This window comes from Lytechinus variegatus, chromosome 5 (assembly GCF_018143015.1).
Source record: "Lytechinus variegatus isolate NC3 chromosome 5, Lvar_3.0, whole genome shotgun sequence".
NCBI classification, from domain to species: domain Eukaryota; kingdom Metazoa; phylum Echinodermata; class Echinoidea; order Temnopleuroida; family Toxopneustidae; genus Lytechinus; species Lytechinus variegatus.
The window spans coordinates 39,490,371-39,562,459 of record NC_054744.1 but is presented as its reverse complement, the minus strand read 5'-3'; the positions used below and the strand labels follow the sequence as shown (position 1 = coordinate 39,562,459).

Sequence of the window (72,089 nt, the reverse complement as noted above, 5' to 3'; positions counted from 1 at the left end):
AAAACCACAGTCTTTAGTTTGGACTACCCCTCATAAACCAACAAACAACAGCTTGAAGTGGCCGATATTTTTTCCCGCCCCAATTGGTGAAAGCTGGATCCGCCCCTGCAGTCCAAGATATTCAAGGAGGAATTAAACTTTTGCATGATATTACAATGAGGACAACTTTAGATTATTAAAAAAACAAAATGCAAAAGAAATTATGAATTGGTGACATCGTCGGTTCCCTTATTTGCATACCGGATATGGACAACTTTTTTAAAACATGTTTTAAATTCAGAAAAAAAAAACTTTATCTTACATCTCATTTCAATGAATTTTTCAGCGCTAGACCAGTTTTGAAAATGCAATTTTATTGAACGTGATTTCATAATTTGTTTACAATGAATTAAACAAAAATGAAATGATAATTGTTATATTCACAGTAGTCTGAATTCATCAAGAGCAATCTAAGATGTAAAATATAGTAATAAAATTTTAACTATACATGTACATCTGACAGTGCGTATATTAGTCTGCGACAAAATCCTGGCAGTTAACAAATTTACAACATGGGGATTATATTTTTACATAATACATTCCTGCTGGACTTCGGTCTCTTCTATCAGACGGCAGTGTGACTATAAATTGGCAAAATTTTATGTTATATTGAGTACTGGTCACTTTTTAAAGCTTGCAGAAATGCCCTTTGTCAAGCTTTTAAGAAGTAGGCAATAAAACGCACTCACCGTTCTCTATACAATTATTTCTTTGCATTTTCTAGCTCACCAAAATAAAACAGTTTGATTGTTACTTGTTAGAACAACTTTGCTACCAAAATGAACATGAGACAACACTCTAAAAACTGAAAAGTTAAATAAAAAAATTAACGAATGGAGGAGTGACTATCTTTTCTAAATGTTACATTTACCAGTGTAAATAATTCGACCCCAAAATTGGATTGCTTCAAGCAAGGTTGGATATGACATTTGGAAAAGGTGTCACTCCCCCAATTGTTGATTTAATATTCTCAGTTTTTAGAGTGAACTAAAAAAATATCAAGTCCATTTCAGACATCCCTAATATTAATTTGTAACGTTTTGTCCTTGAATTTGAATTTCTTTCATACTCTCTCAACACTCACTCAAGTATGAATTCAATCAATAACACAAATAAACTCGAGCATATTTTATGTGGTCCATAGCTACACGTAAAGAAGACAAGGTGTTTAGGTGTGCAATTGGGTGGGGTGCTCTAGGCTAGATTTATTTAAATCTAATAAATAGAGTAATATTCACAAAGAAAATCGCTGAAAATTTCATCAAAATCTTATAACAAAAAGCAAATTCATGGAATTTTAAAGTTTATAAACATATTGTGAAAACGGTCATATTCACGTCATGAATAAAAAAAAGTGAGTGTGTGCACTGTGGTTGCCCCTCCATTTAGCTCTGAAGTATATTGCAGCCTGCTTGATTATATGACACTTATTATAACTTCTGAAACTGATATGTGATTCATTATAGTTTGTGGATACTTCTGGACAATTTTTGTGGAGTTTCTTGTAGTTTTCTTCAAATACACTCTGCCCCAAGTATTTTGCAGACTTGCCTACCGAGAATGCATCATAGAAGCCATGATATGGGACTAACTTGCTGAACCCAGTCAGGCCTGGACTCTCTATTTAGCTCTTGGACCTATTGTTAGGTAAGCTGCTCATTGACATTCACAATGGATTTGCCCAGGGTAGTCTCCTTTGTGCTGATTTGTCTTCTTTTGTGCTGTGATTCCAATAGATGTAGCTCAAACTTTCATGCAACTACCCCCTTTGAAAAGGGAAAAGTGAATGCAACATGGTCACGAAATAAATTCTTTGGAACACATATACCTTACTATGGAAATACATCGGCAACCTTTCAGGTATCATTGACAGTCTGTGGTGATGTCAGCTCAAATCCTGGTCCGGAATCCCATACTTGTGACAAACAAAATGGAACTGGTCAGAACCCAGCAGGAGAACGCAAAAAATATGATGAGTCTTCTCTACTTTCTTTGAACCCATTCAAATCCAAGCAATTTCAGTTCAATAAACTCAATCCTGATGTATGGAATAGGATACATGAGCTTGGAATTTCTCGAAAAAGGAAGACTCATCGTGGAAGAAAACCTCCAAATCGTTACTTCCCAATTCCTACCATTGTATCAGTTCGAAAGGAGGTTTTTAGAAATCCAAATTCATGTCCCAATCGAAGAAACCTCATTCCTGTAGTGGCTAGAATTAAAAGTACACATCATGATTTGACTTTACCGAAAGTACTTTTGTGTAATCCCAGGTCACTAAACAATAAAATTGAGGAATTGAGTGCTGTACTTGACAATGGTTCTATTGATGTCGCGGCAATCACCGAGACATGGTTTTCGCCAGATGCACCCATGGATCTATTTGGTATAGCAGGCTACAACTGTTTCTCCCGTCCACGATCTCATCGGCGTGGGGGAGGGGTAGCTCTTTATACAAAGGAACATCTAAATGCTAAATTCATCAATGATGTTCAAATCCCCAATGATGTCGAAGGATTATGGGTCAATCTACGTCCTCAGAGACTTCCGAGACATATCTGCAGAGTTGTCGTTGGTGTTTTTTATTATCCCCCAAACAGTCCAATAGCAGAAACTCTAGTTGACCACGTCAGTTCAACTATTGACTATCTACTCACTGAACAACCGAACTCTGGCATTATTGTTCTTGGAGATTTTAATAGATTAGATATCAGTGGTATTGTTTCTAATAGGATGGTGCAAGTTGTAAACAAATGATGCAATTTTGGACAAAATTATTACCAATTTGTCCCATGAGTATAAGAACCCTGAGACAAGTGCACCATTGGGACTAAGTGACCACCGTATTGTTCTCTACACACCTCATGCGCACGTACCTAGCGGAAATAAAACACGTAAGCATATAGTTCGCCCAATGCCTGATAGTAAAGTACGAGAATTTGGGACTTGGATACTTAATCATGATTGGTCAGAAGTTTTTTCCCCTGATGAAGTAGCTGACAAGTGCACTGCATTCTACGAAACACTCCGCCAATCGATTGAGATTTATTTCCCTACGCGTACTATCAAAATGCACTCGACTGATAGAGTATGGATCACCCCCTACATTAAAGGTCTTATCAAGAAACGCCAAAAGGCCTTTCATGACAATAAACAATGTTTATGGAGACAATTGCGGAACAAAATCAAACGAGAAATAAAGAATGCCAAAGAATCGTATTATATTGATCGTATTCAACACCTCAAGTCTACCAATCCGAGCGAATGGTTCCGCCAAATTCGTGTGATGTCAGGTAAAGACACATCTGTCTCAATCTGCGTCCCGAATTTAGATCCCTCAGACCACAAAGAGATTGCAAACACAATTTGTGAGAAGTTTTCCTCTGTGGCAGATGATCTCGATCCAATTGATAGAGAACGCTTGCCAGCTTACCTTCCATCTCAACCTATTCGATATGTCACTCTGTGAGAAGTCTTCACGGAGCTGTGCAAAGTCAAGGTTAGGAAATCTTGCGGTCCAGACGGGATCTCATCAAGGTTTATCAGGTTATTTGCGTATGAACTTACTAAACCTCTGACCCATATCATCAATGCATCCTATACCCAACTGTCTATTCCGCCAATGTGGAAGCGAGCACACATTACGCCTCTTCCAAAGACTACACCTGCTCACGTAGACAGTCTGCGACCAGTTGCACTAACAGACACCTTTGCCAAGGTAGCAGAGCACTTTGTTGCTAGGGATGTTCTTCAGTCAATGATGGCAAGGATGGATCCTGCTCAGTTTGGTAACCTAAAGGGTGTTTCCACTAGTCACTGTTTGATTGACATTCTGCATATCCTCCACAGTCATGCTGATAAGGGTGGTTCAGCCTCTACAGTCCTCGTCACCGATTTTTCTAAAGCTTTCGATCGAGTGGATCATACAGTAGCGATCAACAAACTGCTAGACATGGGCGTGCAGGGCAGTCATGTGGCAAGGATCGAGAACTTTCTTTCAGAGCGCCATCAAAGGGTGAAATACAAAGGAGCTCTATCGAATTGGTGCATCACTTCAGCGGGCGTGCCCCAGGGCACGAAATTAGGCCCGGTTGTGTTTCTGGCATTGGTCAACGACGCTGCAACCAATGAACTCAGTTTATCAAGGACCAATGACATATGTGTGGATCATTTCAAATATGTGGATGACCTTACCTTTGTTGAGACCCGTCCTGTGAGAGCACCGTCAACACTCTTGTCTGCACTTACTGAATTACATGAATGGTCAACCGCAAATGGAATGCGTTTGAATTTACAAAAGTGTTTCACAATGGACATAAGTTTTTGTAGAAATGTACCAAACCCGACGGTGCTCTCACTCCATGATGTGTCTCTTCATCGTAGCAATACTTTGAAATTACTTGGTGTCTATATCCAGTCGGATTTGAAATGGTCTACACATGTTGAATATATGGTCAAGCGTGCAAATAGTCGTTTGTATGTTCTTCGCACTTTGAAATATCATAGTCTGTCATTTCAGGACCTTATAGTTGTATATACTAGTTTCGTGAGACCAGTTGTTGAATATGCTGTACCTGTATGGTCAGGAGCACTAACAAAACAACAAGTACAAGTCATCGAACGTATTCAGAAACGTGCCCTTAGAATCATTTTTGGAGCAGCATATTCTTCATATGAGCATGCTTTACTCCAGTCAAAACTGATGTCTCTTGAAGATAGACGGATCAAACTCTGTCTTGCGTTTGCGAAGTCTATGCAAATCCCCACGTCTAAACTGCATCATCTTCTACCTCAAAATAAGACTTGTCAATATCAGACCAGAAGCTCGACTGAAATAGTAGAGATGCGATGTCGAACTTCACGATATAGAAATAGCCCCTTGCCCTCTTTGATTCGTCACCTAAACTCTAAAAGAATTGATTACAAGGAGTAGTTTTGTTTATATATCTTCTCCTATCGTTACATGTATAATGATATCAAGCTATTCAACATTCATTGGACTCTTTAAATAGGATATTAAAAGATTGTTGCTTTTTGTAAAATGCAGATTATATGTACATAATAATTCTAATGTTGAGCTCTCTTTATGTTGGAGAACTCAAGTTTTATTTTATTTCATCTCATTTTACTTTGTTAATCAAAATATTTTTCTTCCATATGAGCAATTATTCACTGATATCTAGTCGTGAACTTAATATTTTAATTGAAATCACAAAAATTTGCCAAAATATGTATCATTGCAAGTATGTATGAAAACATGTGACCTAATTGCTTTTTCGCCCTTTTCTCTCAGCTTCCCTTTCACTATCAATTTCTTCTCTTCTCTCTCCCCCTCTCTGCTTCTCTTCTCTCTTCAACTATTTCTCTTCATTTCTGCTTTCCATTTCATTTCCTGTATCCACTCATATTTACATGTATTTTGAATATTTTCCATTTTTGTTTCATTTATCAGTGAGTATTGATTTGAATTTCTTTATAAAATACTTTGTTACACATATGTCTATATTGAAATTTGTCCGTAGTACTATAAGTTATTTTTACCTTGTTATTGATGATTTTGTTTGAAATGTAAACTTTCGCAATTCGGCTTTGGCTGCAAAGAAAGGATTTTTAATAAACCATTTTGAATTGAATTGAATTGAATATTCGTTTGGAGGGCTGATGACGTCACACCCCCTTTCCATTTTCTTATGATATTACATGAATTAATTGTTTCATTTTTCATACAGGTGTGAATGATATGTCTCCTTTTTGATAAAATAAGTTGCAGCGATGAATATCTAATGCTATTAATCTGCTGTCAATCCAATTTGTTTGGTTCTTGGAGGAAAAATGAATAGACCTAATTTCATGTAATAAAATACAAAAGAACTAGTGGGGACATGACATCATCAGTTTGCTTATTGAATAGTCATTTAATATTCATGAAGACATGATGAAATCTGTTTCACCAAAATAATGTAAATCTTTAAAATGCTATACCTTTGATATTCTTTGTCAGATTTTGATCTAATCTAATTTTCAGTGTTTTGTTTGTACGATTTATCTTTTATCGCCTTTTAACACGGTAAAAAATAATTTGAATGATGATTCCAGTGAAAAATAAGCCTAATGATGAATTTTTAGCCCGTATATGCACCCCCTAGAACATGATTAGAATCACGAACGCTAATCACAATCACAAATTCAAATTCTACTCCGGAGGTGAATTCCGGTTAAGTTTTACTCAAACGGTACGAATTTTGCATGTGCGAGGCTTGAACTCCAAAACTTTTTTTTTTTTTTTTGGGGGGGGGGGGCGGAGCTTACGTGACCTTTAAAGCGCTACCGTAGAAGATACAATTGTCATGCACTCATCTTAGTTTGTATTTGCGATGCAGTGCTTTGAATGACAAGTCACCTAGGACTCATACCATGCATACCATTTCATCCTTTGCGCAAATTATTTTTTTCGCGATTAAAAAAATCCATACGCTCTATTTCGCACTCTTGCTTTAATGCAAATCCACCAATTTGTTTCTAATTTTTATTACTTTGAATGAAAATGAAATAAAGATTTGAAATCAATTAAAATAGTGATGCCCACCTAAACGGAAACTTTTGTCATTATATATAATGACAAAAGTTTATATAGATTTTTAGGAATTACTTTCAGTATATTACAGATATTTCATCAAAGTATATTTTTTTATATAAAAAAATATATACTGGTGGGTGTTTTATAAAGCTGTTCGTAAGATACGAATGACTTTACAAATGACTATGGTGATCCTTTCTTGTATGTGATATCCCTATGTAATTGATTTATGACCTAGAACATGTTCCAGTCGTGCGTAAAGTTGTGCGTAACTTTACGAACAGCTTTATGAAACAGCCACCAGGACTCGCAGACAATGGATATTACTCATAGGCATTCAATGACAAACACAGACCAAATTAAACTCACTCTATTTTTACAGAATCAGTATTCCTTGAAACCGTTTGTCCTCGCGCTTACAAGGCAACAAAGGTGTGTAAAATTGAGAACTATATGAGGTCAAGTTCGTTTAAGAATGGAAATAGGGATCTTCCTATACTTGGTCGGTACCGAGTCCCTGAAGACTATGGCATCCTCACCAAGGTTAAGAACAAGATTTAAAGGTCTAGACGCTGACAAATCAAGGCTATTTCTGAAACGAACTTGGTATAAACCAAATATTGTGTGGCCATTTTACATTTAGGACAAGGTCAGTTTGTTAAAATGCGTTACAATAGGCGGTGCTGCACCATCCCGAGTTTGCTCAATCTCGAGATTTTAGCCCGATCAGCCCTCTTCGCGATTAATCTCGAGATTCAAGAAACCCCGTCTCCACCATCGCACGAAGAGCGATTCTTGCTCGAGCGAGGCAACAAGCCCGATATTCCGAGCATGCGCACTTTCGATCTTGGAGTTTCAACGGCCCGCGCTTTTGAATAACTTCCCGCGATATGCAATCAAGTCCATGTACTCTTTCGCCGAATTCGACCGTTGTTATGCAACAATCCTCTCAGCTCAGCCGCGCTATAATTATAAGCGAGTGAAGTATTCTTCGTTTAATATGATGGCGGACTCCGAGGCAACGACAGAGGGGGAGAGAGAGAGGGGGAGGAAAGAAATGCTATTTGCTCACATTTTGCGAAGGAATAAGACGACAATGCTGTCAGTATTGTTATTGACTATGACCATCGTCGATAATGAGCGCCTCCCCCATCGGTCTGGTCTCTCCCAAAATCCATTCACGGGGGGCTTGACACCATCGTTGCTGATTGGGGAATTGATGAACGCTATGATAAAGTTGACTTTCGCATGCGTTCGGTATAATCGCTGTTTATGTTTTTACCAAGGCGGAAATGGAACGCGAATTGCATTATGGACTGAAGGTCATGAATAAATTAACCCGAGTCCAAACCCGAGTGCGTCTGCACCTACGAATTAGCGCGATAATTCGTAAATAGCGCGCTATTTTGCAAATAAACCCGAGTTGACTTGGGATTGCAATCTCGAGATTAATCCTACGAACTAGCGCGATAATTGCGTCTGCATTACAAACAATCTCGAGATTTTTCAGATCGGGATAATTTGCCGGATCAGAAATAGCGCGCTAATTTGAAAACTCGGGATGGTGCAGACGGCCCTAATGCGTCTTTCAAGAGACAGCCGTGTCTATATCAACAATCATAATCCTCTGAACCATTTCTTGGCTGTATGACCCTCACATAAAGTGCGCCAGCTAGTGTCCCGTTTGTAGCCGAACATTCAACAGGTGCTATTTCTATGAGAGATGGTCAAAGCTGTATGATTACCTGACAACCCGCTGCGGACAATGTCAATGTCAATGTTTACACTTATATAATATTGACTGGCCTTGAGGGGAACATCAAATATATTGCCAGCAAATGAATCATATTGGCCCGAGTCTTTAGACGAGGGCAATATGGGTCATTTAAGGGCAATATATTTGATGTTCCCCGAAAGAAGAGCCAGTCAATATTTTTATTATCATCCAAATCAGATATCTAGAGCAAAAATCATGATAATGGGGATATTTCTTTTAAAAATAGAGTTCTATTGTGTCATGTTAATATCGGTCTAGGCTCTGCACTTAACCATTATGACGTACTTGCAAGCGCTCGGATTCAGCGTTGTCTTTATTATGACGTATATTGTTGGTGGGCGGATCCTTATGAAGCGTATCTCTTTATGCCCGGATGTGAGACCAGGGAAAATACAAAGGTATATTTTGCTTCGTCTCTGCATGCAAAGTAAATACGCGCATTGAGACCGAGGAAAATACAAACAATATACCTACCCTTCCCGATATTCAGAAAATGTAGGGCAATACGGTTTTGTAAATGACCAGCTCAGATGTCTGATACGGGTGATAATATCCATTATTAAACTATTTGTATAACCCCCTATTTACCCTATTCCACATTCATAACACTCTGTTAATGATAACCATTCCTATTTTTGTCCTCGATCTCAATGGCTCATAGTAAAAAAAATGATAAAAGAATGAAATAAAAATAAATAAATGATAAAAAGAAAATGAACCCAATTCATTCTTCTCAATAATAACAAGAAAGTGAATGTATTAATAATTACCCCCTATATTACAGTTTCTCAATAAGGATCCTTATTACACATTGGCCTTGCTGCTGGCAGTTACAAGGGGGAAATAATGGGAAAAACAACTCAATATAATTAAAGGGAAGCAAACTGACTAATACAATGTGTATTCTCTTATCGATTGTGTATTATAAATAACTTGTCATATACCCTGGTGAATGGATGGACTTACAATAATTTTTTTCGTTGTAAGTCCACGGTAATACAGAGAGTTAATTAAGCCATAATCTTATTTGTAGGACTATAAGAACTAAAAAAATGAAAGATATTTGTTTCCCGACTGGAGTGACGTAATTATTGTGCTGTGTACACTGTAAAAAATAAAGTGATAATTTAGCACTTACGGTGCTTGTATAGTGACTGCACTACGAGTGCTGATTTTGTAGTTTAAATTTGAACTAGAAAATCAACACTCGTAGTGCAGTCACTATACAAGCACCGTAAGTGCTAAATTAGCACTTCATTTTTTACAGTGTAGTGAATTGGTGTGTTTCAATTCAATATGGGGGGGGCTGGATCGATGTGATACTATTCAAGTATGTTGGTTCGTAAAGAATTGCTTTTCAATGCATACACATCTTTAATTATTGTCACCTTGTTCGGTAAATGGACAGATATCTATTTTCTGATACCTTATTAGCTAAAAGCTTTACTTAGGAAACTTTAACGAGAAATTGTGTCAATGATATTGAAATTATTACAACGGTCATCATTTTCAAAAATGAATACACAAGCTATAAACGAAATACACATTATTATTAAATACGTGGTTCGTGAAATTAGTGAACCTAAGCGAGAACGGAACGACATCCGTCTAATAGCCAAGGGAATCAATTTCAATCATCTCCCTCTATAGTATCGCTAACCTTCGATCATCACGTGATTACCCATGACCCATTGCGCGGACATCCCATCAGTCACTTTACATCCGGTCCGCTGAAGACGTAACATTGCTATATTCTGTCCTGCTCGTGAAATGGTTTATGCAATATGAATTAAAGTGAGGATTAGGGAATCGGAATATTTACAACGAGCTGTAACGAGATAGTGATACCTAATTAGAACACCCTTAGGGGAGGTATTTAGGATCAACTAGATGCATTATGAATTGTACTGTGAACTACCGGATAGACCTTATTTGTGTCCGTGAAAGTGGCTATTTCCGCGTACTAATTAAAGTTCGTCGACATGGAGAATTTTTCTTTCAATTTTGAGCAGGATTTGTTTATGACAGAAATCTGGAAATTTTACACGGTGTGGAAACTCGCAGTGAAATAAAGGAGAAATGATCTTAGAAGTTGAAAAGGAAGAAAGAAGTGATAGATTGAAAAAAAACACGATAGATGAACCATTAATCGTAATTAATTTCCCCCAAATCATAAAAATAATGACAATGTACTTGAAATGGAACAGTTGATGTTATCAGAAATTACGTTGTAAAAATTATTTTCTCTCTATTTCAATACCCTACACTTATAACTGTTGGTTACACTGTGAAAAAAGAAAATTGGTAATGATTTTATCGAAATTTTTAATGACTTTTATCAATATAGATTATTTCGTTGTCGTATTGAATAGCGTCTACTTAAGCCCCGGTATAGCATCACAAAAACTAAAAAAAAAAAATCTTCAAACAATATAGTTTCAGATACAGGTTAAACAGTCCTAGTATACTTTTCACAAAACTTCAAAATTTGAAGAAAAAAAATGCAGGCATATCTGTTTGATAAAGGTTTCAAGGGGACTGTTCACCCCTGTCATTAAAAATAGTAGAAAAATAGTAAAATAATATTGGTAAAGGTTGTTGGAAAATCCATCAAAGAATGAAAAAAAGAAGACATATTTATTATGTGTTTCGCGCTATAAAAAAACTGACTGATATTATTATTACATATCGCATCGTCACGGGGAGTATAGTCCCCATTTTCTACCATGACCCGATTTTATTAGCATTGGGAGGGGGAATGTTCATGTTTGTCTAAGGTGTTCGTGATGATTTAATCAAGGTCTTGGCCAAGAACATCTTGAGGCTTCGTCCTATCACTAGGGCCTCAGCTAGCAGACACTATGCTGCATCATGCTCAATCGGAACTCAACAAATTCCAATGTGATGATAACTTTTATGCGTAAGGCATATCCATATCTTAAAATCGTCTTCGAACATTAATGTCGGTTTGCGGTTACATAGAATCCACTCATTGTTTCCCATTGCTATTTCATTGAAATGATCATTTTACATACTGTGTCTTCCCATAGGCACACACGAAGAAACTCTGAATGAGGGGGGGGGGGGGCTTTAAAGGGGCCTTCTTTTTAAGGGGGTACATGTCAACACTTTTCAGAGACATCTTGGGGTGCGAAAGGACCGATCATGCTACGATCACCTTTCCCTTTACCTGCCAACGTTGGCTATTTACAATGATTTAGGACCAAGGTTATCATTATCACAATCATGATCATCATCATTACCAGCAGCAGTAGCATCATCATTATAATCATCATCACCATCATCATTATCATCATCATCATCACCATCATCATCATCATCATCAACACCATTACCATCACCATCACCACCATCATCACCTTCATCATTATCATTATCATCATCATCATCATCATCATCATCACCATCACCACCATCATCACCTTCAACATTATCATCATCATCATCACCATCATCAACAAAGAATGGTTTCAGCTCGTATACTCAGAAGGACCATAATTTCCAAGGTTATCCATGGGTATTCATATTGGTTAACCCCAAGTAGAGATAAGATATATTGTCATTTGGAAGTTTATTATAGTCCGAAAATTATACATACTTCATTACTTATTTTCGTACCAACGAACCTAATCTCATTTTCGGACCATCAAACCTTCAGAACAGCTAATAGTCTTTTTTTTTTTTTTTTTTGGGGGGGGCTTATCGAAATTTTCTGAATAACGAACCTAAGGAATAATGCGTTTATCGAAATACCGTGCAGTCGGAATTTCGTACCGTCGTCCCGACCGTCGTACCCACTACCACCAGAACCACAACCATCACCACCACCACCACTAGTTCTATTATTTACATACACTTATCATCAGCATCAATAATGTCAGCAATTATATTTTCATTCATATTTTTTACCCAACTGACATTCGCTTCTGTGTAAAATTCAATAACAGACATCAAATGCGTTCAAAATCATTTAGGCAATCGAATTCAGCCTTTAATTTCTTGACAATGGAAATGTACAATTCACATAACAAATAACACAACAAAACATTTCAATAAGTGTACAATCATAAAGAATAGAATTTGAATAAGTAAACGCGTATGTAGAAATTTAATTTTCATTTCATTTTTTTTAAACAATCAAAGTAATATCATGGTTTATCACATGTGTTTCCTATACAAGGGCAGTCCCAACACTGTAAAAACGCTGTTTAAAATTTTAAGCACGTTGTTCAAGCCCGTCACTCAAGAACTTTTGTTTACATTTTCAAACAACTGCATAAATTTTTGAAACAACTGTTTAAACTTTTCAACAACTTGTTTAAAAAGTTTAAACAACTAGTTGTTAGAGTGACGGGCTTAAACCGCGTGCTATTTTTTTTTTTTTTTTACTGTGAATGATGTTTTTTCTTCTTCAAAAATGGAACCGACATTGTAACCTGACTATATGTTTAAAAATTGGATTGTTATCATTTATCGACATAAATCATGAGAAAATATTGTACATTAACCATAATCTCTTATTGTCACTACTGGTAAAAAAAGCATATCCGCGCTACAACCATTTGATTAGCTGAAAATCGAGTTTTATTTATTTTGATTTTATTTCGATCAAATTAATTGCATTCAACGTGTTTGCAGGATAATGTCATGTTACACTTGGTCTGCATAAGGCATGGAAATTTCGAACATGAATTTTCGAAACAAAATAAGCCACATTGTGACCAGTTATGGAAGCAACTTCGGTATTTATAGACCAACATATACATATAAATTATAAACATATGTTGCCATTTGGATATAATATAAAACAATGCCGTATGGAAAATAGGTATGAAAAACAGAACTTAAGTTGGGAGAATAGACACTAACCACAGTGGACTTTTCAGTTAGTTCCATGTTTATGTTAATTTGTGGTAAAGAATGATTTAATATAGTCCACTGCAAAGAAGTATTCTCCAGATTCCTTATCATAAAAATACCTCCCCTGCCCCCCAAAAATAAGAAGGAAGGTTGGAGTATTGTGACTCAATCACTGACACTCATAATGGCTGTGCAGTGCATTCAGAGAAAAGAAGGCTTTAATTCAATGTTTTCAATCATTTTGAAACACAGTTTATTGCACGATCCAATCCCTTGACCGGCGGTAATTATCGCACATACAGTACATGTATGTAGATGTCATTACTTACATTACATAATTCTTATCCTCATTTCGTGAATTAATAGGTAGGATTAATTAGCAGGACATAGACACTCTAGTCACCGATAAAAACAATATATAAATAGGTCAGACAAGTTGACATAAGCCCTGGCTCCTGCGACACTCTTAATTGCTATAAACTGAAGCTTTCAAACAACGATTATAATACGATTGGTTGAAACATGGACCTAGAGTGGTAGGTCCATGGTTGAAAGTAGTTATGTTGAATAATAAAATGCTTGCAACAATGATCTAAAGTGGCTATTGTTGAACAGCATCTCCGAAAACACTAGCAAAGCAGGGTATCCACACTTTCGCAAAAGAAACTTTTTAGTTTTGAACTCACAAAGCGATATACAACGAGCAATTGCAACGAATATGAGCCTTTCCGCAAGGGAGTTTAGTGAGCGACCGCGGAATTTTGCCATTTTACAATGCAAACCTTCTATTATGAATTAACTCACAAAGGAAAGGACAATAAATTAAAAACCTTTTATATGTTTTTTTTGCACCTGTGACACTTACTAAATGACCCTATCCTGGGATATAAGAATAATTCCAGTGAAGTGGAGAGGTCTCTACAAGGGAGCAAAGCGACCGAATAAAAATAATGTTCATTTTAATAAGTGACGCTGTTGATTCACAGACAAGTATAATTTACATAAAAGATTATCAGCTCTGATATTAGATATTATCAGCTTAAAATATCAGAATCAATTATGTGTTTACCGTGCAGTATACAAATTATGTATGTATGTATCGAGGGTTTCAACAGGTTTATGTTCAGGGTGGGGTGTGGGAGTGGGAGGGAAATACTATAATGCTGTTTTGTCCTAAAATGCTTCTTTTTATGGTAAATATTGATAATTTCCCCTTGCACTACAGACTTTTATCGAAACCAGATTTAGTGGACGACCATAATAAAATACATTAAAGTTTATATAGAAATGTACATTAAAATATATATTTAATATACACCCTTTTCATCTATGAAAAAAAAAACGACAAATAAACAAAAGGTTATTAAAGTCAAGGTTTAAGGGAGCAGACTGGAAATAACTGTGAATATTAATAACCATGGAAATCCGTTGATCTAAGAGATGTAAGAGTAATTAAATCGAGCGGATAGATTAAGATGAAAGCTGAGATTTCCTCTACTAATTAGACTTAACCATTGGACTGGTCACTCACAAGAGATCAGTGATGACTTTGTCTTTACCCTCAGACCCAATACTTCTTAATTGACCAGTTAATGAATCCAATAATGTTTCAGTGTACTCAGGCAATTCTAAAACAATCTACAAAAGAATTTAGATCGAATATCTGAAACTCTGTGTATATTTTCCAATCTACAAAGATGATTTGTCGTACACGTTGTCGATGAACACTTAATTTATTTATTCATTTTATTCACACATATTTAAGCAGGTTCACGAGATCAGAGATAAAATTACTGTAGCGTTAATTACCTTACCCAGTATACTAACCAGGCACACTTGGATTGAAATGTGATTGCATATTTTGGATAAACATGAATAGAAATACAAGTTTTTCTCAGATTTACGTTTCAAATTATCACGCGAAGAGTCTTACATGTAGGAATTTAAGGGATATTATTACGACCCTCCCAGTTAGGAAAATGCCCATACTCTAAACCCTATAGCCTTATTAAGAAAGCAAATGTCAAAATAACATGTTTTGACGGACGGATTATGAAGTACACTTAGTTTTAAAAGAAGGCCTTTACCTTTTCAAGGATTGTTAATCGCATACATCTCTCTATGTTTTTTTTTCTCTTCTTTGCTCTTAAGAAAATTATAAATTTGACCCATTACTTGTTCGCCTGCATCGTTTGAAAAGCACGTAACTTTCCTTCCTTAGAAAAAACAATATATTTCAATGAGCATGATGAGCTCTCTGAAAAACAAATTTTATTAGACGTTTGGAAGCTTAATTTTAACAATTAACACTGTTTTGCCGTTAATTTTTTTTGGGGCCCATGGACCCTTAGATTTTCACGACCAATTAAAAAAAGATGAAAAAGATAAAAAAAAAATGAAAGGAATTTTGAATATTATGCCAAAATATATCACGAAATTATAACTTCTGAAGGTTTCCATGGCGAAGAAGAATAGTGTAGTAGGACGATTGCCCAAGAAAGATACATGGTGTACCGTGAAATCTACTACACTATATCACGAAATTATTATTTTTTTATTAGAAGTTCGAAATTTTGCCCCGATCGCCATGTATGGACCTCTGAACAATATGACTCATTACGCCACTGAGGTTCTTTACCTGCATCATAAAATAAATTCGTACAATAACACCTACAATAACAAATGGGGAGATGATATTACCAGCTCGCTAATTGCGTATTCATTAGAGAATGTGTAGATTTATTTTACCGAAATTATGCAAAAGTTTTGATTGTCTTTACTTTGTTAATCCTCTTTCCATTTTGATGAAATTTTAAATGTTTTGTTTGTCTCATTTTACTCTATTCAAATGACACAATTTTCAGCCTGGAGTATCTATTTAATATTTGAGCGAAGCATGATTTAATGTTGATTTAGTTACAATGTGTAGAAGTACGAACAAAATTCAGACACAAAACTTCCACGATTAAAGAATTTCCAGTAAAAAAAGGGGAAGAGAGTTGGCGAGGGAGAGAGAGAGAGCGCGAAAAAAGGAGATAACGCGAGATTGAGAGAGAAAGAGGGTGATCTGGTTTAAGTGTGACAATAAGTGTTATAAATTAACAAGTTACATTAGTTAACATTTTAAAAATTTCCTCAACATATTGTTTGACCATCGGGTCTAAGTCTCTTCCTCATATACATATAAATCAAGGTTTTAGTTCATTGCTGACTCAGACTTGTAATAATGTCAATACTAGTGAAATAAAGTCATACGTCCCTTCTTTTTGTACGCCTTGGACTTTTTACCAGATATCCAAAATCATCTTCTGAAAACGAACCTCTTCTCGGCGGTGCTGCATCCTGTCTCAAGTTTGTGTACCCCCGAGCAATATCATCAGATATGCGAACAAAGTCATACCGTTTACTTGGCCTGATCATGATAAGCTTAGGATCAATCCTGGGGACCTCTGTTTGCCATAGAGGTCCAGTGTTCTGGTACGGTGCTTCCTCTCGTGGACCTAGCTTGGGGTAAGGTTTGGGAGGTGGCACAAGAGGTCCAGAGGTGATAGATGTGGACATCATTGGAGTAGTACGGAAGAGATCCGGTGTGATTGAGATTGGAGACATGGATCGAGGAATTGATCCTCTGGATGCCCAGGCAGTGGTGACCGGTAGGGGAGGGCGCTGTGCAACTGTTTTCCTCCGCGTTGACCTTGATCGACGAGCTTTGTAGAGAAGCTTGGGAATGGAGCGAACAGCATCCATCATTTTATCTTTCGACAATAAAGTACCATCGTGATCAAACAGTCGATCATCCATTGGATCACTTTGATATTTCCTTCTCCTTCTTTTATACAATGTCTGTAGCCTGACCAGGCAGGTATAACCAATCAATAACAAGAGAACTACGACAACCACGACGGGTATGATTGTTGCGTACATCGACTGATTCGAATATTCTGCCTCAGGGATTGTTGCGTGTGTTGGGTTCAAAGGTTCTGCCTCAAGCGTGGTCATCATTGGGACGGTACCGCTCCTTTCACGGGGATTTGTCCATACTCGATCAGTGGCCCTTTCCTGTCCACCTTTTAACCCAGTATCCCCTGCCGTCGATGGTACCGAATTCACGTTTATCTGAGCCACACCGGCTGCCATTAAGCCACCGGGTGTCATCACTGAACACTGTATCAACATTCCATCATCACCTAATTGAGGGTTAGCAATCCTCATCTTCACACCGCCATTGACCAAAGTGATGCGCCTACAAACATCCAAATTAGGGGAATCCGAACAATTAGGTGTCCATATTATGTTAGTTCTTCTTCTTTGGTTTTGTGTTTGGCATGTGAATTCAGTAGTAGTCCCCTCCGGTACGGCTTTCATCAACGGTTGTATGTGTACTACAGGGCGTGGTTCCCTCTGTGGAAGGGTACACTGGGACGTTTGCCTATTCTGATCAGGATGAACCATTAAACAACGAAAATTATTCATTCTGGTATATTGCCCCACTTTCATTCTGCGAATCATCCTGCCATTGACTTCCAAATCTGAAGGTAATACTGTTTTTCCTTGGTACATAGTAACATCAACATTCAGCAATTCTATATTCCAACTACAGGACACTTCAATCTCCCTGTCCTCTCCGGGGTCCGATTCAAGATATGTTACATCACAGGCGAGTGTATTATCCTCAGGTGGATGAAATACTACCAAAGTCGACTCCCAAATAGGTACAAATTTACTATTCATCCTATCGTTATATCCACATACATATTTCCCACCATCACGTATCAGTAATCCATCAATGCGCAACATGTATTGATTGAAATCTGGTTCGATCCACGCGGAATAGCGGTTTAATCTATCCTCGTCTAGAGTTGGGAATAGTCTATCGTTTCTACTAATATAACTTTCACTGTCCACATAAAACCACATCATCTGATGTCCACTTATTATACCATTCATGTTGCAAATTAATGTGATCGATTGTCCAAAGCTCCCGGCTGTACTCTCTCCATCGGGAGCCGAACCTTGATGCCTCACGGCCTCCACAAATATACAAATGAGTAATTCCATAATAAATATCACCTTACAGCTGTGGATGTGTCGTAACGGAGCCATTTTGACCATTGAATCACAGTGAATAATTCTGATGTCAGGTTGTAAGAAACCCCTGTGGGTGCCTTTGTAATCAATGAACCTATAGGATGATCCAGTAACACTGACTTTGATTGGTAGAAAGTAAGTAGGCCTCTTTAGGTCCGCACCCTACTGATTCATACATATCACTCATAGCTGGAGTCAAGTTATCGACTAACACTCCACGATGAGTCCACCCTGATAGATGATCGAGCGCGCATGTGCCCTCATCACATCCCATAGCGCACGCACGCACATAGACTAACAGTTAGGGAGTAGACAATCTTGCCAAGTGTTAATAGTGGGATTTCACTGTAGTCAGACAACAATCATGTCTCGCCGATGAGACTCTCCTCCCTATCAAGCTTATGGTGATAATTGCCAATTAATTTCATCTATGCTTACAATCAGAATGATGAGAACGAAAAGAGCTATGGCGAAGACGGTCATGGTATTGGATTATTTTCAAGAAATTGTTTATTTTTTTAATCAAACGTCGATGAAGTGGGGTGGACTGGACTTTTAATAACTTAAAAAATGATAAATCGATGTGACGGGGGACATGGGATAAGAATAAGTTATATTGAATAACCTCATTTTATCTCTTAGTATTGATCTATCATCAATCATGGAATTGAAAAATCGCTTATTATCAGTAATCTGCAATGTACATGCAGGCCATAGTACAGGCCTAATAATACAACTGTGATTCTCTACCCATAGCAATTTCTATATGATGGCTTTTGTGATATTGAGACTATATCTGTTTTGGAGTATACCAATACACTTTACCACATATTCGTGTTATACTGTTTATCTGTCATTTGCTACATTCTCAATATCTGTAACCCTTTTTTGTTTTGACCTTCCATTTTTTCATTAATACATTATCAATGATTTTCTTGTTTTGGTCCAATATAACAGTTATGATGTGACGACATGCATTTTAAGCATTATCTAAGGTGAAAATTGGGATGTACTTTTAATTTCGTACAAGGGCACTTTCTTCAAATATTATTTTTTTGTTACTATTGTTTACAGCAATTGTTTACATCCATCCTATTTCGATCCCTTTAAAGTATATTTAGAAAAAAATAATGTGTATTCGAGTTTTCACAGACGTGTATCTACCAGATATTATTTACGTCTGAGACCGAACTTTGGCGTCACCATCTGAAATACGTGACTAGGGCTTGCACCTCGAACCTCTGAATGAATTTGTAGCTTTCCTACGTAGCTTAGATTACGGAAGCACACAACAAAGCCCAGTTGTTGATTAAAACTCTGTGTTTATTCATTCAACGAACAGTTTAAAAACTTTCAATGAACGCCAAGTATTTCGATGCCATCAATAATATTGCATCCTTCTGTGAATTGTTAAAACGTAGGAAAAATGCATCATAAACGAAGCAAAATAAAAATCAATACATATTCAAACGTCTGTGAAGATAGTAATTCTCTAACTCTGTTAATAGATATATTAAAATATTGTAACCCATTTGTAATTTGTTCTCAGTGTGTCTCATAGTTTCAGAGTCACACCAACATAATCAATTCCAAATCGATTGATGGTATGTTCTTGGAAATAACATAATATTGTGATCGTCCTGGGATGTGTTTCGTTGATGTGACTAAGGGGGTGTTACAAGAAAATGTTTGCAATCAATTGCGAATATTCTTTTGCAATTTTACAAATGATAGGTCAATTTTGACTATAGCAAATCAGATTACACTGTTTGTTTCAAAAAGCAGACTAGCAATCAATCTCAAATTTGCATTTACTTTCAAAACTAGTCATCGATTTAGCAAACAAAAATAGGCCTGCAATTGATCGCAACTTTCTTACAATGCCCCATAAGACATTTGATTTTAATTACACATCAAAACCTTGAGTATCATTCTTTACTCCTATCCTACGCAAAATGATCCAAATAAATGTTATTCTAACTAATACGACTCTAAAATCTTCAAATATTTCCTTTTACTATCTGATACACGTTTATGCCTAAAATCGTAAAATTATACGGATAGCGTAATGATATCAGGAATTCTCCCTTTCTTGATGTTGACTGTAGAAAACTTATAATCAGTGAAGTCAGCACAAATGTTGTGTTATAAATCATTATGATACTCGTAAACCATTTGTCTCGAATAAAAGAAATCCGAGGAGAAAAAAAGTTCTCGTTTGGCTGGTAAAAATAAATAAAGAGATACAGAGTGTTTCTCATCTAAAGAGAATAGTGTTCAATTGTAGGAATTGACTTATCCGACAAGCAGACAAGAATACAACTATTCAGTTCAAATAATTCTTGGCAACATTATAGAATGATTATTTTTTTTTCCTGGTCATTATCCAACAGTGCTATCAAACCCGACGCATTAGGCTTTTCTTATTATAAATGAATAGAACGAAACGATTACACGAGTTGCACTTCTCAACTGGAAAAGAAAATAAGTCTTTGAAATATATTTACAACTTTCAAAATAGGTCCTACGTATTAGAGTGATTGCAGATGTTGAATATGGATATATCTGTCATGTGTGTCTTTTCTATAAATAAGTATTTGGGTCAAGACGTCACCTACTTACGCCAGAATGTGTTAAGCTATCAAACTCACTCTTATCAAGGTTCATGCTCTTATCTACCCCCTTTCTTCGCTCACCTACCCCCCTCTTATCCTTCTTCTTCTCCTTATAATGTTAACTTGACAGGGTTTTTAAGCGGGTAATTACTGGTGGCGGAAATGAAGGCCTACTTGTCGCAAATTGAATTGACGAGCACTTCATTTGATTAAGAGGAGGGTGGCGCCCTGTGCATTTAAATGGGAATAAAGATACTTAGACGTTGCCTTTAAAAAGCCCAATTCCTAACATTCAAAGTCAAATTTCATGTAGATGTCACTTCAGGTCACACACTACTTATTATTTCTCCATAGTCTCATGTGTTAAAAATTAGACTGATAGATTCACTAAAACATTGATACAAATCATACCTAACAATAGATCATTAAATATCCTTAATTTCCGAGAATATAAACAAATGTTTTTTCAGCGTTTTTTTCTCGTTAGGGGATCTAAAACCCAGGATACTCTGAAACTTAGCTGCAGCAAAAGTGGTGATAGGTATTCTGTTGTCCCCATAAAAAGTACTGAAGGGAACTAATGACAACTTTTTACTGGAATTTTTGAAGCAGAATAATATATAGTCCAATCATGTTTAAGCGACAAAAATATGTAATTCTATTTTATATACTACTACTACTACTACTACTACTACTACTACTACTACTACTACTACTACTACTACTACTACTACTACTACTACTACTACTTCTACTACTACTAATGATAATAATCCGCTTTTATATAGCGCTTAATATATCTGAACGACGTGTCTAAGCGCTTTACAGATATATTATTACCCCGGTCATCGGATTCAATCAGTCATTCCCGCACACAATGTATGCACATCCTCCACTCCCTGGAAAGTATTTCAGCCAGTCGCTGAGGTGCACACAGTACTGGACAAGCTACAATGACTTTCACATCCTTCCGGGTACCCATTTAGCACCTGGGTCGAGAGTGGCAAAGTGTGGATTAACGCCTTGCAAAAGGACGCCAGACCGCGGTGGGACCGCGGTGGAACACACGACCCTCTGTTTACAAGGCGAGAGTCAGAACCACTACACCACGGCTCCTCCATGAATTTATGAATATGCATTTATTTGTGTGTATGACGTCGATAAAGTACGGATGGGGATGGGAATTCCCTGATACGACCGGCACTAATTAGTGGCGTGCGGCCTATATAGCCTTTTCTTTCATATTTCGGGCTGTCATTGATCGTTAGTTTTTTTATTTAAACACAAAATATTGACAAGCACACTCACTCCAATCCTACATGCACTCATATCCCTAAATCAGAAGCGTGGTTAAATTTGACAAAGGGTCGAACATCCAGTTCTTAACTTTTCTGAATGATTCTAATGACATTATTGCCTGGTGTTTTCTTATGATAGGAGGTAAACAAATTGTTAAAAGAACAACACTCTGTTTTTTTATTTCTTGTTGAAAAAAGTTAAAAACATTAGGGAAAGAAAACAAAATGTCATGTGTAAGGGTGGTTGTGCGTCTGTGTTGTGGTAGTTGGCGGACCGGCTGTGTGTAGCGTACGAATGTGTGAGTAAGCGCTGACGTGAACAAGCATTTTATCAAGAAGAGGGCGGGGGGGGGGGGTGGCAAGAGAAAGTGAGCATAGCACCGGTTAAGGGAAGGTAAGGCGATTTTCTTTACACACTCGTGCATGAAACTGTTAGAAATAATCGTGTAGACGAGACAAGCAAACTGGAAGGGGGTCTAGGACAGAATCCTTTAAATAGTGTGGGGTGTAGCAATGTGCGAAAATAACATTTTACAATTGAAACTTCCCCTCCAACACAATTAAATGAGAACATTTCATTGAGAGGATGATTGTTGGAAGTGAGGGTGGCGAATGAGCATGCAGATATCTGCTGAGATATCTCGATTAAAAATTAGTATTTTGAACCACAGGATAAAGTAAGAAACTATAAGTGCCAGAAATACAGTCTGTATGTTTTCACCATTTGATCATTTTGAAACCACATTACAGTAGGTCCTAAAATATTATATTACTTATTGTCTTCGGTCTTTTCACCTTGGGCCCGTTGCATGAAACTTTTTACCTGAGAAAACTCAGGTTGTTTTTACAGGAGTTTTTGCCCTGTGCTAAAGTCAATGGCGGAAATCAGACTAACCTTAGTTTTCAGTTTTTACCAGAGTTTTCTCAGGTAAAAAGTTTTATGCAACAGGCTTCTTATTGCTTTCCTTTTTCTAGTCAATCAGCAGGGAAGGGATGGGGAGGGGGGGGGGGGGGAGAAGGTTGGCTGTGCCTTGTAGATACACTTGTGTGTTCGGTTTGTTTGAACTTATCTTTAAAAAAATAATTCGCATTGTTAATAAGCAAATGCCATATGACATTTGAAAACACTTTCATCCTTCAAATTTGATTTCCACCACTTAACCACAAGATAAGGCTTTTACGAGTATTTTGTGAAGAAGTAAATCAAGGTGAAATCAAGGAAATAACTAGGAATTTGCAATCTCCTCAGGACACCTTAATAATGATCAAGTGACCACGAACAGTCCTGTATGGCTTAAGCTAGATGGGAAGGGCCCGGGAAGTGGTGGGATCAATCTAGTGATGTTGACCTTTTATATTTTGAATATTTTCACTGCGTGTTAATTAGAGCTTGGTTTCGAGAGCACACCTGAGCGTCTCTCCATGACTCACTTCGGTCTCCCAGTATAGATCTTGTGGTCGCATCAAACGTTGTTTTACTTCCTCACTTAGGAGATCATTTTAGGAACAGGTTTAAATAAGGGCTGACCAGTTAAGAGAGAGAGGGGAGTGGTCTCTATCAAATTTGGGATGTGGTCCATTGTCAATGATCATGGGAGACAGTGTATATTATAGTAAATTTTGTTTTGAAAGATATAAAATCTAGAATATAGCATTCTTGTTTCTCTCCTAATCTGTCAGCTTCAATTAACTCTCAACTTGCTTGTAAAATGCCTACCACAATCATACAGTATTCTTATTGAAGTAATATTTTCAATTCATCTCTTAATTTGTCTTCTTAACCTTATTCTTCTAACGATTGTCATGATTATTCTACCACAATTGAAATGACAATGACAAAACTTAAAACTCTTTTGACATTCTTTTATTAAGAGGTAATCAAATTCTAATACTATACTTTTAGAACGTTCAAGTACTTTTAAAAGTCCCCACTCCAAGAAAATAAAAACAGACAGAAAAGAAGAAATACGCCTCCGGCTCGATATATTTTGTGTCTTATATAAATCTTGAATTAGAAGCCGAAATATAGTATTTGCAAGTTGTCACTGTAAAAAGGATTATTTTAGAAAACAAGGAAAGATATTTTTGAAGTTTCGAAAACGTATTTATTTAAATAGGTAAACCAAGTACACAAAAGGGATTTAGCACCTGTGCTTTTGATTTCATTAGTCGTTAGTATAGGAAGTGTTGGCTATTCGTTAATGGGGTAATGAACTTCCGGAGAGAAAGTGTGTAGTGTTTGAGTTTGTATTATTGAGAAGGGAGGGTGTGTATGTGTGTGTGTGGGTGCGAGGAGGTACCTTAACCCTAAAAGGACTGAGGGGGGGGGGGCATGATGGCTCCCCTCGTCGACGCTTCGCACGATATTCCCAAAGCGCAAAAAGATAGCACCGGGAAATTTTATGACTTAACAAAAAAAATCTTGCGCAACTATTTAGATCTAATGTCATGCCGAAAATGGCTTATTTTTATACTTTGTGTACAAAGTCTATGGGAGATGAAATTCATAAAGTGTAATTTTTTTTCGTTCAAATTGGTCTGCTTAGTTAATTTAGGGTTTGAATTAGTTGTTAAATGGTAAGCAAAATTTCCATTGAAAAAAAATCAATGAAAGACAAAAGATGAAAAAACAAAGAAATACACAAGAAATTATAAAAACAAAGAAATACATAAGGAAAAAAATTGGCTTTTGCAATTTTTATTTATGGAAAAATTTAAATTAGATTACAAAGATGACATCTGCAAAAAAGAAGAAAATTTGAAGTGATATTGGGTGTTTAAATAAGGAAATAATGTTTGTAATAAATTTGCATATTTTATTCATAATAAATAAAAACTTTTTATACTAGGTTGTAGTTAATGTGGTAAAGAATGTGCGTGCCGAATTTCGGCGCAATCGCGCTAACGGCGGTCGAGATCAGAAGGGGGCCATAACCCCCCCTCCCGTTCTCAAAACATCTCAAATAGGCCAGTCTTTTTAGGATTAATGCAAAAACAACGTAACCGCCAGTAACTGACAGTCACGAAAATGAACAAGGAGAGTGTTAATATGTGGATTTCTTTTCCTGACGCAAATGCGTTTTTGAAATACCTAGGCCTTCTGTATTTCTGTCAAGGGCTTGTAGATTAAAAGATATATTTTACCGGAGATGTTGCTGTATTTAATTTTCGATCGTAATTGCGAGTATTCTTTCATATTGTTTCAGGTTCCATTCTTATAAAAAGTTGTGGTTGATCCGATGAACCTCAAGTATTATGTCATTGTCATGATTGCTCATACAAAAAATTTGCACAATGTTCTCTTGTAAAATAAGAGAAGAATATGTACTAAATTTTCAAGAAAACGATGAACGCATGAATATACAATGTATCTAAACATATTTTGAACAAACGTGCATTTTACATGTAGATATTGACGTTGCTGTCTTTCCATAATTGTTGATTGGATATATCGTAAATCTTAGTAATATGGGGCCCTGTTAAACACGCATTGTCAAAGACTATCTAGACTTGTCAATTCGATTGTTGGCAAGTGCTAGAGATTTTGGCACCATTTCATTACTCTGCTAATAAATCGGCTGGTCATGGATTAATCCAAACAGACTTAAGAAGGGAGATAACACAAATAGAATGTCCAATTGACTACTATTGGTTATGCTATCAATTTACGATTTGAATGAACTAGTGATGGTATGACAATTGAAATTTGGCCACTAGTCTTCTGTCACATCTGTCTTGCACCATGCCATTGTAGCTTTGATAAGATCTGTCAGAAGTTGAAGTGGAAATCTAACGGAAATAAATGAAAATAAATGATACTTTCCCCTTCCGACACAATTAATACAGCACCCGAACTCAAGAGTATCGCCGAATAGATTGGGTTTGCACATCCTGACTATTCTCAATAGCAATGTACAGTGCATTTTATCTGACAATTCTGAAACCCTCCAATTATAACCCATTTTATAACATGTATATATAGAAGTGGGCACTTAGTATGCAGACGCAAACATGGCAAATGGAGCTTCTGTTAAATTACCTTGATATTCCATTTACATGCGGGGGACGTAAGGAGGGGGGGGGGGGGTCTTCAAGCCCCCCCATCTTTTCTGTAAGCATCTAATAAAAGGTTGACATGTTCAAAAAAGAAGAACACGACTTTACTCAAGTTCAGCCTCCATCCTGACCTAGCCTGTCCCAACTTCAAAGGCGTTCCGCCACCCTTACAAAAAATTGTAATTACAAAACTTTGTAATATTTCTAATATGATTTATGAATTTGATGTGATAAGAAGTAAAAGATAAATATTAATAAAAGTGAAAACATGTTTTGTATACAATAATTTGTTTATTTTTATTCATGCTTATGCGAGTTTTGTGACACTGTGATGTCAATTGTTGGTACATTTATCAGTGTTACATTTATTGTTTTACTGTATTCAAATCAAGTTGTCGTTTGAGCGTTTTGGTGTATACAACAGACATTAACATACCCAGAGAAATTGTAAGAGTGAATAATGACAAAGATGTGACTACAACAAAATATTCCAATGCTTTTCCAATTTCAGATTCATAATTCTTGAGATGTCGTCTAATGAATCGAGTTGTACGGATTTTTATGATCTAGAATGACGTTGTCTATGGGTGGGAGGGCCATTGTCTCATGGTAATCTTTTTACACGAGAAAAATCACGGTAACAACTGATTATTTAAAAGAATGAACCTTTAATAATGGCTTGTTTGATGTTTCTATTTGCAAAAAGTAGATATTTCGTTCAGTAAAGCGGAAGCATCCATTACTCGAAATAAGACATATTCATTTCAACGTGAAAATTGGGTTTATGTGTATCGACAATGTTATGCTATCTTACATAGTACAGTTAATGGAATCCAACGAATTGGGTTCATTCTTAAATAATTTTACCTGTAACTAATCATTTTCATGTTTTATAATATTATCCACATAAATCGTGATAAAGAAATGCCATTATCTTTGCTGTGTAGTGAAATAGGATGATACAATTCATAGATCAACATAACGTCACGCTTAACACCGAAGAGGTGAATGGGTACCCGGCATCATTGAACTCTTAATCCCGGGGTAATTAGTGCACGTGCCTCGCACATCGAGATCTCTTCGACTCGCAGTATATTATTTCTAGATAGCTGGTGCCAAATAATAAATGGCCTCGCCCAAACATTATTACTTTTATCATCAATTTGGATAAAGTCATTATGTAACTGCGAGTTTAATTTCAAGTTCACCTGCTATATCTACCTAATTTCATCTCGAGTGTGTCCAACAGCAGCCCCTTGGGACGAAATGTGGTTCAAATAATATGCACATCTGGAGAAAATTAGTAAACTAATGATATCGACTTAAATCAATTCATGACAAATTTATTTTACCCTTGCATATTGCCCGATGTGATATTGTTAAAAGGGGGTTTCAGGCAGGACATCATGGAAATCACACATGTCCCTTAGATTTGTTACCATAGCAACTAATCCTCGTTAACGATATGATTTGAGTGATACAAAGATCATGTGGATTGACACAATAAAATTGCACTTCCCACCTGCTAAATTAAAACCTTTGTCCTACTTTTCAATAATAGTTACAATGTGTCATTTCTCTTAAAGTGATTGTTTAACATTGGTTTGACTTTAAAAAAATCTGATATAGAAGGTCACACTTGTCACCTGTGTCTGTGATATGTTACAAAAAATGAATCCCTGAAAAAATTGCGGTCGAAAATCATTATTCAGTGCTTCAAAAATTGAAATATAAAGTGACCGGAAACAGCATCTTAATTTCATCCAATACAGTTACGTGTACTATTTAGGCGTCTATAAGACGCCTATTTACATAATCGGGGTTTGCCTTGTAGTTTTAGCTTTTCATTCTCAATAATGGTTGTTTTCAGGGTTTATTAGTTCTAATACATGCACTTGTACACATGTTTCATCTTGGTTTGAGAATTTTTTAAATTGGCTGCTCACAAAATTAAACAATACCTTTAACTATATACATTTCTACCGGTGCTACGAGTTTGGAGGACTAGTTTCGTCGCTATAGAGATTCTGAAATTTAAGGCGCCTGCATGTACGCACAACCTTTAGAAAATGAGAAGTGATTCCTTAAAACATGTATCATTTAATTGTTTTCAGAGAAACTTAGATGAAGTTGGGTAAATAGTTCTCTCGGTCAAAAGGACAAAAATACTGAAGATGATCGATTCAATCAGTTTAATTCGATGTAAATATAAACTAAATGGAAACGCATTTCTTCCCGATTCGACAGGTTTTCTATATTTCGAATTATCTGAATTCATCATAATATTAGTAAAAGCTAGAAATTCAAGCAATGTTGTAGTCAGTCTGAAAATATATAGTTATGTTATCAAGTGGATACGTTTAACAGCAACCCTAATAAGATTATATACATCAATTATGGTATCATATGAGAGGCATGCAAAAGGGAAAAACATTGCAAACAAATCCCTGCAAATGAACTTGATAAAGATCCCACAACATAAAAATGATTCATGATCATAAATGCTCAAAACTTTTTCATTAAGCAATCAGGGTATTTTAATCAAGTCTGTGACTTTCACCAGATGGACCATCGAACTGAACGCTTACTATAGAGTAATTTTTTTAGTAGGCCATATATCAGGACAAAACAAATCACTTGATGGCCTCAAATTGAAATAATTGACAACATACAAACATCATTTAGAAACATATGGATATCATGTATAAATAGGTATTATCGCTCACCGGACACTCGTGACCTTTTATCAGGTGCATTGCTGAAGTTCACATACGCGATAGCTCAGTCGGTAGAGCGGGGATTCGGATTCCGGTGACCCGGGTTCGATTCCCAAGTGGTGCGCTAGTGCCCTTTGGTGAGGCATTTATCCTCATTACCAGGTCCCTCGGAGAGGACCTTAAGCCGTTGGTCCCCTGGATGCTTGCTCACAGGCATTCGTGCTTTCTTAGCAGTCAGGTAAAAAACCTTGGTATAACTTTGTATTAATATTATTTTCCACGACAAAGTTATCCATGTACATGTATATACACAGTGACGGATCTATCTTTTTGCTAAGTTACCGGGGGAGGGGGAAGTTGACAAATTGGTTTTAACCAATAAAGATGAGCTGCGACGTAATGCTTCCTATCCCCCCGTAGATCCGACACTGCTTGCGCCATTCTCGTAAACAGGGAAGTGATGTTGCATGGAGTTTGATACCATACTCCTTTTTTAAAAATATTTTAGGGAGCCCGATCGAGGTGGGGGTTTAAACCGTAAACCCCCTAGATCCGCCACTGACAATATGGGCAGTTTTATTCCATAATAGATCCAAAGAGATTTTGTGAATGAGATAATGCTAACTACTGTACATTTTGTGTGTATACTCTAATCTATGGTGCAACAAATAGTGACATAGAATTAAAAAAATATGACAATCGTTTGTATATTTTTAGCCTCAAAATTGGTCTAATAAACAATGAGTGTTAATTTAATTCCTGACGGTGTTATTTTCTTTCCGCACGTTAATATACAAAACGAAGGAACCGAATGCAGTTATCGACAAGACAGACTAAATAAAGTCATGATAGATAATCTTATCTCATTTAGGCATTAATGTGATCAAGGGAGCCATGGTTTATTCCGGAAATAATTAATGATAACTCCTGTATTACTCAGACTAATCCACTGAAGGCCCTTACACTTACATTACTATATTAACCAACGTGGAATACCTAATGGATCATTGACTGATGTTTATACGTCATCATCACCATCATTTTCTTCTGGGGCGTTGCAAGAAACTTGCGATCAATTGCAAGTCGATTTTTGGTCCCTAAATCAATCATATGTCTTGCATTTAATTGCAAATTAGTGATTGATTGCTAATTTGCTCCTTGAAACAAGAACTTTAATCTGATTTGCTATAGCTAACGTTGATCTATCAGTTGTACATTTGCAACAGAATATTTGCAATTGATCGCAATATTTTCTTGCAACACTCCCTTAGCAGATGGTCGTACGCGGAAATTCAGGCGTACATAGGACAAGATGTTTTATCATTCAATTCCATTTCATGACATTAAGAATGTTTTTCTTCAATCATTTACAAATATATGAACAACCATCATTACTAGGGTACTGTTAAAAACAGAAACTTGATGAATGGGCCACCCAACAACCGTATAGTGCTTAAAAATGAATTAATACAAGCAACACAGAATAATGAAAAATGACCCGACCTTACTTACAGCCATTACGGTGCATTTTCCATTATTTGTTCTCATAAATTTATTACTGTATTAATACGAAAGTTATAAATCCATGAGCATTCCCAGCACCCTGTCGAATGGATGTATCCTTTCCAAGCAAAAAGATGTGATGGCGCTGTAAATCATTGAATTAAAAGCAAGTGAGAGTTTTAGGGTAGGTTCATTTAGGGTACGTGTGTTGGAGAGCTGAGATGGTCATGATAATCATCAAAGTTACAGCAACCCCCCCAAAAAAGAAAAAAACTTCGGCGGAATTAAGAACAAAAAACCGGACTGACTATATTCTTAAAGAATAGTATGAAGATAACAATCCAAACAAAATAATAATCATATGAGTTATCTTTAATAAAAAGGAGCACATTCTATATAATAACTGACGTGGAATTTTTCTTTTATGAATACAGCAGTACTCTAATCCATTTCTCCAATTAATTATCACACAACATGGACGTCTATTGTTGGTTGAGAGTTGCTATTTGATTGTGAAAATCACAAAGTAGCTAAAATACGGCCCCAAACCCTAATTCTATCATCAATAATAAATTAACATAAATTGGTTTAGATTCGATATAGTTGTTGTACAGTGGCGTAGTATGACAATTTACGGGGGGGGGTAACCATAGGCACACGTTGGAGAGAATGAGAGGAAAGAGAGGGAGAGAGAGGGAGGGAGGGAGGGAGGGGAGGGGGGGGGGGGGGTGGTGGAGAGGGAGAGAGGGGGAGGGGGAACATTTCTTTCAGCTTTTGTCTGTCATATTTTGGGAATGTGATGGACACGAATTACGGCCCCGCCTTTAATTTCACCAGTGTTTTTGTTCACCACCTACTGGTAACACACTACGTTTTCTTCGATAAATTTGTTTACTGTTGTTTGTATTTATTTTCATGTAAAAACACATATATTTAAAAAAATAGATAAATAATATGGTGGCTAACCCATTCCAGCAGCATTAACATAATATCATTGTTATTCCATAGAGCTATTAACAGATGGTTATTCCATGGCCGGGGTCCCTGGACATGTAACTTTTTTTTCAATTTCTCATCTTCTACATCAGTCATTTCTTTATTCTGGAATTCATGTATTTCCTTAAATCGTTTACATAAAGTCAGTGCTTGAGAAATAGGGGACATTTTGTGCCCTTTAATCTACCCTGTCATGATAAACCATGCATTACGCCCTTAATTAAAAAAAAGATAATTAGCTGAACATAGCTACGATATGCCTACCTTAACAATATCATGAATACAGATCAGTCAGTCTACCCGTCAAATATCAATCTATTTAATGACAAGAAGGTGAATTGAATATCATCAATTTGATTAGTTTTTTGTGTTATATTTGATGAAGCTCCGCTGGCAGTGCATGACTAGGTATACTCGGGTGTCCTTCATGCCAATTTAGAATTAAAATACAGACATATTTTCAAATTCAAAATAGAGGAACACATTTTCCTAAATATTGGGCATTACTCTTCGTCAGTTGAGTCCTGCAGAACAACGTAATTCAATGATGGCAGATTTAGCAGCCTGTGGCTGGACAAATATAGTAAGTATTCAAAGAAGAAAGAAAATACTTCTAAAATCTTTTACCCGTTCTGTTTCATGTGATATTATGGGAGGAATAGAGGGAAGGTCAAGGGGTCTCAAATTCTCTGTTATACGGGGGCGTTTTGGTCTAGTCAGGTTACAGCTTTCGTCTATTAATCTTAGGGATGTGGGTTCGATTCCCAACCATGTCGTGTTTTCCTTCAGCAAGATATTAAACTAAATTGTGCTGCACTCAAACCAGGTGAGGTGAATGGGCACCCGATAGGAAGAAATTACGCGAATTATGATATGGCGGCCCAGCTACAGCCGAGGTAATAATATTTTGATACCAAAATATGTAAAGGGCAGCAGAGTAGGCCAATATTGATATAGTAGCTACGCTATATAGATGGTCCATATTATCATTATTATTATTATTACTTTCGCTTTTTTGCCTCTTAATCTATCATTTATCTTTTCTTCAATGCAAATATTGATTGTTTAAGGATTTTTAAAGGAAAGTTCTTTATAACATTATAACGGAGGAACCCAAAACCACAATGATCATGATTTAATGTAAATGATATATCATGAACCGATCATTCATCTTTCTTTTCAATAATCATATTTTGTCACGCATAATAGGGACGTAGCAGACCGATGGTCACCGAAATGATGTTCGGTGTCATAACCTGCCTAGCGCTGTCATGTAACGGTAAGTGTACTGATTAAGAGGAGAGGTTATAGTCAAGGTTATTAGCTTGTCTAGCTTGGGCCCTAGCTGACCTCTACAGGATTACAGTTGCCCCCCTCTCCATGTACTTTCGAAGAATGATAGAATTGCGTTTAAACGCAAGTCAAAAATCAATCGAAAGTCCCAAATGCGCGCTGTTGATTAGTTGAAAATCAAATTGCGCATGATTTTTAGAGTTGCGATTGATTGCAACTCTTTCTGCAACGGGCCCCTAGCCACCTTTGGGGATGACAACCCTAGCTTGCTTCCATACAGGCTGTGAAGGGGGAAACACTGTTTAAAGGGGAAGTTCACCCTGACAAAAAGTTTATTGTAAAAATAGCAGAAAAAATAATAAAAAATATTGCCGAAGGTTTGAGAAAAATTCATCAAATAATAAGAAAGTTATTAGAATTTCAATTATTTGATTTGTGACGTCATATGCGAGCAGCATTCCTACATAGTGAATGGTAAAAAATCAATGAAATGTCATTTTCTCAGAAAATTGAAAATGGTTTTCCCTGTAACTTTTGTATATCAATAGGCAAATCATTTCACACCCGATCATGAAAAGAAAACAAAATTAAGTCATCAGGAACCATACAAAATTTGAAATTCATACATTTTATATTACATAACACATGGGGCAGCTGCTCGTTTATGACGTCACAAATCCAAAATTTTGAACTCTAATAACTTTCTTACTCTTTAACGGATTTTCCTCAAACCTTCACCAATATTTTTTACTATTTTTTCTGCTATTTTCACAACAAAGTTTTCTTCAGGGTGAACTTCCCCTTTAAGTCCCAGGAGCAAGTGACTTCGGCCCTTGGCTACAATGATTTGGTTTGGGTTGACTGCCCATTCTATCTAATTACTATTGTCACATTGTCAATTATGGTTTATTATGTGGAAGTCATGGGTCACTTTTTATCATTGTATAATGGCAACATCAGGCCCGAAGAACAATGTAAAAAAATGTTTAATTTGAGAATGAATAGAGATAAGATGATACAGAAAACATTTCTTTATTTGTCTGTATACCTGCGTTTGAGCCCCAGTCGTTCACCTTGATTTATTCACGCTTCCATTTGGGCATTTCTATCAAAGAGGAAAGTTTCTGTGAATTGACTTTCAGTAGCGTAACATGTGTAATGACAACTGCTAACATTTTTAATAATAAAATTTGAGAATTAGAAGAAATATATTACAGATCGTAGTATTTCGTCGGCAGGTCAACCCGCAACATTTGACACAAGCGAAAGTTCAAAAACATCATGTACTAATGGGATAAGTCTGAACTACACCTTGCCCATGTTTACCGAGTGTGGGACTAGTCAACATCCAACTGGTATGATGATACAAACTATCCCAAAACTCATTCCTCATTCACATTCTGATCAAAGTGAATGCCGTGGATCAAAGAGAATGGAAGGTAACTCTTCTGGATTTCGTGTCTGCAGATTTCCAGGTAAATACTCATATTTCTTAACCCCCACCATATTATTAGAATGAAGGTTATGGGTGACAAATCAAAGGGTTCATCGTTTGGCGATAAAGATACATAATCATTCATAGTTATTCACGTTTCTCCAACAATACCACAAGGGTAACACAAGCAACTGTTGCGTGATACCTGCATAACGCAGCAGTTGAATCGAATCCCACTCGGTCTGCCTATAGTTTTTGTTATAGGCCGACATCAAGCAGCAGTTGCTGTGTGACCTTTGTGGTATTGTTGGATAAACGTGAATAACTTATACAAGATCATGGGTGTGACCAGCGGAATAACTACGGAGGGGGGGGGGGCATGGGGGTACGTGCCCCCAATCGGCTGCCCCCCCAAAAAAAAAACGGGGGAAAGGAGAAACAGAGGGAGAAAGGGGAAAAAAACGTAGTGGGAAAGAATAAATAAATTATTGTTCATTGTAATGTTATATTATCGTTATGTTATGTTATATTACAAAAGAATAACTTTATGTAACATTATTTGCTCGCATTATCTTGTTAATGAGATATATAATCCTGTTGTACTACAACCTCCCGTTGTCAAGTAAATATACACCAAATATATTTCCTCGCACTTCGAATAATTATTGTTTTATGTAGTGACATATGCCTCTTTTTCATGACAACTTAAAGTAATTGCCCCATTTTAAGTATTAATATAAAACATTTCGTGTTCGTGCTTACGTTCGCATTAGTGGATTGGTGATATATGTCTGCTCTTCATGAATTCCTATAATCAGTCCTTAAAATGTCCCTTTTTCTGATCTGAATATATAAGTTTTTTAGCTTGCGCTTCGCGCTTGCATTATTTGGTCGGTGAAATACGCATGGTCTTCGTGAATTCCTACAAACAAGCCTTAGATTGCCCCTCTTTGGGTCTGAATTTCCTTAATTTTCAGCTCGCGCTTTGCGCTCGCAATATTTAATTAGTGAGATGCGTATGATAATCATGATTACAATGAGTAAAAAAGTGCTTTATGTGTTTAGATGTAAATAATTCTAACAAAATCAGCAAGCGCTTGGCACTCGCATTAGGTGACTATGCTGAGACATGTATAATCCCAGTGAATTCCTAAAATATAGTCCTTAAAATGTCCATCCCTGTTTGGGGCCAGTATATACACATTCTTCAGCTCGCGCTTCGCGAGTACGTATCATGATTACAAAAAAATGCTTATAATGTCCGCTTTTAGGTCTGAATACCAAAACAATTCAGCTCGCCCTTCGCGCTCGCATTATGATTGTGATCAGTGAAATACATATCCTTTTAATGGCACTGTCCTTAAAATGTCTCTATTAGGTCAGTATAGCTGGCAACTGAGCGCGCTTTGCGCGCTTAGTAAGCAACTCAAAAATTTTGCTGGTGCCCCTCCAATGCCGTGACCAACGGTACGCCACTGGGTGTGCCGGAAAGCGTCTTTTAAACTTGAAGTAACTGAAGGCCTTGTGAGAAATTTCGGCACAATTTAAAACAAAAAATGTCACTGAGGGACAGTTATATATTATGTATATTATTATTCATACACCGCGATCATGGATTTGTAATGTTCTACCGCCTTGGCTATACAGATTTGAAAGGAATAGGATTGAGATGAATAATGAGGGCAAGAGAGGGAGAGAGGTACAGAGGGAGAGTGGTGTGTGTGTGTTTGAGAGAGAGAGAGAGAGAGAGACAGATTGTGCAATCTGTAAATTTCCTGCTTATATCACTTTTGTAAAGAATAAACAATAATTAGTTTTACTAAGTGTTTGAAATATAAAGTAAATCTGCTCGCCTTTAATTATAATTATTGATCAAAGTTATATTTGATACCCCACAACACTGTCCAGATTGTGACAAACAACCTTGTGAAAACGGCTGGTGTGAAGAGACTAAGAAAGGGTACAGATGTCACTGCCCGACGGGATTTCAAGGAAGGCACTGTAATGAAGGTGAGAAAAAAAAATAAAAACGATTTTTTTTTACTATTCAATAGAAGTCACTTTAAAATTTGAGGATATCAACTGCTCGTCCGAATTCAAAATTTCGTGTTGTGTCGTCGTCACCGTCACAACAATCTCGTTATCTGTAGTTTTTGCAGCTAATTGTTAAGATATAGGACACAAATGTGATTTTCCAAAGAATACAAAATATGTAATAAAGTTTGGTTTCCACGAAATGCTGTCAGTTCAATTAATTTTAATTCAATATTTATTCAATTCCAATAAAAACAATTTGAAATAAAATATTACAGTTGTCATAATACACAATATTGCAAGAATGTAATGTAAAAATGCATTTCTATGTGGATTACTTTTAACGGATATACGTTTTCTGACATGAATGCTCTCATACCAGTTCGTTGATTTACTTCAAAATAAGATTTGATTTATATAAGTTGATGCAAATTAATATCTATTTCCACATAAATTGTGTATGTTGTTGATTTAATCAGAATCTGTTCATGGTTCGAATAATACAGAGACACTTCAGTCGGAATTATTGACTGGTGGTAGGCCCAAGCAAGGTAAGTGCCATTGAAACCTGTACAGTTTAACGTGTTTGATAAGAACAAAAATTGATTCAGTGATATCTTATAATGAATTTATAAGCGGTTGGCATTGACCTAATTAAGTAATTAATTGTGTATCCACTTGGTCTACTAGCAGATGGTCTATTTCTAGGGTTTTACAGATGCGACGAAAGTGGAAAGAGGCCTGCTGTGTATTGTTTGAAGCCGGCATGAAGCCGTCCTCAGTGATACGTGTAACGTCCCAATTGGACTCAGGTCGGCTTTATGGCGAAAGTGATAGCGAACGATACACACTAAGAAGAATAAGTTCAACTTTGCACATTTAAAGTTGAAGACCAGAAGTTACACTGGGTGCAACTTCGTACCATTTTAGAAAGGTGCAACTTTGCACCTCTCTGAAAGGTGCAAATTAGGGAAAGAGTTTCATAATGTACCCCCACCAAAAATAACAAAAGATTGTCGAGACTTCCGGTTTGTTCACTTCAGATTTTTAAGTGTTGCTTACCCCCCGGGGGGGGCACTCAGTAAATAATGCATAGTGGGTATGTGCCGCGGAGGGGACCCCCATTTTCACACTCAAATTTCCGTTCCAAGGCATAGCATTTTTGACTTGTTGAGAAAAAGAACAAAGAAAGCCGCTCCAAAGCTTCGCATATTTTTCGTTACGCCGCTCCGATCGCATTGAATGAGCTGCAATTTTGGTGAAAAGCGGCCGCAGAGCTCCCCGGCGGAGGCCGCTCTAGCTCTAGCTGCATCATGCACGCATGACCGTTCCATAGGGATGCATGCGCACTCACACGCTGGCGATCCGTTCCAAGGACCCCCGTTTTCACAAACATTTGTCGTTCCGAAGCCCGTTCCGAGGACCCTCCTTTTTACAATAAGCCCGCTCCAAGGCCCCCGTTTTTTGTCTCGCCCGCGGCACACCCCTACCACTTTTTTGGTCGAGTGCCCCCCCCCCCCCGGGTGCTTACCTTGCTTGTGACTCGAACTCGCCTTGTTGTAACAGTAGTCAAGACCTCTTTCCGCTATGCTAGCGAGAAGCGCTGACACCCAAAGGGATTAGACTTGTCTAGACTTACAGACCCTTTACTGACTAAATAAGCCGATGTCTATGGACAGTTATACTCGCACTCGATCCTGCTCGAAATATGACGGAATAAAGCCATATTTTAGTATGTATTTCCACTATCACATCATATGTGTTCTATATTAGGGACAGACATATTATTTTGAACCTTTTTATCCATATTTTCATTTTCAATTTCAGTGGGCGGGGGTATACATATGGAACACTTCCCCAAATTAGCACCTGTAAGGTGCAGAATGTCACCCACAGGTGTTTATTTGCATCAAGAATTGTGACAGGAACAACTTGCCCCCACTCACCCGCTGCGGGCCTGCTCAGGTGCGATGGTGGGTAAAAAGTGCAAATATGCTCGAATACTCGCTCTGCACATTTTCAAATGTTTTCCCGCAAAGTTACACCCCTATTTATTAGTGTATACATTTATAGCTGAGGTATGAACCATGAAAAAATAGTATAATAATAAGTGACTCGTCAGTGTAGCAGAGGTGTCATGATCATGAGGCTGCCTAAAAATTCCAGCGTGAAGGCGGCTTTAAATCCGACGCATGTGTTTAACAAGAGCCCCCCCAAAAAAAAAAAAAAAAATTCGTGGCGTTTGCCTTGTCCATTGCCTCGTTGTTGGTCTTGTCCTTTATCTAGGAAGTTTGAAATCCTTGTCACCATGGTCATTGTGCCCCTTTTCTATTGCTCGAGATATCTCCAGACGAGGCTAGGACATATTCCAGAAATAAGGTAGATAGCCAACAGTTATAGCTATTTTTGGTTAAATGGGAAATCATTTTTAATGGTGTGATCTTCGCACTCGGACTTGTGTTGGTCTCCACGGTACCATGGCGTCGGTCGCAGAAAGTCTGGCCTCGGTGGTCGTTATCAACGACAACTACTCATGGTACTTACAGCACAGAAACGTTGTTAGCGCTGACAACGCGCTACCAGAGGACCTGTTACAACACACTCAGAAATAAAGGTTCAAAACTGAATCCCGAAAGGTTGATGCAAAATCAGCACCATATGGGTTAAATTCCTCCGGTTTAAAATTTTGGGGTGCAGTTTTGAACCCACAGGGTGCAAAAATTAACCCTAACCGCAGGGTTCAATTTCAATATTTTAACCCATATGGTGCTGTTTTGCATCAACCTTTGGGATTCAGTTTTGAACCTTTATTTCTAGGGATACAGTTCTGAACCCGCAGCGTGCAAAAATGAACCCCAACCGCAGGGTTCCAGTTTTGAACCCCAAATCAGGGGTTGAATTTTTGAACCCATTGGGTGCTGATTTTGCATCAACCTTTCGGGGTTCACTTTTGAACCTTTATTTCTTAGTGTGAACCGGTAATGTGGCAACGATGCCTAGTGTCACAACAATGCATTATTTTCACATTCAAATGAATGTTTTAACTCTACAATCCAAAAGATGTGACTGGACATACTGTCGGCGCTCTTTCAGGCTAATTGGGACCTTTCGCAATCCTCACGGACGCTAGTATTAGGGTCCCCTAACACAAAAGTTAACGCTTAATCATACACTTGATTTTTAAGATTGATTGTGCATTACAGTCAATAGAATCAAACGTAGAAAACTGCTCTACGATCAATGCTAAGATTTGTGTTACGGGGGGGTTACAGGCCCTTCAAATCTGCTTTTCGTGTGCAAAATCCCTTTCCACGACACCCGCACCATACATGCATGTATATTGCGACTGATGGCTGGAGATATTCAAAATGCAGGACCTAAAATAAATTATGACATGGATAAGAAAGTGGTTTTTCAAACAAATCGAGAAAATATTGAGTGAGGAAAAACTTACTGAATGAAGGCTTAGATATATAGATCATTACAGTCCATCGAATCGATATTGCATTTAATGTGCAGGGCCGGATCCAGGATTTTGAAATAGGGGGGGCGCCAGCGGCGAGGGAGCGAAGCGACCGAGCGGGGGGAGGGTGTGGGAGGGGGGATACCCCCCTCCCACGGCAAGGACTTTTTCAAAAAATCATGTCCAAAAGTCGTATTTTGAGAGCACATTTAGAAGAAAAATGCACACTTAAATCACTGTAACTTCATGAATAAAAAACACATACTGACTCATTTAGGAGCTGGTTTCCAGTCACACACCGTATACAGGGGCGGATCCAGCCTTCGCCAATAGGGGGGGGCCCCGGAATTTTTTTCAGTCATATTTTCCCCGATCGGCCGCTCAAATATGATTTTTGCCGGGATTTTTTGTTTCTTTGAAGGGGTAGTCCTAATGGTCACTTTTTAGCTTTATTCTTATGAAACATAAATGTATAATACCATAACCCTTATTTATATAATGCGAGCGCGAAGTGCGAGCTAAATTTTTTGGAAATCTTATGTACTTTTTCCTAAAATTTTGAACATTCTGGGAAATGTTTGTCTTCCTGAAAAAAAGATGTGTATGCAAGTTAATAATTACTACGAACGTAAAGAGTGAGCAGAAATGAAGTGATGGAAAAGGTACTGTTAAATACTTGCTTGCAATTAGCCATGAAGACGTTACACATTTTAAAAAATCAAATAATGCGAGCGCGAAGCGCGAGCCGAAATTTTTTGACATTTTTACCTAAGGAATGGAAATTCTTAGCATGTTTTGTTTACAGAATAGGTGTATAATTAAACATGCGAGCACGAAGCGTGAGCAAAAAAATTCGAGATTTAGACCTACATGTACTGAACAAGACACTCTATTCAATTAGTTTTGTAAATCATGAAAAGAATGAGTAAGTGGGGATCTTCCTTACATTAATAATGCGAGCGCAGAGCGCGAGCAGAAAATTTTTATATACGTTTTGAACTGCTCGAAATTGTACCTGTTATGGACTGCTTGCATTTAGCCATGAAGACGTTACATATTTCAACATTCAAATATTGCGAGCGCGAAGCGCGAGCTGAAAATTTTTGACATTTTTACTTGAATAATGGAAATGCTAAGCACTTTTTGTAATCTTGGAAGGACTCTAAGTATATAAACTAAATTTTATTGATGCGAGCACGAAGCGCGAGCGGAAAAATTCTGGACACTCTATTCATGTTTCGTAAATCATGAAAAGGATAATTTATTGATCCGCGAGCAGACACTTTTTGATATTGTGATCTGAAACTGGATGATTTAAATAGAAAACAATTAACGTGTGTTTTAGATTTCGACCTAGAATTTTGGTATTCTAAGTATCTTTCTTATCATGAAAATCAATAAAGCGAGCGCAAATCGCGAGCTAAAAACATATGATATTCCGATCTAACAAAGGGTCAATTTAAGCTTTTTATTGCAAACACTTTATGGGAAAATTGTGAATCGTGATGGATGACAGTTAAAAAAGAGCTGATGTATTTTATTATTATTACTTTGAGTTTTTACATAGGACCGGGACATTCTTTAAGGGCATTATGTCATCATAAGAAAATGATGACTATCTTCCTTTTTCACTTCCCAAGCATGAGAGCGCGAAATCTGTTATTATGGCCTGCATGGAAACTGGACATTTAAAGCACTTTTGTAATTATGCATAAAATGCATGATAAATGCGAGCGGAAATCGCGAGCCGAAATTTTTGATAAACTGTCATCAAAGTAGTTTGATTTAAAATTAATATTGGGATATACATAACTCACTAATCAAAATGCTAGCGTGCAGCGCTAGCTGATACGTTTTGACAATCTGACCTGAATAGGGAACTTTTTGAGAACTTTATGGAATACAGGAAAATTATAGGTACCTGACAAATCAAATTTTGCGAGCGCGCAGCGCAAGCAGAAAAATGATAATATTCAGACCATAACACAGACATTTTACAGAGCACTTTTTTAAAATCAATTTGTAAATCAAACAAAATAATGAAAGTTCAATTTCCCAGCTGAAATATGTTTTGTATATTGACTTCAAAGTTTGATATTTCAAGCTCCATATTGAGCAAGATATGCAAATTCCCTAAAAGACAATAAGAGCGCGAAGCGCGAGCAAAAATTTTATATCCTTACAAATATATTTTTCAAAAAATTATGTTCAAAGTCTTCCCCTCATGTTATTTCATTCAATCATGTTCCTCCTCTTATGTTTGCCTTTCTTCTTTTCTCCTCTCTTTTCCCTTCCTTTTCTTTTTTCCTTTCTTTTTCCCTTTTTTCTTTTTTTGCTCCGCCAATAGGGGGGGGGGGGGCCCGGGCCCCTCGGGCCCCCCCTGGATCCGCCTATGGTATAAGCGGTCATTCCAAAAATACATTTGGCAAAGGCTCTTCACTTGCTTGCATCGTGTGATTGAAACGTCAAATTTGAATGATACGAAACTGAGACTTGTAATCGATAATTTCCGAATAATCCATTCTGTTTATTGTCATTTGTGTATTTACATTGTGTGCGCGGAGGAACACATCAGGCCGGGAGGGGGAAATCTGTCTTCCACCAACCTCCTTGGTCAGATGGATTTGGGTTTACGCGCATATCATCGGCAGCGATGGGGGGGGGGGGGCGGGGGACGTGTTCTCCCTCAAATATTTCTGGGGAGGTCGTCCCCCCTAGATTTTTAAAACTTTTTTTTTCGATTTTCCTGGCAATTTTTTTAAAAGATATATTGTAATCAGCAAACCTATAGATTATCAAACATTAAAAATGGGCTAAGGGGGGGGGGGGTTAATGTCACAATTTCTACTTTTTAACAATACACAATGTGTCCTCGGGACGTTTTTCCCCAGCACGAAAGTATTTTTATTCTCCCCCAACCCCCCCCCCCCCGTCACATAAAGTCTTCGCTCCTTACGCTGACATATAGCTGCCTATACACAGCAAACGCGGAGTGGGGTCGACTGGTGATTGAGAATATACAATTTTGCTCCTTGATAATTCGTTGGAATGATTGCTTCGGCGAAACTTAGTTGGGGCGCCCTGGATAATATGCCTCTGAATCTACCAGAAAGTGTAAAAGTTAGTTTACATTAAATACAAATATGTCTGACCTATACATTTCAGTGAAAACGTACATGACCAAGGCTTCATCTTTGAGTGAAGAATAATCTCGGGGATAGACATTATCATTCGCATCGTTGACACTTTCTCTCGCGATCTGTTACTTACAATTTACATGTATTTGCCATAAAGACGGACAAACGCATGTTACAAAAAACACAAAATTTCGGGGAAAAATGATATCCAATCCAACATCTTCACACTGGTCAGTGACTCACTGCACTGCAACTCCCGATTACAAGTGGTGCAACTTTCCAACCAATCGACTTGCGCGCCCTGGAATTCCGGAATTTACATATTGCAATACAGTATGACAGAGGTGCATTTGTGCGAACACAAAGGCCATGAGCGTAAGTTAAAATATAGTTTTGACTAGATCTAGCCCTTGAAAATGACTACATTGTACCAATCCAGTAAATATAACCATCAAAAAAAAAAAAAAAAAAAAAAAAAATCCGGCGAAAATAGGGGGGGGGGGGGGCGCGCGCCCGGGGCGCCCCCTCTGGATCCGCCATTGATGTGGATTATTGGTGGATCACTGGCAATTGATTTCATGGATCAGATCAAACTCTCCAGCCGAACATTTCGCATGCGTTGATATGTACACATCATATGCGATACCTTTGAACTCGTTTTCTTTTGTATCTTTTGTTTCTTTTGTTTACTCCTTATACACAAACGATGTACCTCTCGCACACGATGTGAGGGGCATTATGTTTTTATGTTCATTGATGAGTGGATACCAGGCACGACCATGGGGTTTCGAAAAGTACCCTAAACAAGGGAAGCAATTCTTTTCCAGATTATGAAAATGCATCTCTTAACAAGTATTTGGCTTGGGAAACCCTACAAGTATTGGATATATATCCCTTTTTTTCAGCATTTTTAAACATCGTTTTGACACCCTTATAACGTTACATAGGCCTATATACGTAACATACCTGCCCACTCTGTCCCCTTTTACGGGTGGTCGCTCCTGGTATCCACTAATCAATGGAAGTGGGCCCCCCGGGCGGCCTCTCGAGCTGAAGGAGGAGTCAAATGTGGCTTTGGAAAGTCGTCCTCAATCGGATAAATCGCTGTTACCATAGTAGCAACCAGAATTTTCCACACGAAACGCATATTGAATGTTTCCGTCGCAGATGCGAAACGAAAAAAAAAAATCTCCTGTCACACAATTTGCATTGCAGGACTGAGTTTTACAACCATGATGACGGGCCCAAAAAGTCCCTTCCAAAGTCAACTACCGTTGTAAATAAGCGTCCGCGTCCTCAAACGAAAGGTCGGGATTAACGTTTCTGTGCGGCCGGCACTGGTCTCAACGAAATTTGTACTTTCGACTGAATAAAGAATAAGATTTAGAAGAGAGAACTGACTATCGATATTATCACATTCTAACAATTTAGAATCAAGAGGTATGGTCTTCGTGACAGATCCAAAAGCGGAGAAAATCTTTGTTGCAGAGCTACAGGATGAATTACTGTTCACTCCCATCGCATCTACATTGCGACCACGTGGAATAACGTACGATCCGGTATCGAAGAAGATCTACTGGACCGAAGGGCAAGTGAGACGTATTGTTAGAGCAGACATTAATGGTTCCAACATCGAGATTGTCACGAAGTTTTCTCCTGGTCAATACCGACTCGGTATGTACATAATAATGTCTGCCCTAATTATTCTAGTAATATTAATGGTGAAAAATGTTGAAAACATGAGGTTAAAAACAAATGTTAAATGAATAATAATGTTAATAATATTTCCATTTATATAGCGCAGTTACTATGTGCATATACCCAACTGCACTTTGATACTTAGTATCATATTGTTACCCCGGCTGCAGCTGACCCACCATATCAATGGGCGCTAAAGCGTTCAAGGAATTGATCCCACCGGCACCGGGTACCCATTCACCTCACCTGGGTCGAGTGCGGCACAATGTGCGTAAATTTCTTGCCGAAGGAAATTGCGCCATGGCTGGGATTCGAACCCACGACCCTCTGTTTCAAAGTCCGAAGACTATCCACTGGGCCCTAACGCTTTTGCTAAAATGTATTGACAATGATTTAAAGATTTAAAATGATTCTAGTCTGCCCATATTTTGAAATCAGATTATGCATATTATACAGTGTTAAAGAGAATAATCTTGTGTTAATGAATGTCTTATGCATGCACATGATAGCACGGAGTATCTACAAAAGAAACTGCCTGTCCATCTAATAACAATTTGATTTTTTTTCATAATATTTAAACTTTTCAGGGCCCTCAAGGACAGCAGTTTATTAACTGATGAGGGTACCCTGATTAAATAAAACTGAAAATAAAATAAATAAATAAATAATAAACTTATAAAAAAACTAAAATTGTTAACTTCTGCTTGCAAGCGTTTTATCCCTTTCCCACTTGACTGTATATACATTTTATAAAAAAACATATATATTCATTAGTATACACGTGTTTACAACAGCAGTTAAACGAGCTGGAAGAGTCAAGGATAATAGAGATAGAAAGATAAGTCTAAACGAATCATCATTTGTCTTGATTTATAAGGAATTTACAACGTTTCTAAAATTTTTTATTTAATTTCTGTAATATGTTTTGGCTCACAGTAAAGTAAAATTAACACTACACAAAATGAAATATAGAAGAAGAAGAATAAATAGAAGATGAAGAAAAAGAAGAAGAAGTAGAGGAGTAGGAAGAAAAAAAAAGAATTGATACCATTAATGCGCTATTTTCCCATCAACAGGACTGGACGACATTGTCGTTGCAGTAAAGTCCAGAACCCTGTACGTTGCTTGTCGACGGGTGAATAGAATATCATCAGTATTGATCGCAGAGGGCGGTCCTTTACCATGGAATCAAACAAATTTCTTAACGGAAGGAATCGTCTGGCCCAGGGCTTTGGCTGTGGACGAAGAGCAGGGGTAAATAGTGCTTTCAAATTAAGTTTTGTGTATGATAGCAATATAATATTCTAGACATTTGATACTCTATATAAGTAATAAAAAACACATACACACAAACATCTGAAATACTGGAAGATCCTGTGGAAATTACTTTCAGCATTGTCTATTTTAGAGATCTAACTAATATCAATTCATATCCTAGGTACTTATACTGGTCGATGGAAAATACAATAGCACGGACATTTCTCAATGGATCAGGACAGGTTGAAGTGATCTATATGAATAACGAGCTGCAGAATTTCACTGGGCTAACGATTGACCTCAGAAGTAAGAATCTATAAGGGAGAAGAGGGGGGGGGGGGGGGGTTAGTCACACAGTTAAGTATTGGAGGCCCTCACGTGTGGTATGAGTATTCATGATATTGACAACTACGAATGACACTGACGTCTTTGTAAGCCAGCTCCCCCTCCCGGTATACAAATGCGAATACGCAAAGCAACAGAAGAAGCTTGTATCAAGTGATCAGCAAGTAATTAATCTGGGGCCTATTTCATAAAGAGTTGCTATCATAGCAACTCTGGTAGAATAGCAACTTTTACTTGCTATACTAGCAACTTGCTATGCTAGCAACTTTGCATAACTTTTCATAAAAGCACATTCGCTGGATAGTCAGCTTGACTTTCCAGCGAATTATTTGAATAGTCATGCACGAGGCTGATTAGGGGGAAATCCCCTTCCTCTCCACTTTTTTTTCAATTTGAGTCACAAGTTTAGGTAAAAAGCACTGGTGAATCGTGCCCCCCCCACCTGTGAGAGGCAAAATTATAAGAAAAAAATTGAAAGTGCATAAAAATATATTTTTTTTGCTTGTTAATTTTTTTCGGGGGCGAAATGATTAATTTGCAGCTGCAAACAGGGTCTTCAGCATAAGACTAGCCATTGAAGCAGAGTGACTGATGGCTTGCAATAATCCTAACTCGGGAAGAGAGTAAAAAGAAAATATTCATTTTTCAGAGGATTCTTTCTCCATTGTGTAAGTTTTCAATGAATTTAGTCATTTTAGCCCTATACCAGGTAAAAATTATTTTGATAAATGTGAAAATCTATAATTATCGCCGTTCGAAATTTCACCTTCAACAAATTTTCTACCGCACAATTTTAATCCAGTCCCACACTTGATTTTTTGTGTCGGTAATGCAAGGTTGTATCAACAACACGACAGGCGCGCGCAGGCCTCTGCTGGAGCAGTGCTGTTAAAAATCACCCTGAAGCAAGTAAATACGTAGGCTCAAATTATGCATGAAACATTGAATTTGAAAATGACCTTAAAAGAATATGTTTGCTTATATTTGAAATGATTTTTAAGTTATCGCTTTCAATGGCGAATAACCATCCACTAAATGGATTCAACAATGGCCACAACTTTTTTTTTTAGAAAGTCAGAAACAGAAAAAAGCAATTTATCATTTTTTAGGGCCTAGGGCTTTTTTATTTTAGGCCTTAAATTAAACATTTCCACATAGATCTACCTTCCTCTTTTTTTCCACAAGAAAAAAATCCTCTCCATTTTTCGTTTTTTTTAAAGTCTGTCTATAACCTCCCTTTTTTATCCTTGGCCTGCCCTGGGATAAACTGGAAAATTCGTTGTTTCGGAGGATCTTTTTAACATTTTTTTATTGGGGGGGGGGGGGGGTAGATAGGACAAAAAAAGCATAATTTCTAATAGAAAGCATTACCTTAGGATATTATTTATTAGCATTATTATCAGAGACATTGCTCTAAATATCTGTTCTCTTGTAAGAGCCCTTCGGGCATGCGTGAGCACAACGTACGCCATTCTTAACAATGAACTTGACATTGATATACACTTTACGGTGTCAACTTGACGCTCCCCCATTACCAGCATCAAATATTTAACCCTATTTGACGCTCCAGTAACCATACTTGACGCTCCATTAAAAAGTTGACGCTCCTACTGGAGCGCCAACTTTTTATGAAATGTGCTGCAGCGTCAAATATTAAATTTGACGCTGCAAGTAAAAATTTGACGCTGTTTTGGGACTTGACGCTGTGCCTTTATGAAATGGGCCCCTGGACTCCCATCACATTTCGGGAATTAAAAAAAAAAGCCTGTTGATATTCAGTGCATTGCAATGCATTTTTAAAAACTGTTTTTGTAAGTAACAAATTGTTTACTTTGTGAATTTGTAACGATAAATGGATGGGTGTTAATCAGTATTGAATGCAAAGTGTAGCATTTCGAAAAGTCAACCTTTCAAAGCCATTTTAATTTAAAAAATCCGGAATTTATTAAATACACCCCTTGTCAAAGCGCGTTCTTGATAGCTTTGGGAAATATAGTAATGCAAATCACGAATAAGCCGAGTTTAGTAAAACAAAAAGCATCAAATGAAATCGACAGAACATTAAATCAAAGAGAAAAAAGTATCCAAGTAATTTTAAAGGGGGCAGCTACATGTACGTCAAACGCCTTTCGTTGGCAACTTCTACATGCATGTTCTAGTTTATTTTCAATAATGATATTGAAAAAGCTTGCAAATACTAAAATGATCGATATCTAGTATTAGTGAAGATAAAAACAGTGCTGTTACAAGTATACAAGTAATGATATGAAATAATGATGGTAAAGATAATAACTGCGCAATTACATTAGTAATAGTAAAACAATAGCAGTAGAAATCACGATAATAATAATTTTTGATAATAACAATAAAAAGAATAATGACGATGATGAAAATAATAATGATAAATGTTCAAAGTTAAAAGAGATACATGTACGTACACAAACAATGATAGGTAACAATGATAGTCTACAAAATAATAATCAACAATTACCCATTTCATGTAATATATTCTCGCAACGTTTGTGAATTTCAGGACAGGTACGCCGGATTTTCTTCTACGACTCCACCAAAAAGAGAATCTGGTATAAAGATGCTATCCGATCTACGACTTCAAATGACCTATCATCTGCCTCGGAATACCTTTCTGATGAGAATAGGATGATTGTTAAGAGAGTTAGGCACATTTCTTTCTTTAATAATGTGTTATTCTGGCTGCATGGGGACGAATCGACTGGTATTGGTTTGATGACCGAGTATGATCAAGATAATCAATCCTATATCCGTCAAGATATAGATATCTTTGAAAACCCATATCGAATGCATATTGCCTACACAGGAGATTGACTTTTAAAACATTTTTCATAATTTCGAAGATGAATCTTTTTAGCCATAAGGAGCATATACTTTCTGTGAAAAAGTATTTTCTTTGGGAAATTTTCCTTAAATTTTCAAAATGACACCATCAGTTCCCCCTTACACATTCGATTTACTGTATCAAGGTATCAATATTTCAAATAACAAGTACATGTAAAGACTTTATTCAAGTAAATCTTTGTTATCTAAATGATAGTCTATCGGTTTTAGAAATTGTACTAATTACCTAAAAATGATTGATGTTGAATGTACTTATCGCTTTTAAGTTTAGTAAGTAAAATAATATCTAAAACATCTGTCAAAAGAAATGTTCGAAATGACGTGCGCAATTCCATCTTCACAGCTCCTGTGGGTTCAGGGCAATATCACCCAGTTCATTCATTTCCAGAATAAGATAGGAATATATGGAGAGTACACTTGATATATACTGACATGGGTTTTAGACAAGGATCTATTGTGTGGCCAGACCCACTCCTGGTGTATGTTTCTAAACCATTGGAACTCTCAAGTAACGATATAAGCGGGCGAAATCATAAACTAGCAAAATGACACACATCAATATCTATAAAGCTCTAGGAATGTAATTGATCAGAGTAGTGAGAAAATGTGTCTTGATACCTATTATAAAGTGCTGAGAGCTCGGTAGTCAATAATTTGAATCACTTTAAAATATAACTTGATAATGAATTATCAATTAGAGAAGGATAGGTTTGTGGAATAATCTACATGATCGCCAAATTTAAATAATATTGCACATATAAAGAGGTTAAGAGTGTCAGGAAACATTGTATACATGAAACCGTATATATACAATCATATATATATAAATATTTGTGTTTCATTTTCGTTATGTATGAATGTCTTATATGTGTTATCATGTACCCGAAATTTTCAGGTATCTATTTTTTTTTCATTGACGGAAATATCTGATTGTGAAGAGCTCCGCTTATTTTTTTCAGAAACAGTATCACTATGATTAATATAATCATTATCAAAATTATTTGACTTTATTGTTATCATCATTACTATCATTGTTGTTATTTTCATTACAATCATTATTATTTTCACCGTCATCGTATCGAGCATGGACTAGGTCCATGTATCGAGAGAGGAATAGAGTAGCAACGGGAGAGGGGAAAGAAGAGCGGATGGATGAGTTGTATGGTACGTGTCTTTTTTACACCATAATCAAGTACACAATCTACAACTTCGAAAAATTATCAAATCAAGCGAGAATCTTGGAGGAATCTCGGCACACTTTTTTCTAAACTGGATCTCCCACATTTCTTTTAAAAAGAAAATTATATTTTTCATGGCATTTGTGTTCTTTGATAATATGTTTGTCTGGAATTTATTGCTTCGTCATGGTAAATAATATATTTTTAGGTGTCGTTGTGACGACACAAAATTTATTATCCTCTAAGGTGTTGAGCATATCATTTCACAAAATAAATGTTAATTAGAAAAACATTCTCGCAAATGAACCGTCGAATGAAATACCATTACTTAACAATATATATACAGTGCGTATACAAAAAGTTGACACTTACAAAAAAATCCTGTAAAATTATACATTTGTAATACCCTGAAAGATTTTTTTCACACTTAACATTAGTACAGATCCATTCAAGCAAATGCCGATAAAACTGACGAAAAATATTTCCGCTTGAGTGAGCACCACTTACTTTTGAAAAGTTAGTGAAAATGATTTGCACAGAACTTTGAAATAGTTATGCGAATAAAATTAGACCTCAATTATTAGGAACACGTGGAATTTAGCTAGTAAAATTGATCTTTTACCTTTTTAAACTTGTTTCCTTGCCCCAAAACCTTCAAAGAGTGTCATTGCGCCACACCCCTACACACTTAGGCCATCGTGACGATATTTGCTTTACACTGAGATGTGATTTACATGAAATTGCTTAGGCTTGATTTTCATTTTGTTAATCATTGTTAAGCTTGAGAAAAGTGTAGAGAAACAAGCATTAAATGAAAAATGAAATGTAAACCCTCTCTAAATGATAAAAACTTAATAAATAAATGCTGGAAATGTCTGATATAATCTTTTGTTTAGATTCAGTTATGTCCTCAGATCCCGCTGGCACAAAAAAGGGTAAATGTTGTTGTACTAAGTGTTGAAATTTTTAGTTGGGTGGCCAAATTGTTACAAAATTCTTGAATGTATCTATTCTATATCGATTGACCTCAAGTGCAAGGGAAATGTATGAGAACTGTTTTGCAGATCAAGTTTGATTTCCCCTTGACACAGCGTGAAAACGAGCATTTCTGCGAGCTTTACAGAAATGGACAGTGCTCACTCAAGTGTAGCATTCTTTCAAAACTTTAACTTTTATTGGATAGATGAGACCCAAACCCAAATAGAATATATGTGAAAAAATTGCCCAAATGTATATTTTTTAAGTCCCAGGGCTTTTTTCAAAGTGTAAACTTAATTTTTGATACGCACTGTATATATATATATATATATATATATATATATATATATATATATATATATATATATATATATATATATATAGGGCAGATAGCTTTGGGGAACCTTGATTTAAGCTAAGCGTACCATTGTTCTCTTTATCCATTTCATTTACAATATATTTTTTCATTAATTTCTCCCAACTCGTAATTTTCAAGTGCCTTGAAATGTGGGCCAAGGTCAAAATTTAAAAGTTGCAAAATAACACAATATTGAGAGTCACTGTTCTTTTATTTCCCTGGTGATGAGGGAGTTTCGTAGCGGTTTCTCTTGTTTTCATGCACCTTAACATCGACATCAACATTAAAACACTTCTGCACATGCAAACACATAACAAACAAACAAACATGCATGGGTATTTCAAACCACGACTCAAACCATGTTATCTCAGAGATCTCCACGTTAATGTTAATGTTAACGTGCATGAAAACAAAACAAACCGCTGAGAAACTCACTTATCACCAGGGACAAGAAGAGCAGTGAATTTCAATATTGTGTCATTTTGCAACTTTTGAATTTGATCTAGCCCCACATTTCAAGGCAATGCACCTCTATATGAATCATGATAATATTATGTAGGGTATCCTTTTAAAGAAAATCAAATGATCTATTAATTAATATCAATCATACATTGATATTGACTCAAACCGAGGAGGGATTATCGATCAAATTCACATTTCCAAAACTTTTTTGAGGGATATATATATATATATATATTGTTACTCTTTCATTGTTTCACTTTGTTCATTTGTATGCTGCTTTTCTATGAAATTGAGAAATAATTACATATATATATATACATATGGGCTACACGAGTAGTAAAGTTTTCTGCACCTGGCCTTCCACAGTAATTATTTGCTGAATCAAACAAATTAGTGACCATTTATTACCATTCACATACACTGTTAAAATCATTTAAAAAAACACTGTTTACTACGTGACTCACACAGTAGTTGATTAAACAGTTTAAACATGTTATAACTTCTGAAGGTTTCCATGGCAAAGAACAATAGTGTAGTAGATTGCACGGTACACCATGTATCTTTCTTGGGCTAAACATGTGTTTAAAATCTTAAACGACCATGCTTAAATTATTGAAATTAAATTTTTGAATTTAAACTTTGTTTAAGATTTTAAACACTTGTTTGAAAAATGTTGTTTAAACTATTTCTAACAGTACACACACACACTTTTCCACATGTTTTTATTCAGGATTTCATTCAAATGATTTACACAAACTCAGGATAAATACAAAAAAAATTATAAACAACAATTTTTTTTTACCCCCAAACTGAAGCAAATAATGATGGAATGCAATATCTAAAAAAATGTACTTTTATGGACCTTTATACCTACGAAAAAATAAACTGAGCCCCGAAACTATAGGTGACCTAATGATACGAAAATCAACATATTGTCATTGCATCCCTAGCTTTAACATACATTTGCATAATTATGCCATGGCGGTAGAAATAATTATACACATACACCCACAACCAAATTCCCTCAGACACACATACATAAACACACATATATACAAATATCTTCATGAACATTTGATTTTTTCACACACACATACACAAAGTACGCACGGTCACCATCATCACTTTCACACCCTCGCACACCCCATACTCGTAAACAGCAACAACAACCAAAAACCCACCAACCTTTGCCTCTCATCGAGCACACTGTTAGACCGCTGTGTAAAATCGGTGCTGTGTACGAACGGTTGTGTATTTTTTTTTCACAACCCTGCGTAATCTTACCCGAGTTACGTTAAATATTGGTTGCGTAAAGAGTTTTCTTCAATAAGAGGTTACGATTTCACGTCAATTCCCGCCAAGCACCCCGTTTCACAACAGTTGTGTACATAAATTTACCACGTGACTTGAGACAGCCAATCAGCTGTCATAAAAGTTTTACGCAAACTTTTGATATCCAAAATGGAGAGTGCCAAGGAATTGCTTTGCGATTGGGGGTTCGAGTCACGTCAGCCGTCAAAAATTTTGAGGGTAAGTGTGATTTTTGGAAGTATTTTTAATAAGAAAGTGTAATGTAGATTGTGATGGATCCGAGTGTGGTCGAATGTGGAATTAAGTAAGCTTGCTTTAGCTACAGATCTAACGTTAGAGAGCACTGAGTTGGATCGACAGTGCATGACTGAGACTGAGTGCGAGTGGTGCGTGTGCGATTGATTGGCTACCGCGTATACAGGCGCCGTACCGGTACCTGGCCTTCTCAGTCCGCAGCTGGTCGGCGATGCGAATTCAGCGGTGCGGTGTTCTACCTACCGCATGGTTGAACGAACCACTTATCCGGTGTACAAGGTTATGAATAACTTTGTCCTGAGTTATACCATGGTCACATTTGTTCTACGGCGGCCGTACGGCGAGTCGAAAACAGTCGTTTTAACATTTTTGTACCAGCTAAATATACCGGTAGGCCTAGGTGGTTTGAACAAAAATGAATAAAACGGCTGTTTTTGACTCGCCGTACGGCCGTCGTACCCGTAGTAGAGCAAATGTGACCAAGCCTATTACTATTAGTAACCCCTGTGTGGTCAAATAATGTGGGTAATGCTTGGCATATTTTCTCTTGTTTTGGGGGGATAGACTCTATGCTTGAAGTTGAAGCCTTAATTGTTTCTAATTCTATCACTGTCACTCAGATCCAATCTAACTTAGATTGAAACTGTGATAGGGCCTATGGGCCTACTAGTAGGGTGTCTGAAGCCACACTGAAAAGTGTCAGCATAAAACAGGCTGATTTAGGGGAAAATATGGCACATATTTTTCGGGATGTTCAGGCTACTAGAAAAATGTGATCTGAATTGATTATTAACTTGTGTTTGGCATGTATGGAAAGAAAAAATTCAGGGGCTTCTTTTGACAGTAAGGACAAGTTTATATGATCATTCTAAATAAGGATTTAGAGATAAATTGCAAACCCTTATTTTTGTGTGTGTTGAGATTGCCATTTCCCCATGCGTTTTCTATGGGAAAATGAAATTTCTGTTTTGCACAATTTTTTCACTTTGTCGCAATTTTTCATTGTGATCTGGTTTCCAAATCTTTATAAAAATCATACCATCAGAAAGAGCATAAAAAATCCTATTTGACTCTTTATGGACAAGTTTTTGGCATTAATACTAAATTTATAACAGCTCTCGGAAGCTAAAAATTTGGATTTGTGTGTGTCCATTTCTTAACTACACAGTCTATGGCAGAAAAATGCTGAAAATTGACCTAATTTCATTCTTCTTTTTTGCAGCCAATAATTGGATTTTTTTCAAAAATGTTACATTTCTGTAGGTCTGAAGGTCATTTCTCTTCAAATTCACAAAGAAAATGTGATATTTTCTTGAAATAAGAAAAATAATTTTTTTCTCCAGCCACCCTATGGGCCTACTAGTCAAGTGTAGAAACAATCAAGGATTCGATTTCAAGCATTAAAGATTCGCCAAAATTCGACATGTGCCGACTAAGTTGGATGTTTTTTCTAGATCAAGTTAGGCTTTTATGCAATATTTTTGGTTCTAAAAATAAATTTCTTTTCAGAAAATGATGTTTGCAGCAATATTTGTTAAATATATTTGTCTATTTTTAATTCATTGCAATGCCATGGTCATTTTATAATTCTATCTCAATAGGTAATAAAATCTTGAAATGAATCGCCATGTTTTACGCCCAACATTCGACATCCCCCACCTTTAATTCGACATTCAAATTAAAGTCAATGCATGCTGCTGAATTGCACCGCATGCGATGTGCAACCCAGAAGTTGCCGAAGCCGTCCGCTCCCGCATTGCAACATCTCTTGATAAATTTGTTTTACTCTAACGTTAGAGTTACAGTTAAAGATGGCATGAATAAAGTAGAAAACTTAAATATGTGGCAATATATTTTGTTACTTGTCATAATTTGGTGAAAATGGCATGGATCTCACTTTACATGTAGCTGTAAAATGTCTTTTAAAGTGATTTTTGTACTTTGTAATTTCAGAGGCCTATGGAGCTGAGTGAGGATGAGGATCCAGTTTTGCAAGATAAAACGACACCAAAACCAAGAAAGGGTCAGAAGCCCCTATGAATTTGTAAGTATTTGTAAGACTATAAATATGAATGTGGGGTGTTAGATCTACATGTATACCGTTTGTAGCTAAATCATTCCATGTACATGATTCAATTGATTGATTGCTTTGACAATTTTTAAATTGTTTTAATGGTTAAGCCTACGGTAAAACATGATGGTGGGCCCCAAGTCTGCGCACCTAACAATTTGAGTTAAGATTTAACATAATTTTTTTCTGATTTCACAAAATATTTTGGTTAGTAATGTTCCTTATATTATAAAGAGTATTAAAGTGTACCCAATTTCTCATTGAAAAATGAAAGAAAATATAGAATTTCCTTGAAAAAACCTTGGGCAGTCATTTTCAGATTGAAAAAAAAATGGTATAACCCCATGTCTGCGCACTCATTCACTTTGCACACGATTCAGGAATTTTTTATGAATACCTGTCTATGTATTGCATGTGTAAAGTTCATGCTTGTTGTGTATCTTTTACTAGAATCGTGCAGATAGGTGGGTGCGCAGACTTGGGAGACCGCGCAGATATGGGGAACTGACCATACTTGTTTACAGATCTTGCCCCATTGATGTTATATGGGTCATAGAGGGCTGTTTGGCTGAGCTATATCAATCAAAATGATGATAATCATAATAGATTTATAAAATTGATTTCTATTCAGGATGTTGAAAGCATCATTTTGAAAGGTAGAAACGGAAGGGGCTTGCTGGAGGCATTAACTCGAGGATGGGTTCTAAACAACAGCGAGAGAATTCAACTCAACCGAGTGTTGGTTAGCCATCTAATTGAAGAGCATTGATGGAAGTAAGTGTATTTGGGGGTTAAATTTGCGCCTATTTCCTCTGCATATCTCTTCGATCAGTCATTACGTCCCCTATAGATTGCTGCACGCTCAAAATTTTTTTTTTTCTCACCTGTTTGAAGCTCAGATTAAAAAGAAGGGAACCTTCACTCATGCCTTGCCATCAACATGAAATAACCTCACTCAAGTGATTAGAAATAGCAGTTCATCTGGCACCCCAGACTTTTGCTTAATTATCCTGAAATGCACCAAGTGAAATTAAAGGGCTAGTCCATCCCAGAAAAAAATCCCTAGATTCAATAGAAAAAAATCAGAATAAAACTGAAAATTTCATCAAAATCTGTTGTAAAATAAGGAAGTAATGACATTTTAGTTTTGCTTATTTTTCACAAAACAGCACAACTCAGTGATATGCAAATGAGAGAGTTGATGTTGTCACTATTTCTTTTTTGTTTTATTGTATGAATAATGTAATATTTCAATTTTCACAGATTTTACAATAAGGCCCCTTTTGGTTGAGCCACAAAACGTTAAAACACTGGCAGTTCCACTTGTTCAGGAAGGAATAAAACTTTGTTTATCATGACAATAAGGAGAAAATTAAAATATTCCATATTGCATGTAACAAAATGCAAAAGAAATAGTGAGTGGCCTACATCATCAGTTGCCTAATTTGTATATCTACCAGGATGTGCATATAATGTAGGTAATTGTTTTGTGAAATTAAGTGAAACTGAAATTTTCTTATTTTACATCTGATTTTGATTAAACTTTCAGTATTATGCTTGTTTAATTTTTCTCTATTTATTCCAATCAACTTTGTATTTGGGTGGACTTGTTTATATGGAGATTTTTGTGTAGGAATTTGCATGGTTAAATTTGTTTAATAATTATTTCTTACAAACTTCAATTCACACTTGTAGTTCACGTATGAAATGCAAGTGCCGGATATCAGCATGATTGTGATTTTGGCAGACGAGATTGGAAGGCCCACTCACTTACATGCAGTCTCAAAAAGTCCAAACCAGCCCAATTTTTCAAGTTTAAACATATTGTTTAAATGGGGATACACTTCATTATCTCTACCTCTTAATATGACTTTACCTCTTTATTCTATTGTACTTCTGATCATATTTTCAGTACATGTTATTAATATTTTTTGGCAAATTTCATCTTTTGCATTTTTAATCAAATCAAATCTTGTTTTGTATATTCAATCTATTTTACACCTATTTTTTGAAAGCCCACCATCACAAGAGAAGGAAATCCTTGCGCACAGCCTTGTGGATCAATTCAAAATTTTGAAGGACATCAACGGAATCACAGGATATGTAAGTATCTTGTATTCTTGTTTTGGGGTGCTGTGGAAGCAAGGATAGCAAACATAAGAAAAGCAACCCGAAACAATAGCCCTTTGATGTAAAACAATGCACTAGTTGAGCTTTCAATTTGGTCTCAAAAGATGCTCGAGACTTGAAAGTATAATCTCTGTGAGCGGCACGGTCAAAAAAATTCGGGCAGCGGAATTACCACAGAAAAGGCAGTGGAGGCCCCCCCCCCCCCCCCGCACTGTTGCCTTTTAAGGAAAAGAGGAGATTAATGGCAGAATTGTTGACTACTGTGGACTGCAGAGCAACCCCTCCAGAATCCTTGAATTATTTATAATCTCTAAAAATCAAATGGTGTGCAAGGCACATTTTGTTTATCTTGACATCCTATCACATAACTTAGCATTGCAGTAAGAAATTGAAGGGTGGCCGTCCGAAAAACAATGTTGTGTCAATTTCTATGTTATTTCGGACAAGGAATTCGTTTTTAACAACAATAAATGGATAAATGCTGTCTTTTAACTTAAAATTTAACCCTTAATTTTTTTTTTTTTGGGGGGGGGGGTCAATTTCCTGTCCGGTAATTTGTTCAAAACTTACTACCTAATCAGCCAAATTCCTGTTGACAAAAAAAAGAAAACCCTTCACCCGATCCCGGGGTGGGGGAGCAGTCAAACATATTGCTGTACACACGCGTGACCAAAAAACGCGTTTAAAGGGGTGTTTTTTTAGTTTTGGACGCGGTCCACGCGTGGACTTGCTAAGGGTATCAAAAACACAGATTTTAAAGAAAAAGGGTGGTTTTGAAAGACTGGTTAATGGTCAATCGCAGGGTCAAACATATTCAGGGTATGTTTTCCCCAAGGCTTTTTTTTAAAGACTAGCCAAACGTGTTTAGGGTATTTTTCCCCACAAGCTTTTTCCCCCGAGATCATATTTTGGCTACAACTTGTTTAGGGGCCAAGATATTTATTTTTAAAATTTATGTATTTATTAATTATATATTTACTACTTTATTTTTTTTTGTGGTGGGGGGGGCAATGGGATTTATATTATTGAAACATTGCAGGCTAATAGCTTGCCAACACAGTTGCAATATGATGCTAAACATGTCATGGTAGTTTCAATAGTTCTGTTAACTAGGAAAAAATAGTTTACTTCGAATTCAAGCACAAAATGTAACTAAACCACCTATTGGGGGTGCAATCCAATATGACATATTTTCTTTTCTGTGTTTGTAAAATGTTGATTTAATCTCATTATGTGTCATTTATTGAGAAGCTGAAAATATATTATTTTATGAAAAGAACATTTTGATCATGACAGAGTAAATTGCCTGCACTTAGTCAACTTTCCCTTGAATCTCATCTGTTCAATACAGGAAGGAACATCCATTGAATATTATTTGGCCGATCTTGATGCAAAGGATCGACCACAGCCTTTCTTGTTGATCCTTGGAGGCACCCGGTGGAAACCGAGCCAGGTTTTGTCATTATCGAGCGTAACACCGTCCAGTGTACATGTACTTCCATCACGCAAGCTATAGATGTCTGCTTTAAGTTAACCTATGTGCTGGATGTTGACTACCACACCCAGTGTTTTCCTGCATGGCAAATGCTCCAGCAATTGGTGTATGAATTGCCTCCCGGTGCTTTGAGTGGTGTTGTCCTGCTCAGCTTTTGAACCTTGCTGGGCAACATCAAGAAGGAATTTTAGTCTGAATAGGCAGCATTCAGTACTAAGGAAGCAAGTAACAGTAGTTTTGTATTAAATAGGCGATTTCTCTTGATTCTCCTTGTTAATGATTAAAGACTTAGACCGTAACCAAAACTGAAATGGACAAATCATATACCATTTGAAAGCTTATAAGCTACTTAACACAGAAAAGCAAGTTTTTTTTCACAAAATGAGCATTTGGGGGTGCGGAACACAAATGCTCATAATTCAAAAGCCAGGTGTCATTACTCTGTTTTGCTTCACAAAATGAGCACTCCCAAATTATGGGGGGGGGGGGGGAATCAGGTTCTGCAGATACATTGAATTATCTGTTCCCATAATAATTTGTCACTTGCTTCCTTTTGACTAAACAGTATTTCATAATTCAAAAGTCAAGAAATATTACTTTTGTTGCTCACATGTCAAGTACGTCTCGTAAAGTAAAAAAAATATTAAAAAAGTTTTGAGAAAGCTGTCACTTCCTTTTTTCAAACCATGACAGAGTATCAATGTGAAAATGACAAAAACTCATCTGGATGGATATCTGGACTAAATTGCAACATATGTGTTGACACACATACAAACAACCTGGTATTGTTTATTTATATTTTTGCAAATGTTTACATTGTTTATGGATGAAAGTTAAATGGAATATGATAGCTAAATGTGAGAGTTATTGGTTATGTCACATCTGGATCAATCAAGGACTTTGAGATGGGGACTGCCTTTTTACTTTCCAGCTCTTGTTATATTTTTGGCTTACGGTATATGAAATTTTCTCATGCAAATTGCCTGTGATCCTCTTCAAGTTATAACAGTCAGGAAGCTTTTGATTTATCACTTCTCCCATTAAAATTGGCTGTTTTCAATGAAAAGAGAATACAGCAAAATTTAAGGGTTATGAACAAGGAAAAACGTATCAACGGGGCCTTAATTCATAATTGATAGGTTAAACATATACGTATTTAACATAGTTTGAGATCAGTCGAAACTGGTTTATATTACTGCAGATGTTTCACTGAAATATTGTTGCCAAGTTGTCTATGTAGTCAAATATCTATTGAAAATTCAACAATGAGAGAAGTCAAACATTGTATAGATATTACTATAAAACGGATTAAGTAGCTGAAAAATTGTTTCACTTTTGTGTCCAACTTCAAATGTCATCAAAATGTATCGATATGTTTAAACATATCTACATATCTATGGAATATGTAAACAGATTACAACCTCACAGTCCATCACCAATAATGCCTTCTTTTCTGAGAGCAACAAGTCCTTCTCAAATATTTGAGTGCATGTCGGATATAGTTCAACCCTAAGAAGACTGGGGAGGGGGGGCTGATTCAGCCCCCCCCCCTCAACATTTTTCGCGATAAATCCGCCGCGCGAATTTTTTTGACCGCGTAACTCGATGACTTTTTACGTTCAAGTCTCTTGCAAAAAAAAAAAAATAGCCCTAAATAGACTGGGCTATTTCGACACCTAAGAAGACGGGGGGGGGGGGCTGTTTCAGCCCCCCCCCCCTTATGATCTTGGCCGTCGATCGCGCGATCGCGACGAAAATTGGCACACGCATTACCCATGGCACTACATACAAAACTATAACATCAAATTCTGTAAAAAATCTCATGTCTCATTAATTATGCTAATTTATGCATAAAATCATAAGTATGCTCTAATTAATAAAATAATGCCCCTGAAATGCTAGTTCTTGTTTCACATACTCTAGATAGGCATCTGATCAAATTTATTTTCAAAAAATTCAGCATCACATTTATTTTCTTATGTATTCTATTGTTTTCTAAATTTCTTATGTATTTCCTGTTTTTCGACTTTTTGTTTTTTATTGTTTTTTTCAATGGAAATTGTCTGGGACATTATTTTGACCATAAAAAAGATGAAATTGATTGATTTTAAGCAGTAAAAGGAAAAATAATGATACATTTATGAATTTGGGATGAAAACACCATTTGCATTGGATCTGTACACAAATTCACGTTTTTGAGTAAATTTGGGTCAGCATGCACTTATGAAATGTTGCGTAATTTCGAAACCACGTACTCGGGGGTCACAATTTTGGTCTCAAAAGTTGCGTGAGTCTTGAAAGTAAAAAGTCAGCAAACGACGCGGTCAAAAAATTTTGCGCGGCGGATTTATCGTGAAAAATGTTGAGGGGGGGGACTGATTCAGCCCCCCCCCAGTCTTTTTAGGGTTAATACTTAGATTGGCATTCTTCATCTCATATTTTTGCTCCATGATGTTAAATGTCTTCATGCCATTTTGGGATTTAAAAAAAATCAGTGATTAATAGTGAATATTTACTTATTATAATGCTAGGCTTGGTGATCAGGAATTGGTTTTCTTCTTGTTTTTATTTTCTATATAAAATGAGAGAAATTATTGGGGAAAAAAATAAAACCATGATATGAGCCCTCTTTCATGAAAATTTATATAGACTGATGTTATTTTTTCAGTATATGAATTGCCTAAGAAAATAAAAATTGATCGTTCAGCAATTGTAAGAGTATAGAGCCCTGTATAGTCTAGAAGCAAAATATAGAAAAATTAAGCACGCTGTCAAATTTGTTTTAAGAACATGCAAGTATATTCAGTAGTATATAAAATTGACCAGAAGCACAGGCTGACTGGATTTGTTGAATTAATAGGGCAAAAATAGTTTATATGCAAATACTCTCAGGAAACAGGATCAGAAAGTGTCAATTATTTTATTTAGAGAAAGGAGTGTTGCGGTATTATTTACTTGTACGGTATTCATTCTACTGACATGTAAATTCAGTGTGAAATTGCTAAATATTCCTTTAAAAATTGTGAAAGTACATGTTTGTATACTTTAAAACCATTGAAATTGGTTAAATTGATTTTATTTACGGTTTGATGTATTGCATGAAAATGTATTTTTGATGCATTTGGAAGAACGTATGGAATTGATTTATGAATGGAAATAAATACTGTACATCATAACACACAATTCTTTATGTCTGTATGTATACATGTATGTGTCAAAGAGTGGCCTGTCTAACACAATTGGTTGTGTAAAATGAAATTTCAACAACTCATGTGTAAGTTTTAAGCAACTACTGTGAAAAGCACCTACACAACCTGGCTGTGTAAAATTATGGTTACACAATTCATGTGTAGAAAATTTACACAACCTGGCTGTGTAAAATTATGGTTACACAATTCATGTGTAGAAAATTTACACAACTGCTACTTAAAAATGTACACAACCCGGGTTGTGTACAGTTTTACACAACCGTTGCTGGGTTCATATATGATGCAGCGGTTGTGTAAGAATTTACACAGGTTGTGTAAGATTTTACACAGCCAGATTAACAGTGCAATAATTAGTAGTTCCACTCTGCGCATGAACAGAAGATTTTGCGCATGATCAGAGGATGGTCATTTGTACTAAAGTGACATGGTGGTTTAAAATCTAATGAGAATAGCACCAACTTCGATGTCTTGATTATTCATATATTCTTTTGAATTGTGTTTTTTCATTCACATCCACAAAAAAAAACAATGCGTCCGTCCACGAATGACTGTTATATTTCACATTTTGCCAAGTACATTGTACAACATCCTGTAATATGCATTCAAAGGAGAAATGCAACAAATACCTTCATAGAGTGTTCGTTGATGTGCTATTCTAGTCACATGGTCTATTCAATTTCTTAATCCCGCTGTGTAAGGCATGCATACGTAATATCTTACTTTGAAATCTGCCTATCATAATTAAAGAAGTGAAAGGTCATTTTAACAAAATTGTCCATGAAGTAACTACGAACTGGTCTATTTTTAAGGAAACCCCATGTTCCTGTAATGTACTGCTGTATGCTGAATGCTAATGGACCCCTACGAAAAACAGCATTGTGCTGATAGGGTGTTCCATCCCACAAGTGGTAAATAAATAAATAAAAAAAATGGAATATGATTGGAGTTACATGTACTAATCTAGCTACATGGGTAGGCAATAGAAAACAACCGATCTCTGAATTAGACATTGATCATTTGATTACTTTGAAATTTGTAATAAGGTAAACAAACTTCAGATACATACAATCAGATTATTCAACGATCTTCTATTGAATCATCGTTTGTTCAACAAATATCAACGGTTGATTACGTTGGCATATCTAATTACTAAACTTCATATACATCATGCTTGTGGCAATGCAGTAATTTGTACTTTTAATTAATTGAGTATACATTAATAATCTAAATTGGACTTCAATGTCGAAGCGATCAATACATTAGGTAAGAGTGTGATTATAAAAGTATCCAGCGACTGAATCTCCAATGCAATACAAAAATTATTTGGATCAAGATCTTACTTATTTTTTACAATTTTTTGTTATAACTGCGAAAATTATATTGCCAGAAACCTCGAGTCATATTGGAAACTCAAGTGGCATTTGAGAGCGAAAAATGTATTACGTGACATTTTAACTCTTTTAGTATTTTTAATGAGTTAAAAAAGACATAAACACCCATCTGATTCTATTTTACGTGCTGTAGTGAGGCACCGAGAGGTTGCTATTATAGCAACCTAGTCGATCTTCCCTTATATTTTACCATATTAACAGTTAACATAGACGACTATAGACGAAGTGCTTGTGGGAATCTTCAAAATGGTAAGAATTAATTTGAAATATATCTTGATTTTTATACAGTTTACAAACTTAAATATTATTTGTGTCTTGCTGACCAAGCATACTTTGAGTAATTGATTATTATTGATTGTTGCATATACACTCTGTTCTTTTATTCAATTTGATAATTAACAATACAAATAAAGATAATTAAAACAAATCTATAGAACAAATACAACGGGAACATAGCTCTTTGAGGAGATGCGGGTCTACCGAAGGGTTCTCGGTGAGTTAAAATGCATTATTTTTTTGGTCCCAGACATGCCAGAGGGATGGGAGAATGTGAAATTATAAGAACAAAAATTGCATGACTCCACTTGGGTACCAATTTACTGATTAAGAATATCTAATTAGGGCCATTTTCTTTCCATAAGAAAATTATCTAAAAATTATTTTTTTAACCACAGAGTGGAAAACGTTTCCTTTTCTGGAGGTTCATATCTTCCTCCGTTTCTTGCTTATTGATTGGTATGTATTAATGCCTTTTTATATATTTTTTTAGGTTTTAATAATCCAGTTGAATTTCTATCTAAATTTTGATTTTACATAATTGTCGTTGTCTTTATTAAATTAAGTCAAACGTATAAAATTCAATTCAATCACACATTCTTTTGGGGTTCAGTTATATCTGATCTGAAAAAATATCGTAATTCAGCTAGATTAAATTCAATACATTACGGGGACTATTATCAACCCAGAATTAAAATTGAAATAAAGTATTAAGTAGATGATGTGATGTAATGAGCAAATCAATTTGTGAAAAACAAAAGCAATACAAGTTGTAGATCTAAAATGGATTGCCTATTATTCGCTTTTTATAATTAAAATGACGTAAGGATTAGCAACAAAAAGGCATTTGCGGGCAAAATCTCTTAAAGTACGCGACTATATGACTTTTGTCATACATGAAGAATGCTAATTTCGTTATGACGAAGTTCATCTGCAGAAAATTCATTGAAATCATTGGATACCCAATTATCATTTTCTCTTCACTAGACTATTTTTCCTTTGGCATTTTCCACTGCTTGATTTAATAGCCTGAACTTGGCTAATAAGTTGTATTCAAAGACGCCCCATAAAGTCGTGATCTAGAGAGATATCGAAGTATTCTAATTTACCTTTTGGCTATCACAGCCCACCTCGTGATAGGTGAAACAATCAAGACATGCTGCACTGACGATTCAAAGCAGAACTACACCTTGCCAATGTTCATCGAGTGTAAGAAGAAAGAGAATCCAAACGGACAGATGTTACAGACCATTCCAAAGATCATCCCTGCTTTATCTTACTCTCGAGGGTGTAATGAGAGAGAAAATACACTGAATATACCACCTGGGAATAGGATGTGCAAATTTCCAGGTATTTGTATGACATGTATGGTGTGCTTAAAAAAAGGAGTTAACAGTGATGAGCCACAGCCATGATGAATAGCATGAATTCGAGTATTGAACAAATAAAACTGTCCGCGTTTCCTATCCAGCAAAGGGCAGCTGAACAATTTTCAAGGGGGAAGGGGCGGTGCTGGGATACACATCCAGAGTATTACAATTGATACTTATTTTCCAATTTTTGTACAAGAAAAGTGTATGACGATATACGATAATTATGGAAATTATTGGCATTTTTTTCCTGTAATTAATTGAACGAACGTATTGACACGGAACAAACGATTTTTAAGAATCGTCCCCGTTTTAAGATTTGAAATAATTTTTTTTTCAAATGTTTTTGTGTTCTGGATCTCCAGACTAGATTTAGATTATTAAAATGAAACATAACCATTTAAACACTCTCTTTGCATTATTAACAAAAATGACTTTGATAAGTTATTCATAGATTGGCATTTGAGCATAATGAGTTTATTCATCCATTACAGACTGTTACCAACACCCTTGTGACAACGGCTGGTGTGAGGAGACTATTACGGGTTACACGTGCCATTGTTCAACTGGATACACAGGAACACTTTGTGATCAAAGTGAGGGAATGAGTGGTGGCGATACATGTAATAGTCCCGACCTTTCGTTTGAGGACGCGGACGCTTATTTACAACGGTCGTTGACTTTGGAAGGGACTTTTTGGGCCCGTCATTATGGTCGTAAAACTCAGTCCTGCAATGCAAATTGTGTGACATGAGATTTTTTTTCGTTTCGCATCTGCGACGGAAACATTCAATATGCGTTTCGTGTGCAAAATTCTGGTTGCTACTATGGTAACAGCGATTTATCCGATTGAGGACGACTTTCCAAAGCCACATTTGACTCCTCCTAGAGCTCGAGAGGCCGCCCGGGGGGCCCACTTCCATTGATTAGTGGATACCAGTAGCGACCACCCGTAAAAGGGGACAGAGTGGGCAGGTACGTTACGTATATAGGCCTATGTAACGTTATAAGGGTGTCAAAACGATGTTTAAAATGCTAAAATAAGGGATATATATTCAATACTTGTAGGGTTTCACAAGCCAAATACTTGTTAAGAGATGCATTTTCATAATCTGGAAAAGAATTGCTTCCCTTGTTTAGCATGTTTAGGGTACTTTTCGAAACCCCATGGCCGTGCCTGGTATCCACTCATCAATGGAAGTGGTCCCCCGGAATTTGAATCTAATCCCCATTTCTGGGGAATGTAAAACATAATGCCCCTCACATCGTGTGCGAGAGGCATATCGTTTGTGTATAAGGAGTAAACAAAAGAAACAAAGAAACAAAAGAAACAAAAGGAAACGAGTTCAAAGGTATCGCATATGATGTGTACATATACGCATGCGAAATGTTCGGCTGGAGAGGTTGATCTTATCCATGAAATAAATTGCCAGTGATCCACCAATAATCCACATTAAATGTAATATCGATTCGATGGACTGTAATGATATATATTTAAGCCTTCATTCAGTAAGTTTTTCCTCACTCAATATGTTCTCGATTTGTTTGAAAAACCACTTTCTTCTCCATGTCATAAATCTATTTTAGGTTCTGCATTTTGAATATCTCCAGCCATCAGTCGTAATATACATGCATGTATGCGGTACGGGTGTCGCGGAAAGGGATTTTGCACACGAAAAGCAGATTTGTAGGGCCTGTAACCCCCCTGTTACACAAAGCTTAGCATTGATCGTAGAGCAGTTTTCTACGTTTGATTCTATTGACTGTAATGCACAATCAATCTTAAAAATCAAGTGTATGATTAAGCGTTAACTTTTGTGTTAGGGGACCCTAATACTAGCGTCCGTGATGATTGCGAAAGGTCCCAAGTAATAGCAATAATGAGGAGTTTTTACTTCCACGACACGCAACGGATTAAAAAACGTGGTAGATAAAGATGTGTGTCAAATGACAATGAACAGCTGGTACATGTAAGTCTTGATAGTAAATTTGTGAACCGGAACAAATAGTTTCAGAGCTGACCCGAAAACTTACAAGCATGTCGTCTGTCGAGAGTCCCAGACGAAACAGCTATTTGGATTCACAAAATTTGGACATAGACTTCTCGGTTGTCTTTTGTCATGAATCAGTCGCGGGTTGTGGAAGCGAAAACTCCAAAATGGCGATGACTATGATCATTACGTCACTACTAAGAATCGTCATTATGATTAAGAAATAATAACTTGTTGTTACTTTATTCCATTGTTAAGAAATGAATTGATTAGATGTTCCTTACATTCTTCTTGTAAAGGCCTGGTCACACCGCCACCGCCAGAACTGTACCGGAGCGTTCCTTGAGCGGTGACAAAATTCATCTCAGCTCGTTACAGTTCACCATAGTTTAACAGAAGTTGGTCCCCGTTAAGGCAACACAGTAAACGCTCGGCCACTGCTAACGGTCCCTCCTACGGCTCCGAAAGTCTTGAGCACCGTCAAAGTTTGGCACCGCTAAACACAAGTTAGTGGACGCTTTTGTCTGCTAGGCCAACGCAGAAATCTTGAACGCTGGACCACCGCTTCTTCGCAAGCGTTGCCCCGACGGTGATTAAACGTTGCAAACACTTTGGCGGAGCAGTTGCAAGCGTTTTACGAGCGGGAACGGAATTGCTGGAACCGTGTCTGCCGTTGAGGAACTTTGGTTTTGCGTTGGTATGGAGCTGTCGGGGCGGGACCAGAATACAAACGGAGAGAAATGGACCAGGAACCGTTTTAGAATCTATCAGAACTACTATCAAAGCGATCCGTTCAGCTCCGTAGTAAAGAGCGGTATGCCACTTAACCAATATTACACCCCCACCGAGCCTACGCCCGCATGCGAAGAACGCCCCGCTCTATCAACGCTCGCTTCACCGCTAAATCAACCATTTTACCGCTCGCTAGGGTAAACGAACGCTAAAGCAACGTCGGCTTCAGTGGTGCACCGCTAAGGCAACACCTGTTTTTTTTTCATTTTGTCTCACCTGCTGACGGCGGCGTCAACATCAAATCTTAACCTGAGGTTAAGTTTTTGAAATGACATCATAACTTAGAAAGTATATGGACCTAGTTCATGAAACTTGGCCATAAGGTTAATCAAGTATTACTGAACATCCTATTAGAGTTTCATGTCACATGACCAAGGTCAAAGGTCATTTAGGGTCAATGAACTTAGACCATGTTGGGGGAATCAACATCAAAATCTTAACCTGAGGTTAAGTTTTTGAAATGTCATCATAACTTAGAAAATATATGGACCTAGTTCATTAAACTTGGACATAAGGTTGATCAAGTATCACCAAACATCCTGCATGAGTTTCACGTCACATGACCAAGGTCAAAGGTCATTTAGGGTCAATGAACTTTGGCCGATTTGGGGGTATCTGTTGAATTACAATCAAAACTTTAAAAGTTTTTTGATCTGATTCATGAAACTTGGACATAATAGTAATCAAGTATCACTAAACATCCTGTGCAAGTTTAAGGTCACATGATCAAGGTCAAAGGTCATTTAGGGTCAATTAACTTTGACCGAATTGGGGGTATTTGTTGAATTACCATAACAACTTTAAAAGTATGTTGGTCTAGTTCATAAAACTTGGAAATAAGAGTAACCAAGTATCACTGAACATCTTGTGCGAGTTATAGTAGTTTTCAAAGTCAGCACTGCTGCTATGTTGAATCGCGTGATGCGGGTGAGACGGCCAGAGGCATTCCACTTGTTCCCCATTTTGTGCGCGGTGACGAGCTTTGTAGAAATTCGGCCCCCTCTCCCTCTTGTTCAAGGAGCACTCCAACAAAGTTCGGACGGTGTGACCAGGCCTTAAACGAGATTAGTTTTTACCATCCATTCTTTACTTTTTATCTCGTATTGTTTATCTTCGATAATTCTTCTCTTTTCGTCTACTTGTTGGCCTTTTGTGTTCATAAACCTACAGGTATATTGACAAAAGTTGTGTTTTGTCGATTTCCAACTCTACAGATTCATCAACGCTTACGTCCACTTTAGCACCCGAAAGCATTCTGACCACTGCCCCCATTGGTGGCACCACAAGTGTTTCGATCTTTACCCAGGATCCTCATAAGGCTAGTGAGTAATAGACATGGATACCACTGAAGTTTACCGGGAGACGTTTATAATAAAATATCCTTCAGCTTTGACTGGTTACCTGTTCTAGTTCTGAGAGCTGAGATATTGTACATGTCTATTTTATCACATGGAGCACATGGGGATTAATTTTACGATAACTATAACCAGATTTTAACAGATTATAAACTTTGCATGAATTTTAATTTACACACATGGAATCAGAATTATCGAAAGTCTGATTCGGCATTAGGAACTTTTAACTTAGGAACATCGTTTGGAATACCATCCTGATCACCTCTATTCATCTGCCGCTTAAACTTTCTATTTTCGTTCCGTTTAAAATGTCAAAATTCAAATTTTCATTCCAGTTTTACTCTTCATGAAACATGAAGGTTACGAAGTACGAAAAAAATATCAACATATAATATTTCATTCAAAGTTGAAGGAACTTAGCAGAGTTAGCAGGGAGGAAATAATTTATGTTCTCACACCATTAGCACATCAATCAGGAAACAAGGACCATGCTTTTTAAAAATCCATTTTCACCATGCAAATCATACTTAACGCAGCGACATAGTTTATTATTACACTACAGACAGTTCACTGAACCAATCTTATAGGTCCTATATTATAAGAAAGATGATTCACACAGCTTGATTTTTTTTTTCAATTCCAAACATGCATAAACAGAAATATGAATCAACAGGGGTATTGCGGCAATTAAGAATTGAAGCTGTCGACTGATCCCAAAATTAAAACCGGCTATTGTTCCCTGTTTTAACCTTTAATCATTCTTAAACATGTCTGATATCAGTTACACCGTGGTCACATTTGCTGTACAGCGGCCGTACAGCGAGTCGAAAACAGCCGTTTTATCAATTTTGATTCAACCCACCTATATGTAGTTGGACCCCCCCCCAAAAAAAAAAATGTTAAAACGGCTTTTTTTGACTCGCCGTACGGCCGCCGTGGAGCAAATATGACCAAGGTATTAGGTTACACTTTGCCACGCCGTCCATAATACATGGACGGAACAAAATGGAGTCAAAGTCTATTCCAAAATAGACAATATAATCCTTGAATAATGAAAACTCTAGCCCAAAGTCTCGCGAGATTTGATATTTTTGACGACAGAACTAAATTGTGAACGCCTCCTTTCACTACATAGCTATATTTTGCTTTCAGAAGTCTCCGGAATAATATTCGTGTCAAACACATCCTCAAGTATTATCACCGCTAACCTAGACGATGAATTAGTATTTGACGCCATTCCTGCTTCGGCCAATCCTAGAGATCTGAAGTACGATGCTGGTTCTGGCAAGATATACTGGGTCGACTTTAGAACCATTTATCGTGCTGAAAAAGATGGAACCAACAGGGAAAAGGTCTTTCGACTCAGCAATGAAAGTAAGATTAAACCACCTTTATTGAATTCGAACTATGGTAAAATTGAGGCATGTAAATGTTTCATGAGCAATTTGGAGGCGCTATTAGTATACTATTTAACAGCTGGAGAAACGGGAATAATGTCATATCATCTGCGGGATGCTTCATCCTTTTTGCCTCTCCAGTGTTTCCCGGTGGTAATTAATGGCTTTCGTGGCAACGAGAAAGCCATGTTATTAACAAACTTTAAGTGAAATAATAAGCTTTGTGTGAACTTGGTTCATCTAATGTATGACCCCGTGTATGAGTATTTTTTGATAGAATGCTTATCACGTTTAATCACACGAGTACATTCCTAGGTTACCTGGAAAGGGTCTTAAGTTATTTGAGATCAGTTAACCAATAAAGTTTCCATATTCTATTCATTGTTTTAAAGTCATTGTGTAAAAATTGAATTAAAATTTCTAAGATGATTATTGGAGATTATAAATTGTATTATATCAGTAATATGCTTAACAGCAAAGTTTAAATGTCATTGAGGCCATCGAACGTTTCTCCCCTCATTAAAAAAAATATATTGTCAGTTTTGAAAGTAGTATCAAGTTCCCAGGCCGATAAACTTTGTATCTTCTGTTATGGTCCTAGGTCATTGCAATGCATATTCAAAGATTGAAAAAGATAAATGTTTGATATTTTAGCATCACAAGGTCAATATTGCTCCATCAGTGAGACTAGCAAGGGCGTTCCACCTGTTATTCCGTCTACTGCAATACAATGTGATTTCGATGTCACATTCAAGAAACGGATCCGTTGAACTTTAGGAACAAAACTTTTAGAAGAATATGAGAAGTAACTCTGAACATTGCTTTACTTCCTCTTTGATTCAGTGCCCATGTTGATTAGAACTATTGGATCCAACATGATCATGAAAGGACGGAGAAGTAATCTAACACGGAATATGTTTTATTACTGTTAACATAAATTTAGGATTCGGGTGTATCGCTGTCGCCAACGAATTGAGAGTTATCTTC

General features: G+C 36.7%; 1 protein-coding gene and 1 long non-coding RNA gene across 2 annotated transcripts; both read left to right on the top strand.

Annotated features, from left to right (window-relative positions):
* The first annotated feature begins 34,108 nt into the window (after positions 1-34,108).
* LOC121414942 (low-density lipoprotein receptor-related protein 6-like) lies at positions 34,109-49,233 on the top strand. Its single transcript, XM_041607988.1, has 7 exons — positions 34,109-34,315; positions 36,184-36,285; positions 36,789-36,860; positions 44,341-44,583; positions 45,684-45,861; positions 46,046-46,170; positions 48,743-49,233. Exons 1-7 carry the CDS (start codon positions 34,159-34,161, stop codon positions 49,051-49,053), a joined length of 1,188 nt encoding a protein of 395 aa, XP_041463922.1. The 5' UTR covers positions 34,109-34,158; the 3' UTR covers positions 49,054-49,233.
* Positions 49,234-53,282: 4,049 nt separating this feature from the next.
* Positions 53,283-60,749, top strand: LOC121416117. The gene is made up of 5 exons (XR_005970101.1): positions 53,283-53,589; positions 55,579-55,669; positions 56,328-56,470; positions 57,712-57,799; positions 59,178-60,749. It is a non-coding gene; the product is annotated as an uncharacterized LOC121416117 (long non-coding RNA).
* Positions 60,750-72,089: the final 11,340 nt, after the last annotated feature.

What these genes read in the sequence shown, in the direction of transcription:
- LOC121414942 (XM_041607988.1), top strand. Translation starts at nt 34,159, where the DNA reads ATGTTTACCGAGTGTGGGACTAGTCAACATCCAACTGGTATGATGATA. An exon ending in AGGAAGGCACTGTAATGAAG is followed by an intron (nt 36,286 to 36,788) that starts GTGAGAAAAAAA and finishes TGATTTAATCAG; the next exon opens with AATCTGTTCATGGTTCGAAT. An exon ending in TGGTGGTAGGCCCAAGCAAG is followed by an intron (nt 36,861 to 44,340) that starts GTAAGTGCCATT and finishes CTAACAATTTAG; the next exon opens with AATCAAGAGGTATGGTCTTC.